General features: G+C 46.8%; 3 protein-coding genes across 3 annotated transcripts; 2 read left to right on the top strand and 1 right to left on the bottom strand.

Annotated features, from left to right (window-relative positions):
* Nucleotides 1-8,275: 8,275 nt before the first annotated feature.
* On the top strand, nucleotides 8,276-9,814 carry LOC120660174 (acyl transferase 15-like). Its single transcript, XM_039938572.1, has 2 exons — nucleotides 8,276-8,474; nucleotides 8,592-9,814. The coding sequence occupies exons 1-2, from the start codon at nucleotides 8,372-8,374 to the stop codon at nucleotides 9,662-9,664; spliced, it is 1,176 nt and encodes a 391-aa protein (XP_039794506.1). The 5' UTR covers nucleotides 8,276-8,371; the 3' UTR covers nucleotides 9,665-9,814.
* Nucleotides 9,815-27,475: 17,661 nt separating this feature from the next.
* On the top strand, nucleotides 27,476-49,670 carry LOC120662515. The gene is made up of 2 exons (XM_039941648.1): nucleotides 27,476-27,605; nucleotides 48,988-49,670. Exons 1-2 carry the CDS (start codon nucleotides 27,476-27,478, stop codon nucleotides 49,668-49,670), a joined length of 813 nt encoding a protein of 270 aa, XP_039797582.1.
* A 15,157-nt stretch (nucleotides 49,671-64,827) lies between these two features.
* Nucleotides 64,828-69,822, bottom strand: LOC120660213 (the record flags this gene model as incomplete). Its single annotated transcript, XM_039938629.1, has 4 exons — nucleotides 67,092-69,822; nucleotides 66,460-66,992; nucleotides 65,528-66,306; nucleotides 64,828-65,419 (listed from the first exon to the last, which is right to left on the bottom strand). Coding segments are annotated over exons 1-4 (2,958 nt in total), but the record flags the coding sequence as incomplete, so codon positions are not given.
* Nucleotides 69,823-72,089: the final 2,267 nt, after the last annotated feature.

Here is a 72,089-nt window from a genome sequence, read left to right as displayed (position 1 = left end):
TCCCAACTCCATGCTCTAAAGCCCAAAACTATTTTGATGGCTTTGCTCAGTAAACCAATACTATGCATGTGAATGTCCAACATTCATCCTATTTCCAATGATAGTTGATGGAACTTTACTTTGGTAAACCTACCATGCAACGATCAATGCTTTAATAGGTGTAACTATTTTGAATTCTTTTTTAGTATATGAAGCAAAAAGAAAGAAAAAATGGATAAGGATTGTATTCTTTAATTATTTCTCTATTTTTTATTACTTAATTTACAAATTTAAAAAAAATTATTCTATTGGATTCCTTGGAGAATTTGAAGAATTACTTTGGATAGGGCATTGATAGATCTCAACTATTCTGAGGGAAGCTACTCTATCATGAACTTACATCCACCACAGGTATAACACGAAAGAGTAGTATGACAAGAAATTAAACATCACATGCATATAATCAAATTATATTTGTGAATAGTATATGGCCTTTGGAATGATAGTGGTCTCCATCGCCATGGTTCCACCATGATCTCCATCGCCATGCCTCCTGTCTTGTGGTTATCAGGGTCGCCACCATGCTTGAGGCCTCCATGAACGGTTACTAGGATAATACATCTAAGAGTTAGTAAATGAATTACATGAGGAAACAAGCATCACAAGATGACACACAGGTTGTTATACATAAGGTGATAACCTCAACCTGGTTGTTTAATCTACGACACGCAAGCCGTACAATTATTACAAACAGATCCTCTCATGATATTGAGGCCATACCATTCACATCATACCCTGCAAAAACAAATTAGGCGTAGAACATATTCTACCGAAAGAGTGTGAAGAGGCCGCTATCAACAGATTGCAAGGGCAGCGCCTTGAAAACCTCACAGAATTACATAGATCGCATCTAATCTTTATGAAAATCTCATCGGACTGATCCAATCAATCCAAATCTGAGTCATTCCAAATTCCTATTTTCACTAGACCAGTCTCATCGATCTCGTGATGGTGTACTCGAGAGACCGTAACACATGACCTCAATCTCTTGGCTCAATCTACTGACTGTGCGCTTAGCTCCGATGGTGATTCCAGCCGGTAGGAGCAAGTCGCGTGCACATCAAAGAAGGAGCACGAACTAATCTTTTTGGTCACATGATACAATCAACTCACACCTATCCAACCCCTTATGACCACTTGATTGAGTCAAACTATGCAAAGTAATAGATCCAATCTACTACAACAACATATCATATAATCCAGACCAAGAACTAGCAAGACGGCTCTGGTACCACTGAAGGGAAACGGGTAGGCTACGCTAGCTGTAACGATTACCAACTACCGCGTTTGTTGGCGGTCGATATCGATGATATTTGCCGCCAACGCTCCGCCTAATTTCATGAAAGATAGATCATAACCATGCCATTATCATTATTAATAATGAGTTCCACAAGTTTTGATGTTTATTTGACTTCAGGAACAACATATTCAAAGTTGACCCAAAACGGACATTGTTTGGACCGGAAGGCCTGAATCCGGCCGACTGGCATACTTTCTGTGGAATCTTGGCATGAGATTTTACCAAAGTCATCCAGAGGGAGAATTCAAGCCATTCCAATGGGTAGGACCTCAAAATATACAAGTTGGACCCGGAAAGCTTGAACCCATATCCAAAGTGAAGGCATCCTGGGCCATGATCAAACACAAGAAGTCCACCCCATCAAGGAGTGATCTATGGCCAGAGAGGATCGTGTCGGTGCAACGGAGGATCGAAAGGCCTCCAGAGGCAGGCCGGCAGTGGTAGGCGGCAAGTAGTGACAGCCTTGTCCGTCTTTTGTAGTCCACCACGTTCAGGTGCTTTCATAGCAGTAGTTGCCGAAGGACGTTGGACTCCCTTCTCATCCCTTTTTGAGTCCTTCTCTTAGGCCCCCGAAGTAGATCAAGTCATTAGTCTATCAAGTTAGCTTATTAATTAAGATTCTATCTGAAGATAAGCCCTCTACCCTTGTACCTTAGCTCCTTGGCGGGTCCGGCTGAATCGCTCCAGACCACTAGTCGAAGCTTATCGTTCCTTAGATTCGATATCCCAGGTATACTCCCTGGTGAAAGCTACAATCGGTCTCTGTGTGCTTACGGAGTAATTCGTTAGACTAAGGAGTGACAACAGCGTTCTCCAAAGAAACTTGCGAGTAGGAGGTCATAGATCGTTACCACTAGATGCGCAGTGCAGCGGAAGATACGTTGGAGTAGACTCGATCCAACGTAGTCATGCGTCGAGGTAGAGGAAGTAGTCGATCATGTCACGAACATATCGTCTCCTTCTTGCTGATCAGGACCACGATGTAGCAGCGCCCCCACGGAGTCCACACATACGGAAGAGGGAACGTCGTGCGCCGATGTCCTAGCACCGCGCGCAAGGCTAGAAGAGAGCAGCGGCCAGCAGGAGGGAGGGCGGCTAGGGTTTGGGGCGTGGCTTAATGGTGGCCCCCCTAGCCCCCTCCCACCTATATATAGAGTCTGCTAATGGGCCTCAACCATGTAGGCCCATTAGTAACCCTAATCTCTCATGGATCCATATCCTTATGGGCCTTTTTATCCGCATTGGTATGATTGCCTCTTGGGCATATCATCAACATTACTTGCCTCCGATCAAAGGTGACAACCACTTCAAGTGCGATCCAAAGCACTACCACATGTTTTGATAATAATACCTCAATTCACCAACTCAAAGAAACATACTAGGCTTGAAACCCTCAAACCAAAAGGAAAGGATAAAACATGTTAACTCACATTCGTTAGAAAAAAGCAGCAAGGATTCTTTCTTTTGTATCTTTTAACATAATAACAGAAACCAGAGCAAAGGAATACAATTTATAGATGTACAAAAAGAGGCCTAAAACTTCACTTCAAAACTCATATGTAAATTATAACATTAAGGTAGCCTAAACCTTAATTGAAGATCATTGACATTTTTTTGATAGCGAAACAGGAAGTGCCAACAAATAATTTCAAATCTACAGTTCTACGGATGGTAAAAATATGAAACATGTACCTCAGGAAAGCTTGTAACATATATTAAAGTACTATTTTAATTTGGGTAACCATCCTCAGCAGAAAGGATGTCTAATACCCGGAAGAACTGAATACTGTCAGGACAACAATGCCTTTACCAGCAACCATTTGTGATTTTTCATATCTCCAAACTACTGCTCCAAAAATTATCAACTACCGCTCTGGAGAAATATGAAGGACTTATCTACAACTTTCCCAACTACCACCAAGTGAAAATAGGCCATCAAGGTGGACTAAATCTGAATAGATCTAAAAATGTTCTAAACCTTGACAGAAAACAGCAGCCATAAGGAAAAGATCTTAACTCCTGGATTACTCGGCCTAAAATTGCAATTATTTATCCCAAAGAAAGATTATGATGTCCCCTGAATAAGAGTGAATTTTCCATGAATTTAACTGGCCTAGAAACAATGGGAAAACTCGGTACAAAGATAACTGTACACTCTGAAAAATTTGTGGGCGTCCAAAAAATGATGAATTCACAATTTCTCATGAGACCTTGCCTCTAATCGACATCTATCACTTGCTAACATGATCAAAATATGTAGAACACATGTGTTGCATAGGAGTAAGGCCTCGGGAATGGTTTTGACTGGAACAACAGCAAGGAACAACAGTAAACACGAGGATCTAGCACCTCTTCTTACTCCTCTCCACCGTCTCGTTCTGTTTTGCTAGTTCTCTTTGCTGCGCCTTTTCGATCCCTCTTCATGATTCCATTACAGCAGCAACAACCAGATCAGAGGGAGAAGAATGAACAGATGAATAAAAGCAGATGGTGGGAGGGTGATATTTTGACCTATAGTGAGACCTTTGAGGACCATCTGATCCATCTGAAAATGGTGCTTGAGCTTTTGGCCAAAGATAAGAGGTAGGTGAAACTATCTAAATGCTCTTTTGCCCAGCAGAAGCTTGCTTATTTGGGTCATAATCAGTAGTCAAGGCGTCTCTACTGATCCATCTAAAGTGAATGCTATTGTTGATTGGCCAGTTCCCACTTGTGTCAAGGAGCTGCGAAGTTTCTTGGGTTTAGCCGGCTATTACATAAAATTTGTCAAGCATTTTTCTATCACTGCAAAGCCTTTGACTACCTTGCTTCAGAAACATGCTCTGTTTGTCTGGACACAGGAACATGATGAAGCTTTCTAAGTGTTGAAGCAAAGCTTTGGTCTCTCCAGTTCTTGTCATGCCTAATTTTTCCAAGACCTTCTGTATTGAAATTGATGCTTCTAATAGTGGAGTAGGTGCTGTGTTAAATCAGGATGGGCATCCATTGGCCTTCATTAGTAAGCCACTTGGCCTAAGGACAAGAGGGTTATCCACTTATGAGAAGGAATATATGGCCATTTTTATTGCTATGGACCAGTGGAGGTCTTATGTTCAACAAGCAGAATTTATCATCTTTACTGATCAAAAGAGTTTGGTGTATTTGAATGAACAATGGATGAACACAGCTTGGCAGCAAAAAGTTTTCACAACTTATTGGTCTGCAGTACAAGATTGTATTTGCATATCCGACAATAGTGCTGCTGATGCACATGCACTATCTATCCAGGAGAACTCATGTATATACTTGGTGAGTTAATGGCTATTTCTGCTTGTACTCCACTTTGGTGCATGAGGTCGTGCAGAGTTATTACATGCTTGTATTCTGCGATTTAAGGACAAGATTTGGGTGGGCTCTAATCCAGTTCTACATAGAAAGCTCATTACTGCCTTTCACAGTTCCCCTTTGGGAGGCCATTCTGGCATACCTATTACATTACGCGGCCCGAAACAATATTTTGCTTGGAAAGCTACGAATGCAGCTGTTCATGCCTCTGCGAATGCTTGATCTATTTGTCTCCGGGCCAAACCAGATCGAATAGATGAGGTCAGCATATCACGCTCAGACGGATGGGCAGACTGATCGAGTCAACCAGTGCATGGAAACCTTTTCATGGTGTTTTGTGCATGCCTGTCCCAGGCAATGGTATTCTTGGCTGCATTTGGCCGAATTTTGGTATAACACATGCAGTCACTCAGCTCTGGGATGCTCTCCATTTGAAGTTCTTTATGGCCATGCTCCACGCCTATTTGGTTTGTCTTTTGCTGATGCTATCCTATGTCTGACATTGCTGAGTTGCTATCTGAGCGTACTCTGATGCAAGTTTTGATCAAGCAACACCTTCATCGTGCCCAACAACGCATGAAGCGGAATGCTGATAAGCATAGGTCTGAACGCAGCTTCCAGATTGGGGACATGGTCTACTTCAAACACCAACCCTATGTTCAGTCTTCTGTCGCTACCCGTGCTCATCAGAAGATTGCGTTTAAGTTCTTTGGGCCTTTGAAAATCATTGTAAGATTAGGTCTGTCACTTACAAGCTCCATCTCCCACCATCCTCAGCCATTCACCCTATCACTACCGGAAACGGGCTATTTGTCATGTGCCCGATAGTTTGCCATGTGCTTTCTATCAAACACACGACAAAGAACCTATTCTATATGCACACACGGTAAAGATAAAACACACGGTAAAACATGGCTTTGTCGTGTGCTTTCTTCGGCACACGGCAAAGCCATGCTTTGCCATGTGTTTTATTTTAGCACACGACAAAGTAATAAATTTGCCGTGTGTTTTTTTACCCATGGCAAAGTAATAAATTTTTTATTTTCTCATCTCGAACTTTCATTTAGATATTTGATGTGTGCCTTGAGCTGGCACACGGCAAATGACTAGGCTTTGCCGTGTGCCCTAGATATGGCACACGGCAAAGTGAGATTTAAATTTTGTAAACCACCATGGATAGGGTCGGCCAAAATGAAAGTTGTAGATCTCGAAAAGTTTTGAAACTTTATAGTTGACAACTTATTTATTTGAATTCGTTTAGGATCTCAAACAAATAATTTATACTCGGTTTTATAATATGTGGGGAAAGAAAATTGAGTATAAACACAAGTGAATGTGTAGTGTAGTGGTAGAGGAGGTTACACGCGAGAAAGAGGTTGCGGGTTCGAATCCCGCCGGTGCATAGCGCGCGAAAAATGCAGCGTCTTGCGACTTGGGCGGAGCGTTTGCCGAATCAAAATAAATATTTTGCTGTTTTCAAAATCAGTTTTTTTGTTTTTCTGAAAAAAATATTTGCCGAGTGTTTTTTGACACAGGGCAAAATCTTTGCCGTGTGCCCGAGAAACAACATACCCCACTTTGTTGATGTTTGTATGCCATGGGCGCTTTGTCGTGTGTTACACACCACAAAAATTTTGCTATGTGGATTTCACCTTTTGCCATGTGCCTTTGGGACATGGCAAACTATGCGATTTCCGTAGTGTATGTTTCACATCTCGCAATTGAACCAAGCTGCCCCGGAGGGCCACTAAGTTTTTGCTCAAATGCTCGACTTATCTGACACTTCAGGTTCCTGGACGGGTTTTACAACGCCGTTTGGGGACTAAGGGATCTTCTCCCATCTTTGAAGTCCGGGTCCAATGGTCTGAAATGCCACCTGCTCTTGCTATTTGGGATAATTTGGATGATTTGAAGCGTCGATTCCCATGGGTGCCTTCTTTGGGACTAGCAGGCTCGAGGGGGCAGTGTTAGAAGCAACACTAGGCCGGATCAAGATGTTGTCGCCAAAAAAAGTCGCGGTCGTTGGGCCTCGCACGGGAGTCCATGAGTGTTGGCCCAACAACCGAGTGATGGGAGATGAGTGGGCCTCAGTGGCGGAGGGTCCGCTAGGGTATGGCCAGAAAATCTATCCATCTTCCGCAAGATTTTTTCCAACTTACCTTCTAGTGTTTAAGATTCGTGCAAATAATAACAGTTCTTGGATCTATCTCAAACCCTATCCTCTTCTCTCTCCCAACCTTCTCTCCCCACCGCCCGCATCGACGCCGCCCCGTGCGGTGCCCCGCGCCCGCACCCCGCTCCGCTGCCGCCCACACCCGCCACGCCTCCACGCGCAGGAAGCGCCGCCGCCGCCGCCGCCCGCACCCGCTCCGCGTGCGCTACTTCCTGCGCCGCCGCCGCCTCCCGCGCGCTGCGCCGCAGCCGCCGCTGCTTCCTGCGCCGCCGCCGCCTCCCGCGCGCCGCTCGCGCCGCCGCCGCCGTTGCCGCTGATGAAGAAGCTCCATGATGTTCGCCGTTCAATATTCCAAATTCAACATTTCAACATTTTGTGCTTCTAGCTTCAACATTTTATCTGTACAATTTCAACATTTTGATGGTCAAATGTTGAACTAGTTTAATAACATGTTGAATTAATTCAATCAAAATGTTGAACATATTTATAGTAGATAATTAGGTCTAAATGAGTTTTAAAGATGAATGTTTTATCTATCTTTCAGAAGATACATAGGAGCACCAGGTATGGCAACAGCCATACCTCAGCTTTTGCTAGAGGTACACACAACTTTAGATTTATTTAGGGAAGATTTTACCTATTTAGACATTGGAACAAGTGGTAGACTGAACTTTTGCTTCCAGCTGCGCCATACCTCAATTTTATTCCATCCTCCGCCACTGGTGGGCCTGATGGCTTGTAACAAGTGGTGTGAGCAAGTGCCGTGATCGAGTGCTCTGCGTTGCGAATAAGTAGAGAAAGGGAGAGGAGAGAAAAATGGAGGTACGAACAGAACACTGATCAATCAATCAAGCTGCCCTCGTCGTGTTAGCCCCAAATTCCCCTTGCTTCCTTTCCTTGATTCGATCTGCTAGCTATCCCCATTCTTCTTCTCCACCTTGCTAACAGAATCTTCGTAATCAATCTCAGTTCAGTAATCTATACTTATTACTAAAGCGAGTAAGATTTCCACCTAAATTTTTATTTTGGTCCGTCTTGTATCATTGACATGTGAGGTCTTAGTCCATCTCTTATATAAGTTGGACTAGTCTTTCGTCTATCTGAATCCTAATTGCAATCTGGACAATCAATCAGAATCATAATCGCAACCCGGATAAATCAATCGGAATCCCAATCGGATCCCAGACAATCAAGGTCTGTGCACACGAAGAACGAGCACAAAGTTGATGATATTATTTTGTTGGTAATATTATATAAATTTATTATATTATCCGTAGCAATGAACATGCACTATGCTAGTTACTAATAAAGCACACTCTCTAGTTGTCCTTTATTTTTTTGGATACTCTGACATGAGGATGTGCACGATACCCCTAATAACCTATTGTTTGTTATTAGTTTTATTACCATCGAAAGGATGCCAAGATGTTTGACTCTGCAGGGCCTTTTACCCTCGCGAATATATATGCCAAGGAAGCTGGAGGACAAGATGCGCCTTGGATACATTATATATAGTAGTAGACATAGAAAAAAAAATGAGCCTAGTGGTGAGGAAGTCCTCACCGGTGGTGGTCCGGCCATCGCCGGAGGCGGGGATGACGAGCGGCGGCACCATAAAACTCTCGTCTTTCGACAAGGGTCTGTATAATATGCCATCCACAACGTTGCTCGTGTTCGAGCATCCCCTCCACAACGCTGCCGAGATCATACAGGGTGCACTGTCCCGAGCACTGGCCCACTACTACCCTATTGCAGGTCGCATCGTTGTTGCAGGAGGCGGCGGCGGCGGCGGCGGCGACGATGATTTCTACATCGAGTGCAACGACCAGGGCGTGGATTTCATAGCTGCGCGCACCGATCACGCCCTGAAGGAAGTCATCTGCTTCGACCGGTCGCCGTCGCCGGGCGCGCGGAAGCTGCTCGACCACCTCGCCGTCTACTACCCAAGCATGACCTGTGGCTCCGGTGACCCTCTGCTGCTGATGCAGGTGACAGAGTTCTCGTGCGGCGGCTTCGTCCTCGGGGTGACCTGGAACCACGGGGTCGCCGACGGCGCCGGTATGGGCCAGTTCTTGCAGGCCGTCGGCGAGCTCGCCCGCGGGTCGCCGTCGCCGTCCGTCGCCCCGGTCAGGTGGGACGGTTCACTCCCTAGTCTCCCTCCCTCTGTCCTCGAAGCGCAGCAGCATCTGCTGAGCCTCGATCCGCTGGGCGACGACCTCGCCATTCTGGACATCACGATCCCCATGGAATCAATCGACCGTGTCAGAGCTGACTTTAGCAGCAGCTTCGGCCAGCCGTGCACCACGTTCGAGGCGGCCCTCGCCGTCCTGTGGCGGTGCCGGACGCGCGCGATCAAGCCCGGCCCGGAGACCCTGACCCTGCTCGTGTTCCTCGCCGACATGCGGAAGCACGCCGGCGCCAAAGAAGGATACTACGGCAACTGCATCGTCGAGCAGCTGGTCATGGCGAAGTGCGGCGCGGTGGCGGACGGGGACTTCAAGGGCGCAGTCATGGCGATCAGGCGCGCTAAGGACCAATTGCCGGATCGGCTGAAGGACGGAGATGGCGTGGTGGGCCAGCAGAAGCTGCGCGAGATTCGCGCGTACGATACCTTGATCGTGACGTCGTGGCGGAACCTTGGCTTCGACCGCGTGGACTTCGGGAGCGGGAGGCCGGCGAGGGTGACGGCCTCCGGGAAGGATCTGCCGCCGTCGCCAGGCGCGGTGGGATTCCTGCGCGATGGGAGTGGTGGGGTCAGTGTGCTGGCTGACTTGGTCAGGCAGGAGCACGCTGAAGCTTTTCTGGCAGAATTAGCCAAGTTTAAGTGAGATGATATACTAATTTCTGTCACGTCTTTTAAGGCTACAAATTTGATGCATGAAATGTTTGTTAGATATTTTCTTGTTCTTCTAACTTTTGGTACTTGTAATGTTATGAATCGAGTCGTGGAGAATAAAATGAGGGAGCTTGTAGAATTAGTTGTCAGATTCTAGGAGATTTAGAATTTTTAGATTTAGATTGGATCTAGATCCAACTGTCCAGACTAGCTTCCTCTTTTGACCTACCCTCTTTACTCCTCGAGCTTCATTTTCTTTTTCTTTTTTTCGTAACCGGCCCCTCAGATGCTGACTCGTGCTACCCGCAAAAAAAAAAAATGCCGACTCATGCGATTGCTTGCCTTCACTCTTCCAGCGCAATAGACCGGTATTATCCGGCTCCTGTAGGATTTTTTATGAAACAGGAGGAGGATCCCCTACTGGTTATATTAAATGGAAAAAAACTAAATTACAAAGGAGTCTAGCCAAGCTTTCATGGCTTGAACATGTCTAGATTTCCCTCCAATGATTACAGATGAAAAATGGGAACTGAAACTTTGTAGCACAATATTAACAGATTGTTCTTCTGGCTCAAAGACCAAAGCATTTCTAGATCTCCAAATGCTCCAGCACATCAGCACAATAATCTCCATGAAGAAAGGAACCTGTAGGATTGTCTTGAATGTTTCCAGAAGTTGAAATGGCTCAATGTTCAGGTTACTGTTTAGGCCAAGCTTGTGCCAACATTGGACAGCAAAAGAGCACTTTAAAAACAGGTGTTCAACAGCTTCTTCCATTCCTGATTGACAGATTGCACATCCAAAGTCATCCAGATACATATTTCTTCTTCTTAAGACTCCTCTTGTGCTGAGCTTATTTTGTAGAAGAAGCCAAAAGAAAATCTTGTGCTTTAATTGGCAGGACTTCGAGAATCCAGAGCCAATTGAAAACAGGATGCAAATCTCTATGGCCTTTCAAGTGCTTATATGCCTTGGAACATGAAAATGTTGGATTGAACTCTCACCGATCTGGCCTTTGGGCCAGATCGGGCCTTGGTCACGCGCCCTGATCGGGGGTGCCCAACCCTTCTATGGTTGGTGGGCCCCCGTCGCGCTGCGCTATAAAGGGGGGGGGGGGAGGGGACCCCACGGCTCGATATCCAAGGTTCGCCGCCGCAGCCGTCCCCTCCTACAAACCTAAGCCCGAATCCGATCTAGGGCACGTAGTGGCGACGGGAAGCTTCGCCAACGCCACTTACCCGACGCGCCTCTTCGCCGACCCTGACTTCGCGCTCGGCGTCGGCGCCTTGACTACACCGAGCTCGAGCACTTCCGCCCCGCCTCCCGCCGTCGGCGGATCCGGTCTGCACTTCCTCTCTCTCTCTCTCTCTCTCATGTAGTAGATCTAGGCAAGAAACTCCGATGTATCCATGTATCTATTCCAAGAACTTGTATTCCCCATGCCCGATCTAATGTACAGAACCCGATCTTGTCGATCTAGAACTCAAGAATCTTAACAATGGTATCAATCGCCATTCTCGTGCATTGATCCGGTTGGGGAAGATGCCAAGAAGAAAGAAAGAAAGAAAATCGAATCAAATCAAAAAAATCCAGAAGAAACCCTAACCCTAGCGCAAGAAAGGCCGTGGATCTTACCCGGCTCCACCGTTGCTACCCACCGCCGGCTCCTCGCCACGCGAGAAAGAAACCCTGCTGCGGCGGCTCGCCGGAGTACGGCCGCCACCATTCGCCGTTGTCTCGCAGGCTCAGGCGCGACCACAAGATCCCTCGACGGTGGCGCACATGAGCCAAGGCGTGCGCACGCACCGGCGAGGGGCCCTAAGGCAGCGCCCTTCTCCGGCAAGCCGACCCAACTGCCGCCGGTCAAGAACCCGAGAAGAAGAAAGAACCGGCGCTCAGAACCAAGAAGAAGGGGGCAAGAAGAAATGGTCTAGGGTTTTGGAAGAGGCCGCCGGCCGGCCGGGGTTTTTGACCCCTCGAGAATCACTCCTGACCGTCGGATCAATCCAACGACGCAGGATCGCCCGCCGGCCAATGTTGGCACTCCATAGCCTAAATGAATTACTCCACAAGCGCACAGAGACCGATGTAGCCTTCACCTTGGAGTATTCCAGGGTATCAAATCCACGGGGAACGATAAAGCACGACCAGACCTAGAACTAGTTCAACCGGACCCACCAGGGGAAGAGAGGTAAGTGGGCAGAGGGTCTAACGTCGGTTAGCCAACTCATTACCCAGAAGACCTGCAACTAAACTATCCTGATCTGCTTCGGCGGCCTAGGCGAAGGGCTCAGACAAGGGTGAGAAGGGGCCCAAAATACCTTCAGCAACTACTGCTATGAAAACACCCGAACGTGGTGGACTACAAAGGACGGACAGGGCTGTCACCACCTGCCGCCTACCACTGCGGTGCTGTGGGGTGGAACACAACCTTATGTAACTAACCAAGTCTAGGCACCACACCTAACACTATCGAGTTATGTACTCCTGCCTACCGGCAAGACAGAAAGCACTCTCAAATAAGTAGAACTTGCTACTTACGCAGACTAGGGATCTCGCAGATCAAAGGCAGAAAGTAAACAAGTAACTGAAGTAAAGAGGAAGACTAGCGAGATACCGACGAGAGACGAGGAACTTCACTCTGAAGATGCTTCATTCCTCTAAGGTGGCTTACAAAAGTGGAGTAAGGCCGAGAGAACTCGACATCGCTCTTTTACTTTGTCTTTCGCCAAGACTCTCACCTTACACTCTCCCTATTCTAGTAAGTGGGACTACATCTTGCTTGGGACTATTCTCTTCTCCAAATGGTGTGTGTAGAATGAGGGGTGGAGGCTCCCTTATATAGTACCTCCAAGACGGTTATTCTGAAGTCGCCTACACTTTACGCAAGGAGGTCGGCGTTGTAACTTCCACGCGAAGGCTGGACACGTGGCGTGACAAAGTCAGGCCGAGCGGCCTCCCTTAGGCCGGCCGGCCTAGGAGTCACGCCACCTATCCACCGCCTTCGATTCAATGCTCCTGATGCTCTTTGGAGGTCGGTGCAAAAGGCCGTCCGTCAAACCGACGTAGTTTGGGCCGGGCGGCCTAAACTTAGGCCAGGCGGCTTGGCTCTAGAAGGCTTTCGGCCCTCCGTTGCACCAACACACTCCTCAACAGCTGGAGATCACTCCTGGATGGGTAGTTATCTTGTGCTCTGATCATGGCACAGAATTCCTCCGTTTTGCCTAAGGGTTCAAGCCTTTCGATTCCAACTCGTGCATTCTGGGAAACTACCCATTGGAATGGCTTCATTTCTCCCTATGGATGATACTGGTAAAATCTCATGCCAAGATTCCACAGAAAGTATGCCGGTTGGCCGGATTCGGGCCTTCCGGTCCAAACAGTGTCCGTTTTGGGTTAATTTTGGATATGTTGTTCCTGAGATCAAATATGCACCAAAACTTGTGGAACTCATTAGTAATAATGGTTATGGCATGGTTAAGACATATGTTTCATGAAATCAGGCCGAGCGTTGGCGGCAAAAATCATCGATATCGACCGCCAACAGCCAACGGGCCGAAACTGGGCCAGGCGGGGGCGCGCCGGAGGCCGATTTCCCGGCCCAGGCCCAGGATGCGGCCGTGGGCCGCATTCAGAAACTGGCCTGCGTGCACAGTTCATTTTTTCCAATTTCAGAAGCATTTTTGAGTATGTTTTGATGAATTTGAATATCTTTTTGAATTTACACCAACATGTATAATTTAAAAAGCAGAAAATCACAGAAATGTGCTTCTAAAAATTTAGAATTTTATATGTTTCCGCTATGAAGAATTATTTTTTGTTTCTCTATGTTAATTTGAACCAACGAGACAATTGATATAGAGAAATATAGAATTTGTTTTTTAATTTAGAAATTTTAGTAAATTATGATATTGTTTATTTCTGACCAAAGTTGATATTGCAATATTAAAATCTTGCCCAGAAACTTTTTCATGCATTTTTTCTATCTTTGCCCAAAGGTGATTTAGATTTAATACACAGAATATTGTATGTTTGAATTTTGACCAAAGTTAAATTTAAACATGCAATTATTGTTATTCTTGAATTTGTCCCCATTTTCTGAATTTTAATTTCAGGCTCCAATGCTATGTCATACGTGAATGAAATTTCCGAACTAAATGGCCAGAATTATGGGAAATGGTACCAGATGCTAGAAATTGCTTTGGCGATGGCTAATATAGATTTGGTTGTCACTGTGCCAGCACCAAAAGAACCAGCAAAGCCTGTGTGGGCCCAGAACGAAGCAGACGATGCATGGGGCATTTGTGGGAAGAACCATGATCGTGCTTGGACCCAATTTGATATTGATAGGGCACGTTGGAACAGTTCCAACCGCAAGTGCCTGATGATTATCAAGGGTTCCATTTCAGATAGTATAAGAGGGGCAATTCTAGAATGAGCCACTGCTGCTGAGTATCTGGAAAGGGTGAAAAGTTAGTTTACTGGCTCCTCCAAGGCCTATGCTGCTACATTGACAGAGCAGCTTGTGACCAAGAAATATACTGGCGGTGGCATTAGAGAACATATTTCAGAAATGAGCCACATGGTAAACAAGCTCAAGACAATGAATATGCCCTTACCAGAAGCTTTGATTGTTCAGTTGGTGTTTAAGTCTCTTCCCAAGGACTTTGTGACCTTTCATGTCAACTACAACGCTCAGACTGAAGAATGGAATCTAGAAAAGCTGATTGCCATTTGTGTTCAGGAAGAAGACAAGCTCAAGACCGCTAATGGTGGTCAGCTTGTTTTTAATGTCCAGCACAAGAAGAACTTCTAGAACAATAAAAACTTTCAGAACAACAAGAGACCTTTCCCACCCGGCAGAAATCAGAATAAGAGTGGCTCTTCCAAGGCACCTCAGCAAAAGGATTGGTCCAACTTCCCAGTTGAAATGGATCAATGCCTAGAAGGAAAGGAGAGAGGGCATTATAAGAGAGACTGCCCCAAGTTCATCAAGAAATGTTGGATGCAAGGTGAGGACACCATTACCTTTGTAGATGAATCCCTATATTTAAGTTATGATAAATCCACTTGGTGGATTGACTCTGGTGCAACTGTTCATGTTGCTAATTCCTTACATGGATCAAGTATGAGGTGGACCCTGTAAAGAGGCGCAAGAAGCATTAAAGTTGCCAATGGAGTAGAAGCACCAGTCGATGCCATAGCAGAATTTCATTTAGAATTACATAGTGGCTTTGTACTTCGTCTTAGAGATGTTCTCTATGTACCCACTTTGCAAAGAAACTTAATAAGTATGTCTAGATTAGATGATGACTTTATTGATTGTCATTTTGGTGATGGCAAGTGTGAGATACAATTTGATAAAGAATGTGTTGGTCTTGCCTTCCGACAAGACAAGTTATACCTGCTTTCATTATCTGAGAATGCGAATGCTGTATGTTATGAGAATAAGAATTCCTCCTCATACGAGAATGTTACAAAGAAAAGCAAACGAATTGATGCAATCTCATCGAAATTATGGCACTGTCGTTTAGGCCATATTTCGAGGGGGAGAATAGAGCGCTTAGTGAAAGCATCAATTCTTCCGCCATTTGAATTTTCAGAATTAGAACAATGTATTGATTGCATTAAAGGAAAATTTGCTAAGAAAATAAAGAAAGATGCCAAACGTAGTGCGGGAATTTTAGAAATAATCCACACAGATATATGTGGACCATTTCCTGTCACTACTGTGGATGGCTATGATTCATTCATAACATTCACAGATGACTATTCACATTATGGCTATATTTATCCAATTAAAGAACGATCGGAAGCGTTGGATAAATTCAAGATATTCAAAGTAGAAGTAGAAAATCAACATGATTTAAAGATCAAGATAGTAAGATCCGACTGTGGGGGGGGGGGGAGTACTATGGTCGGCACACCCCCTATGGCCAAGTTCTTGGACGTTTTGCTAGGTTCCTTATGGAAAATGGCATAGTTGCCCAGTATTCGACGCCGGGCGAGCCTCAGCAGAACGGAGTAGTAGAAATAAGAAACGTACTCTAATGGATATGGTCAGAAGTATGATGAGCTACTCCACACTACCTATTAACTTGTGGATGGAGGCATTAAAAACCACCATTTACATTCTTAATCATGTGCCAAGTAAGTCAGTGCCGAAAACACCATATGAATTATGGACAGGAAGAGAACCCTCGCTTAATCACTTTTGTGTGTGGGGCTGTCTAGCTGAGGCTAAAGTATTTAATCCAAATATTGGGAAACTAGATCCCAAGACAGTCAGTTGCCATTTTTATTGGCTATTCAGAAAAGTCTAAGAGATATCGCTTCTACTATCCCGACAGACACACGAAGTTTGTAGAAACAAGACACGCTGCCTTCTTAGAAGATCAGATGATCAGGGGGAGCATGGTAGCCAGAAAAATTGATCTTGAAGAGAAGCGGGTATTCGTTCCCACTCCGATGACTCAAGAGCCTTATTTCTCGTTGCTTGTGGTTGCGGCACCGATAGCGCAGGAAACTGCAGTTCCAACACATGTTGTCAGTTCTCCTGACGTGGCAGCAAATGGAAATGAGGAACTTGTTCCTCAAGATCCAATAGAACCCGTTGCCATGGATGAGGGGGAGCAGCAGCAGCCTCCTGTTCAAGAAATACCAGTTGCCGTGGCCCCGAGTAGGCCACAAAGAATCAAATACTTTATCCAATAGAACCCGTTGCCACGGATGAAGTCTATAATAGTGAAAAAAATTCAAATAGAGGATGATCCCACCTCTTTTGAAGAAGCCATGAGAAGCGTGAATTCATCCAAGTGGACTGCAGCCATGAAGATGAAATGAAATCTATGAGTGCCAATAAAGTTTGGGATTTAGAAGAAATTCCTAAAGGAGCAAAAACTGTAGGCTATAAATGGGTCTACAAGATGAAATATGACTCCAAAGGGAACGTAGAAAGATTTAAAGCACGACTTATGGCAAAAGGCTTTTCGCAAAGAGAAGGGATCGATTACAATGAGACATTTTCCCCAGTCTCATGTAAAGATTCTTTTAGAATAATAATGGCCTTAGCGGCGCATTATGATCTAGAATTACATCTGATGGATGTAAAGATGGCATTCCTGAATGGGGATGTATATGAAGATGTCTACATGGCACAGCCGAAAGGTTTTGTCATGGAAGGCAAAGAAAATTTAGGGTGCCGGCTGAAGAAATCGATTTATGGCTTAAAGCAAGCCTCAAGGTAGTGGTATTTGAAATTTGATGAAACAATAAGGAAGTTTGGATTTAAAGAAAATGAAGAGGGCAATTGCATTTATGCAAAGTTCAAGAACAGAAAATTTATTTTCCTTATCATGTACGTGGATGACATTCTGCTAGCTAGCAGTGATGTTGATATGCTACTGGAGACAAAGATATTCTTGTCCTCAAAGTTTGATATGAAAGATGTCGGTGAAGCTTCATTTGTTTTAGGAATTGAGATTCATCGAGAAAGAAGAAATGTGGTGTTAGCATTATCACAGAAGGCATACCTAGAAAAGATAGTAAAGAAATATGGTATGCATATGAGCAAGCCCATACCTGCTCCAATAGTCAAGGACGACAGCTTCGGGACACATTAGTGTCCCAAGAACAAGTATGAGCTCGAGCAAATGAAGGCAGTGCCTTATACTTCAGCTGTCGGAAGCTTACAGTATGCACAAGTGTGCATACACCCTGACTTGTGTTTTGTTACCGGGGTACTTGGTAGATACCAGAGTAATCCAAGCATAGAGCACTGGAAAATGGTAAAGAAAGCTTTGCGCTATGTGAGGGGTACAACAGGTCTCATGCTGACATACAGAAAATCAGAATCTTTAGAAATAGAAGAACATTCAGATTCAGATTTTACAGGAGATGCGGATGATAGAAAATCCACGTTTGGATATATCTTCACTCTTGCAAAGGGTGCGATATCATGAAAAAACTCTAAGCAGCCAGTCACAGCATCATCCACGATGTATGCTGAATTTATAGCATGTTATGAGGCCTCAGGACAGGTCACATGGCTTAAGAAATTCGTACCAGGATTGAAAGTGGCCGACAGCATAGAAAGACCACTGAAGTTATACTGTGACAACGAGCCAGTAGTGTTCTATGCTCATAACAACAAGTCGAGTGGTGCTGCCAAACACATCGACATCAAGTTTTATGTTGTTAAAGAGCAAGTCCAGGATCAAACAATTTGTCTAGAATATATCAGTACTAAGAAAATGTTAGCGGATCCTCTTACAAAAGGTCTACTACCCAATGTGTTCAGAGAACACTTAGCCGGCATGGGGTTGAGGGAAGGCCTATGATTCCTGGACAAAGGGGGCCCAAGAATAAGATTTCGTTTCATAACAGAAAAGTGATTGTGGCTGTTAATCTAATGGTAATAACCGTTACGATGAGGCACGCCTTATCTACTGATCTATGATGGAATGGAGCAAGTTCAGATAAAGAATAAGAACATAAGAAAGAGGAGATCAAGGGGAAGATTGTTGGATTGATCTCTCACCGATCTAGCCTTTAGGCAAGATTGGGCCTTGGTCACGCGCCCTGATCGGGGGTGCCCAACCCTTCTATGGTTGGTGAGCCCCCGTCGTGCTGCGCTATAAGGAGGTGGAGGGGACCCCACAGCTCGATATCCAAGGTTTGCCGCCGCAACCGTCCCCTCCTACAGAGCTAAGCCCGAATCTAATCTAGGGCGCACAGTGGCGACGGGAAGCTCCACCGACGCCACTTCCCCGATGCGCCTCTTCGCCCCCGTCGCCGGCTAGTGCCGTTGGCGACCCGAGGGCCGCCGTCACCCACGCCGACCCTCACCTCCGCCGAACGCTCTCTTCGCCGACCCGGACTTCGCGCTCGCCATCGGCGCCATGACTACACCGAGCTTGAGCGCTTCCGCCCCGCCTCCCGCCATCGGTGGATCCAGTCTGTGCTTCCTCTCTCTCTCACATGTAGTAGATCTAGGCAAGAAACCCTGATGTATTCATGTATCTATTCCAAGAAGTTGTATTCTCCATGCCCGATCTAATGTACAGAACCCGATCTTGTCAATCTAGAACTCAAGAATCTTAACAGAAAAATGCTCAGTGCCTCAAATATACATCCATCTATCTTTCCCTCCATTTTCTGGTAGATTATTTGAACCTCTTTGTGGATCAACGTATTGGAAGAAGGCCTCATCTGAGAGGGTATAGAAAATTCTGTGGAGCAGAGACTGCAAAGATTTTGCCTTTTGCAAATAAATGTTTTTGTTCCTTGTGAAGGACTAAAGTTCTGGGTAGGCTAGTATAGGTATCACTCCATTCCACTTGTCGCTCCAAAGAATAACAGATGATCCAGACAAGGGTTAAGATGAGGCCATCCATTTATAAAGGTCCAAGAATTTCAGCAGATCACACCACCAAAAAGACCCTTTCTTTGTAGTACCAGGTAGGCAGCCATTTTTGTAATAATTGTCCCAAACGAGATTTACCCACGGCAATTCTTCTTTGTTAAAAAATTTATGCAGATTTTTAAGGAGGAGGGCATCATTGTGTGTTCTAAGATCCAACACCCCCAAAGGCCAAACCTTCTTCCTCCTTGGGCAACGACACAAGTTTCCAAGTTGCCTTTGGTGGCTTTGAATTTATGTCAGATTCTCTCCATAGGCAATGCTTCCTATACTTGTCTACCTGCTGAATGACTGTAATTGGTAGCTCCTGTAGGATAGCCAGCACTCTGGAGGTTTGCCATCAGTGTCGCTCACAAGCCCTTCCATCCTTGCATAGAACATGCTAATAGGGTGTAGGAGAGGCCAAAGAATAGAGGATCAATAAATGGGACTATTTGGATGCAATACATGTGCTTTCCCAATAAAATATTTGAGTATTCCTATACACTATAGGAAATTGTCAAATGATGATTGGTTGAAGGTACAAGAAAGATTTGAGGAACGCCTCATGACGGGGGTGTAAACCCGGGACCCCTGACGGGACCGACTCGTACGAAGGGAAGCCCAGCAAATTCACTGGGCCAAGAACAGGACGGCCCACTAACCCGCGCTGGGAGTTGCCTTTGTTCCTAAGCCAATGAACCCGGGAGCCCGACCACCCGGGACACGTGGCGGCCCCCCGACCTAGTTTGTGTCGGCCAAGACAGGCCCCGTGCAGGCTCCGCGGCACTAGCTCTCCTTATCTTGCGGCGCGGGCATAGGCTATAGGACCCCCTGACAAAGGGACAGCGCTGCCCGCGCGGGCCCCGCGACACTACAGGAGGGGGCATCGACGGACGTTGCCTCCCCAGCAGTAATGATGGTTGTCTCTGTGCACCGCCTCATTACGCCAGCGAGCGTGACCGGACGCCCCTAGCCTGACCTCGGTAATGCCCCCCTCACCGGGTGTACCGCCCCACTGGCAGAAGCTATGCAAGGGAGACGTGAGGTAGCCCCGCAGATAGGGAACATAGGCCCAGACGGACAAGACCAGGATGGGACAGCACTGGGGCAACCCGTTGCCCAAGAAGATTGCCAGGATCAAGCCTGCCCACTCCCGACCGACCGAGTGGGCCCCGATGACTGATAAGAACGAAGGACACCCCGACGGTGCCAAGACACAGTGCTAGATATATGTAAATGGGGGCCCCACCTCGAACTATAAAAGGAAAAGCCATCCACATAGGAAAGGGTTGGACTCCAAGAGGTTCGACACTGCTTGACCGGCTTGTAATCTCCCCTTTGAAATTTGAGCACCCGGGCTCGAGAGCAATAGAGCAAGAACACCACCCCCATACTGGACGTAGGGCACATTCGGCCTGAACCAGTCTAAATCCTTGAGTCTTTGCATGCTAGACCATATCCGATCAAGCGCACATCAAACGAGCAATCGAGTAGTTTAGTAGTAGCCCATTTCCCGCAGCGACAATTTGGCGCCGTCCGTGAGGAGCGCTTTGTGCGTTCACTGCTTCGGCTCCCTGGAGTTCCCCGCGACCCCCCACGATGGATCATGGGCACCTCCACCATTCCCGCCTTCCCAGACCTTCCGCTTCGGGAGTCTGGAGTTTGTTACCGACCAGATTGGTGCACTGCACCTCCACGAGGAGGAAGCCGCCCCGGCGGCCGCAGAGGAGCCCACTCCTCCTCCCAAGCCTCGCAATCTGACGCTTCGGCGATCAGTTCGCTGGCGCATCAGGAAGCGCTTGCCATCACAGCCAACCCGTGCGGTGCTCCGCCGCATCGCGCTAATGATGGTGTCCAACCCCGCCGTCGAGGAGGTCAACCTGGTCCTCTTCTCTCTGGGCAACGTCTCTCGGCAGCTCGCGGGCGGACCTCCGCTCGCGACACCCCGCTCATTCTCAGAGCGGCTCCCGTTCGGCCTACGCAACTCTGCGAGCGTCTACGTTTGGGAGCTGCACAATGCCGCCCAAGGGCGCCAGCCCGCGGCTCAGTTCGTGGGCGTGACGGAGAGCTACCCCGACTCCGTCCACGACCTCCTGTGCTTCGAGGATCCCCTGAGTGATTCCTCCAGCCCGGGAGACAACCACCTGGAGGGAACATCCGTGCCGCTGCGCGTGTGTGCCATGGCCGACAACGACCCACCGCTGGAGGTGGTGCCGTCCGAGCAGATGCACACCCTAGCGGACCACCGCGAGCACGCACTCGCCAATGCGCAGGCTCACGGCGAAGATCTCCGCTGTCGCCAACAAATGCCCTCGCCTGTGGACCAGCCTCTGCGGGCTCCCTCCGAGTCAAAGGGGATAAACCCCGTGGGTTTCACACATCAGCGTGCGCGCGGGGTCAACCGCGACATAATCAACGATGCCCCGAATGTAGCTCCCGCAAGAGTTCCGCGCGAGCCAGAACATCGCAGCGCCCGCAATCCTCCTGCAGACACTGCCGGAGCCAGAGGACCCGGCCCAGAGGAACCTTCACCACCAGGTTTGGAACCTGGTGGAACTCGCCGCCGTCCAGCAGGTAGAGAGCTCCTCACTACACCGTCGGCAGGCCGGTGCCTCGTGTCCTGCCGGCGGTGCAGGCCACCGTGGCCGGGAGCCATCCGAGGTACAGCACCCCACACCGGCACAGCAGTTCAACGTGGGCCGCGCACCAACCCCGGCGGCGGCATCCGCTCCTCTCCCGCCGAGGCCGCCAATTCACGACCACGTCGGTCCCAACTACGACGCGCGCAGTGTGATCCAAGGCCGGCAGTAGGTGAGGCACCACGCCGACGTCGACCGCGCGACCGCTCGAGCAGAGGATGCGCAGGCGTACACGGCCAACCCAAAGCATTCACCGCTCCGGCGAGGGGGACGCCCCTGCGACCCCGACGTGGACCGCGACCGGAGTCCGAGCCCGGACCCCACCGGACCAAACGCCTTCTCTAGGGCGATCCGGGGGGGCGCCTTTCCCCCAGCTCTTTCGGCCACCGGCAAATGTCGTGAAATATACTGGGGATACGAACCCCGGCGTGTGGCTGGAGGACTACCGCTTGCATGCCGGGCCGGAGGAGTGAGCGACGACTGCTTCATCTTCCAGTATCTCCCAATATGCTTGGGGGAGAACGTCCACACCTGGCTGGAGTTCTTGCCCGCCGACGCCATCGGCAGCTGGGCAGACCTCCGGCAAGTGTTCATCGGCAACTTTCAAGGCACGTATGTATGCCCTGGCAATTCTTGGGATGTTAAGAACTGCAAGCAGGAGCCCGACGAGTCCCTGCGCGACTACATCCGGCGCTTCTCCAAGCAATGTAACTCGCTCCTAGGCATCGCGACGCCAACGTCATCAGCGCGTTCCTTAGCGAGACGCACTGCAAGACCCTGGTCCACAAACTGGGGTGCCAAAAGCCGCGCACCACGCATGAGCTCCTGGAGATCGCCACCAGCCACGCCTCCGGCGAGGAGGCGGTCAGGGCCGTCTTCGAGCACGACCCGCATGCGGCAAAGGCGAAGCGACATGACTGCGACAGGCCTTCCTCGAGCCGCGAGGATAGAAAGAACAAGAAGAATCGCCGACCTCCCACCGCCGGTGAGGTTGCAGTGACCGAGCGCCAAGATAAGCACCCTCCTAGAAACGACCACTTCAACCAGCTCCTGGAGAAGCCATGCACCAATCATGGCTATCCAGTGAACCACAAGTTCAAGGATTGTGATATGATGAAGCGCTTCCTTCGCAGGATAGCCAAGACCGACGACGACAACTGCGACAAGCGGTCCGACACCGACCAGGACAAAGAGAAGCTGGCAGAAGGAGAGTTCCCGGACGTGAACCGGTGCTTGGTCATCATCGGCGGCCTGGAGGACGAATCTTCCAAGCGACTGCAGAAGGTGCGGCTCTGCGAGGTATGTGCTGCCGTGAGTTCAATTCCTAAAAAGTTGAGGTGGGCGTCCACGCCCATCATTTTCGATCAGGATGACCACCCGGTCAGCATCCCTCGACCTGGGAGCTACCCTCTCGTCGTCGACCACGTCGTCAGCAACATGCGCATGTCCAATGTGCTGATGGATGGGGGCAGCAGCCTCAACATCCTCTACATCGACACCCTGGAAGCCATGGGGATCCCGCGAGCCTGCCTACGGGCCTCCCTCTTCCCCTTCTACGGCATCTTGCCGGGTATGAAGGCTTACCCAGTCGGCAACATCGACTTTCCGATCACTTTCGGCAGCAAAGCCAACTTCTGCACCGAGACCCTCATGTTTGAGGTGGCGGACTGGAAGGGGGCGTACCACGCCATTCTCGGGCGCACCGCCTACGCCAAGTTCATGGTGGTGCCCAACTAAACCTATCTCAAGCTCAAGTTGCCGGGCCCGAATGGGGTCATCACGGTGAGCGGCTCCTTCGAGCAGGCCTACGTCAGCAGCCGCGAGTACTTCGACCTCGCCACCACTGCGGCAAAATCGGCTGAGCTTGGCTAGCTTCGCGCCACCACTCTCGAGTGCCGTCCCGACCCTGGCAAGCCCATCCAGGCTCCGGCCTTCAACTCAACTGATGAGACCAAGTCGGTCGTGGTCGACGACGCTGACCCAACCTAGACGGTGCGGATCGGCTCCCAGCTGTCGGCCAAATAGGAACACGCGCTCGTCGACTTCCTCCGCGCCAACAAGAACACTTTTGCTTGGAAGCCGTCCGACATGCCGGGCATCCAAAGGGAGGTCACGGAGCACGAGCTCCACATTTTGTCGGGATCCAAGCCCGTCCAACAACGCCTGCGCCGCTTCGACGACGAGAAGCGTAGAGCCATAGGAGAACAAATTGCTAAGTTGTTAGCCGCTGGCTTCATAAAAGATGTCTACCACTCCAATTGGCTCTCTAACCCAGTCCTTGTAAAAAAGAAAACTGGTCAATGGACGATGTGTGTCGATTACACCAGACTAAACAAGGTTTGCCCCAAAGACCCTTTTCCTTTGCTTAGGATAGATCAGATAATTGACTCCACTTCTGGATGCGAGATCTTATCCTTTCTAGACACTTACTCGGACTATCACCAGATAGCGATGAAGGAATCCGATCAGCTCGCGACATCCTTCATCACGCCGTTCAGCTCATACTGTTACGTATCAATGCCATTCGGTCTTAAGAATGCAGGGGCAACATGCCAGCGATGCATGCAAGCCTGCTTCTCCGACCAGATCAACCCGCCGATCGACCCCGACCGACCGGATCCGCCTCGGGCGACGGTCGCGGTTTACGTTGATGACATCGTCATCAAGACGCCTCACACGAATGACCTAGTCGCCACCTTGAGCACCACGTTCGCAAATCTCAAGAGGTTCAACATCAAACTGAACCCCGAGAAATGCACATTCGGCGTGCCTAAGGGCAAACTCCTCGGGTACATGGTGTCCAAGCGTGGCATCGAAGCCAACCACGACAAAATTGCGGCTATCACCAACATGGGACCTATCCGGGGAGTCAAGGGCATCCAGAGGTTAACCAGGTGCCTAGCAGTGTTCAGCCAGTTCATCGCCCGACTGGGGGAGCGAGGCCTGCCGCTGTACGAACTCCTTAAGAAATCCGACACCTTTGTCTGGACGGAGAAGGCACAGGCGGCCCTCGACCACCTCAAGACTCTCTTATCCTCTCCACCAGTGCTCGTGGTACCGGATCCCTACGAACCCCTTTTGCTTTACCTGGCAGCCACTAACCATGTGGTCAGTGCCGCTCTGGTAGTTGAAAGGGAAGAACAGGGACACGCCCTCAAAGTCCAATGTCCCATGTATTTCGTCAGCGAAGTACTGACTGACACCAAGTCATGGTACCCGCAGACACAAAAACTCATCTACGCCGTCATCATGGCGGCCAAGAAGCTGCAACACTACTTCACCGAGCATGAGGTGTCGGTCATCAACTCGTTCCCACTCGGAGAGGTTGTTCGCAACCGCGACGTCGTGGGGCGGATATGCAAATGGGCAGTCGAGCTGATGGGCTACGACGTCAATCTCGTGCCACGCACGGCGACAAAGTCTCAGGCCCTGGCTGACTTCATCGCCGAGTGGACGGAAGTTCAAGCTCCGACCCTAGAAATCTCTCACGAGTACTGGACCCTCTACTTCGATGGGTCGGTCATGGGACCCGGCGCGGGGGCCGGGGTCATCCTATTCTCCCTAGAAGGAGGCAAGTTCTAGTACGTAGTCCGCCTCCACTTCCTCGCATCAAAAAACATCACCGAGTATGAGGCGCTCATCAGCGGCCTCCGCATAGCCATCGACATCGGGGCAACCCGCCTGTACGTCTATGGCGACTCCAAGCTGGTAATCGACCAGGTCATGAAGAACTCTAACTGTGAGAGCCCTCTCATGGACGCATACTGCCAGGAAGTCTGCAATCAAGAAGGGAGATTCCGGGGTATGGAGCTCCACCTTATCCCATGGAAGCAAAACCCCGATGCGGACGCCCTCGCAAAGATGGCCGCCGAGCACAAGCCGGCGCCCAATGGCGTTTTTGTCAACGACCTGAATCCGCCGTCAGCACGAGAGAAGCAGCCGGCCACAGACAGGGCAAAAACAGAGGAAACAGGGCATGCAGAAAAAACAGAGCACTCTCCCTCCGACCCAGCCCCCGACCAAATACCCGGGGGCCATTCTGCTTAGCAACAGGCCAACCCGACCCAAGCCAGGCAGACAATGCAGATTGGAGAGCGGACCTATTGGCTTATCTCCTCCATGAAGTCCTCCCCCAGGAACGCAACGCAGCCCGCCGGGTTGCCCGACGAGCCCAAACCTTCGCCGTAATCGACAGCGAGCTCTATAAACGCAGCCCCTCAGAAATTGGCATTCTCATGAAATGCATCCCCATTGCCTAGGGTTAGGAGCTCCTTCTCGAGATACACGCTGGGATCTGCGGACACCTTGTTGCACCACGCTCCCTGATCGGAAAAGCTTTCCGACAAGGATTCTACTGGCCAACAGCACTGCGCAATGCGGAAGAAATCGTCCGAGCATGCAAAGGCTGCCAATTCTACGCAAAACAAACCCACCTGCCAGCTCAAGCCCTTAAGACCATTCCCATAACATGGCCATTTGCTGTATGGGGTCTAGACATGGTCGGGCCACTCAAAAAGGCACCAGGAGGGTTCACCCACCTACTTGTCGCAATCGACAAGTTCACAAAATGGATAGAGGCAAAACCGATAATCACAATCGACTTTAAGGAGGCCGTAAAGTTCTTCCTGGACATCGTTTATAGATTCGGCGTGCCCAACTCCATCATCACCGACAACGGGACCAACTTCACAGGTCATTACTTCTAAGAGTTCGCGAAAGGATATGGGATCCGGATCGACTGGGCATCGGTCGAACACCCGCGCACAAATGGGAAAGTAGAAAGAGCTCACGGCCTAATCCTCCAAGGGCTCAAACCGCGCATTTTTGACATGCTCAAAAAATCCGTGGGTCGCTGGGTGGAAGAGCTGCCGGTAGTGCTCTGGAGCTTGCGAAACACACCTAACCGGTCCACAGGCCATGCTGCCTTCCGATCTGGACTACGGTGCGCCAAGAGTCAAAGCCTTTGACCCAGAAACGGCAGCCGAAGCCCAGAGGGACGCCATGGTAGTCTTAGAGGAAGCAAGGCTAGCAATGCTACACCGATCAGCCCGTTACCAACTGTAACACCCTAATTTAAATTTTAGCTTTTATAATAAATTTAATTGGCTTTATTTAAATTTCTAAGGTTTATTATGCCTAGCCCTACATTTAATTTAATTTTCTTTCACAAGTAATTAAATTTTTTCTTGGTTTAAACTTGTTTATGCATTAATGCTGGTGGATAAGTTTTATTTGGTTGAGTGCATAGGAGTTTGAATTCAAATAGATTTGAGTGAAGTTTGGAAAAGAAATAGAAAAGGAGAAAGGGAAACATGAAATCAGAAACCCAACCCAACCTGCGAGCCGGCCCAACCCAGGCAGCCCAGCAGACCCAGTCCATGCCTCCTTTCCCGCGGCCCGATCTTTCTCCCCCTCGGCCTGTTCTGCACCCGTTCAGCCCAGCTCTTCCCCGGCCCGACCTCCTCAGCCCCGCGTGCAGCCCAGCTCGCCCTCAGCCCCCGCGCGCTCGCTGTCCCCGCTCTGTGTCGCTGCCACAGCAGGCCCGCGCATCAGCTCCCCCGTCTACCTCGTGCAACGACCGCCCAGCATCACCGCCGAGATCCCCGGCGAGCCTTCCATCTTGGGCATGCATGCCTAGGATCCTCCGCCCGTTAAATAGGATCCCCGGCCCCCTGCATCGCACCTCGCCACCGCAGACGCCCCAAACCCTAGCTTGCCAGCGCCCGCCGCGCAGACCTCCCTGCGCTGCCACAGACCGGCCATGACACCGCTTCCCGGGCCCTGCCAAGCACCACAGGAGCCCCGCCTCGACGTCAGAGACCTCACCAAGCTTCTGGTGATCGAGCGCAGCCTCCACAGCGCCGGAATTTCCCCCGACACCGCCGCCACTGGTGAGCTCGATTCCGAGTGATTCCACGTCGCCGGCGATCCTCCAGCCACGCTGACCCCTGTACACCTCCACAGGCACCGCACGGACCTCCCTGGTGGATCAGCCGGCCCGGAGCACCCCTGCTTCGACCTCCTCCGCGAGCTCCGCCACGACCCGCCGCCCAGACCTCGCCGTTGACCCCTCTGCACCAGCTCTCCTTCCGTTTCCAGGGCTTGGTGAGCATCCCCACGACCTCCCTCTTCTTTTGCGGTAGTTGTTGAGGCCCGTAGGTTGTTCTAGAGGCCAGAACACCCACGCCGGCGCTCCGCCGCCGCCGCGCCATGGTCGACCCACCGCTCTGCTGTGCCGTAGCCCGTGCTAGGCCTCGGTGTAGTTTAGCCGTGTTGAGTAGATACTGCCAGTGCCAAAAAAACCTGAGCCAAACGGGGCCGGAATCGCGTTAACACGGTACGCCGGCGAACCCGAGCCGCTTGTCACTGCCGGTCGTCCGCTCCGGCCGATGCAGCCCCTTCCTGAGCGCCTAGGTGGTTTACGCATGCCACTGGCGTGCTCCCTGGCCAAACCGCAGCTCGATTCGACCACGGGGACGCCAGTTCGGCGAACTCCGGTGAGTCCCCGGTGAAGCGCCGCCTCGGGAACCCAGCTTCGGTGACCTGCGCTGTTCCCTCGCGTTCGCAACACACGCTTGCCATCCGATCTGCGTGAACGTCCCAGATTAGATCTAGGATCCATCAAACCCTGGCCCTCAGATCTCGATCCAACGGATCAGATCCGCGCGTACCGGTTCGACCTGGCCTTTTTGTTAAAGAGCCCCTGGACTTTTCGGGAATTAACCTGCGGTCCACTGCAGTTCAAAAATAATTCCAGACCCGCCGTCCAGCCCCTGTCTTTTTGCACGTTAGACGCTAGATATAAGGTTTAATTACATTTTAGTCCCTAGTTTTTGCGCAGAAGCCCCTGGAACCTTAGTTATCTCGCAGTTTAGTCCTTAAACCTTGTTTTAGCCCTAGATTTCGCGTTCTAGCTCCGTTTTAGGTGTTCTTTATGTCCACGCGATCGTTGTAATGCGTAGAATAGTTTTAGCCTAGTTTTGTTTGCTGTTTTTATGTAATGATGTATTGTTTCTTAGAGTTTGCTTTTGTTTGCATGTGTATATGCTGGACTTGTTTTGGCGTTGCGATCGTGAGTAGACGTTGATCAGTCAGAGGAGTACCAGGAGCCAGCTTCCGCGGGACACTTTGAGCAGCAGGAGCAGTTTGAGGAAGGCAAGTATAACATGAACATCCTATCACCTTTAAATACCATTTCATACTGCATTTTAATACTGTATGCCTATAAGGACTTTCCTAGCCACTTTATATCCTTTATATATATATATATATCCTTTGGGTTGCATTTTGGTTAGTTGTGCTAGGTGCCGCGCTATAACACACTTGGTCCTTTTTAATTTGATTAATGGTATATGCAACTTAATTCTGAGAGTGGCCCTCTGTGCTGTGTGCTTGAGTGGCTGACGTCTCGTTAAAACTTGTTTTTTTATAGAAACATGGTTTAGGGGGCCAGCACGGTGCTTAGTGCTTGCTTGGCCACTCTCCCTAAGGACCGGTTCATAGAGCGACAACCTGGGACAATAGCGCTACCACAAGACTGGAATGGGATGGTCTTGGCTTACTAATTAGGTCTTCTTGGTTTGGAGTAACTTAACTGCGGTGCAAGGGTGGTAAGATTCTATGGCCCTCGTACTGAGTGGCCTCGTCTGTATTGTGTGCTTGACACCCACTATACCTGCTCCATAGCTGCTAATCCAGTACCCTTCGCTGTTACGCCTTACCAACGAGATTCTTTGTAATGTCCTCGTAGTGTGTTTGCTAGTCATCTCACCTAAGGAAGTGTGACGAACAACTAGTGTAACTCACGACTTGTGGGTAAAGATGTGCAACCTCTACTGAGTGTAAAATTGGTATTCTAGCCGTGCTCACGGTTATGAGCGGCCCAGATCCTCCTTTTGATTAGTGGGGTTATCTCCTTTTGATTAAGGTGGTTTCCTGTGTGGTTTGGATTGGTTTCGTTCTCAGTAGCTTCATAATTAATTTTGATTAATTACTATGTAACTGGGTTATGGTAATTTCATCAACTTGTAGTAAATAGCTCTAATAAAACTTTGCCAAGACTTAAAAGTTAATGCAGTTGAGTCAGCCAACCTTAGAGCCTCATAGTTTGTGTTATACTTGTTGAGTACAAGTTGTGTACTCACTCTTGCCTACTCTACTCTTTTCCTCTTGTTCTCTTTGGGGATAACCTACTGCTGCCCAGTTCCCGGCGACGCGGAGGAGTTCACGCAGAGCTATCAGGAGTACGAGGACTTCTAGGCGGTCGTCTCCCAGTCGACGTCCCTATGGCGCCCTGCTCAGTTTCGTACATATTTTACGCTTCCGCATACTCTATATCAGACATTTATCATTAATGTAATAAATAACATTCGTATTACGCTTTATTATATATTTTTACGTGGTATGTGCTGTGATATATTGTTTATTCTACTGTATATACGTGTGACTTGATCCTGGCACGTATATGATTGCTCGGTTTATGTCCTTTTGTAAACTGGGTGTTATAGAGTGGTATTAGAGCCATATCGATTGTAGGACAAAAGCCTACATAGAACTGGTCGAGTTTTAGGTCTTTTTCTCTCTAGCCTTGTCTGCTAAAAACTATTTTGCTATTATATTCCTTGAATTCTAAGATTTTTACTCGTCTTGCCTTGATTTTTCTCTATAGAATTAGTTTCCGTAGATTTTGGCCTGAAGTAAGTTGACCGACCATCATAGGAGTAAGCTAAATGACATTTTATAATAGCACGATAGAACGTTCTACGACGTGTTGTGTTAGTCGAGTGCTGTGTTAAACTCGACTAAAGTATGAAATTTTGAATGCTTGTTATTATGCAAATGTTTGATTTCGATCTTTGGTTGATTGCATAGCTTAGTAGTTAAATTTGCTTAATGACATTCAGCTCTTAAAGTTAAAGTTTAATTAATTAATAAAATGAGTTAGATCGTTGGGGTTAAAACCATGCACTCTATCCTGTCTACTTTATCCTGCCTAAGTTTTCTTGCAGAAAGATATCATATCCGTCTGAAATTATTTCCGTAATATCTTTGCTCATGAATCTTTTTTTGAAATCAGATGGTGAACACCAGGCGCACCAGTTCTAGCCAGCAGCAGGGGCAGAACAACTAGGGTTTTGACCAGCCGTTGCCGATGCCTCCACCCTTGACTCCGTAGCAGTTCTTCCAGCTCCAGATGCAGATGATGGCGACCCTGAACAACACTGTTCAGGCACTGTAGCAGGTTCACGCGCAGCCTCCGCCTCCTCCACCACCGCAGGCTCGCGATAGGCGCGCGGAGTTCCTGAGGGGTCACCCGCCGATGTTCTCCCACATGTCTGACCCACTCCAAGCAGACGACTGGCTTCGCGCAGTGGAGCGCCAGCTAGACATTGCCCAGTGCGATGATCGGGAGCGTGTCCTGTACGCAGCAGGGCAGCTGCGAGGGGAAGCTTTGGACTGGTGGGAGTCCCACAGGATTCAGGACCGCGAGGCTTTCACCTAGATCCAATTCCGGGAGCGGTTCCGCAGCCACCACATCCCAGCCGGCGTAATGAAGACGAAGAAGAAGGAGTTCCTTGCGCTTAAGCAGGTAAACCAAGATATAATTCTTCAGCATTTTCTTTTGAGCTAAGATCTCCCTTGTTCTATCTTTTTGAGACAGGAAAAGCTAAGCTAATCCTTCATCATACATCTTTCTTTTTCACTTCAGGGGACTATGACGGTCACGGAGTACCGTGATCGCTTCCTTCAGCTTGCTCGCTACGCCCCTGCCGAGGTCGCGGATGACCGCGACAAGCAGGAGCACTTCATGGAGGGTCTTGAGGACTACATCCAGTACGCGCTACTCAACCTCCGCTTCGACGACTTTAACCATCTGGTTGATAGCGCACTCAACACGGAGCGCAAGCACCGGGAGATGGAGGATAAGAAGTGGAAGATCACTCCAGTTGCTTCCGGCAGCAACACCCGTCCCCGGTTCCAGCCACCCCAGTAGCAGCAGCAGTACCGGCCACCTCAGTAGTACCAGCAGCGGCTGCAGCAGTACCCGCCACGATAGCAGCAGCAGGCGGGCCAGGGCCAGAGGTTTCCAGCACCTCCGGCTCGTGCCGCTCCACCAGCTCCACTGGCACCTCAGGCTCCACAGCAGGTAGCTCCTCCTGCCGGACAGCAAGCTACAGCACCCCCTCGAGCGTGCTATCACTGCGGCCAGCCGGGGCACTACGCCAACACTTTCCCCCGGAAGGCGCAGGCGGGACAGTAGGGGCGCCCAGTTCGGCCCAGGGCGCCAGCACAGGGCCAGGTAAACCACGTGACGGCCGAGTCAGTGGCCAAGGCTCCTAACGTGGTTATTAGTATGTTCATGGTCAACTCTCACCCCGCTACAGTGCTTTTCGATACCGGTGCTACTCATTCTTTCATTACCAAGTCATTCGCCGAGAAGCATCATATACCAGTTTCTTGTATGAGGACAACTATGGTAGTTACCTCGCCTGGGGGCTAGATACATACATGCTCTATATGCTCCAGAGTTAGTATTATCACAAGGGGTAGAGTTCCGTACTGGTTTGATAGTCATTGACTCCTCGGGAATAGATGTGATTTTGGGCATGGAGACCCTTACCAGATGGGGAGTCCGTATTGATTGTGATCAGCGGAGAATTCACCTGTCAGCATCTGATGGCCAAGAGGTGACAGTTAGTGGTACGGAGAATTCTGGATTTCTTCATCAGATGGAGGCTAGACCCACGGATGGTATTCGCGTGGTATCTGAATTCCCGGATGTCTTTCCGGATGATTTGCCAGGTATGCCGCCTAATCGCGACATTGAGTTTTCTATTGATCTCTTGCCTGGCACAGCTCCTATTGCGAAGCGGCCCTATCGTATGACACCTGTAGAGCATGAGGAAGTTAAGAAGACTATAGATGAGTTGCTAGCCAAGGGCTATATCCACCGCAGCTTTTCTCCTTGGGCTTTTCCGGTGTTGTTAGTGGAGAAGAAGGACGGTTCGAAGAGAATGTGCATTGATCATCGGGATCTGAACGCAGTTACCATCAAGAACAAGCATCCACTGCCCCCATATTGAGGATACCTTTGATCAGCTTCAGGGTGCTTGTGTGTTCTCGAAGATTGATCTGCGTTATGGTTATCATCAGCTGAGGATTCATCCCGAGGATATTCCGAAGACAGCATTCACCTGCAAGTAAGGGCTGTATGAGTACACGGTCATGTCTTTCGGCTTGACTAATGCCCCGGCTTTCTTCATGCATCTGATGAACAAGGTTTTCATGGATTATCTTTATACCTTTGTGGTTATCTTTATTGATGATATCCTGATCTATTCCAAGTCAAAGGCAGAGCATGAAGTTCATCTGAAGCTCGTGTTGTAGAGATTGAGGGAGCATCAGCTGTATGCCAAGTTCAGCAAGTGAGAGTTCTGGATTGACAAAGTTCCTTTCCTCGGTCATATCATCTCCAAGGGAGGCATTGCAGTTGATCCGAGCAAGGTGAAGGATGTGCTCGAGTGGAAGACACCGCAGTCGGTGAAGGAAATTCGATCATTCTTGGGCTTAGCAGGATATTATTGGAGGTTTATTGAGAATTTCTCCCAGATCGCGAAGCCCTTGACTTCTTTGCTAGAGAAGAGTGTGGATTTCATATGGACTGATGAGCGTCAGATGGCCTTTGATGAGTTGAAGAGGTTGACTACGGCGCTAGTCCTTACTCTGCCAGACCAGGGCAAGAGGTTCACAGACTATTGGGATGCTTCGAAGGATGGTCTCGGTTGTGTTCTAATGCAGGAGGGCAGAGTGATTGCTTATGCTTCACGGTAGTTGCGCCGGCATGAGCTGAATTATCCCACTCATGATCTTGAGTTAGCCGCAGTTGTGCATGCCCTGAAGATTTGGGGGCATTACTTATTCGGGCAGCAGTGTGATATCTACACTGATCATAAGAGCCTCAAGTATATTTTCACGCAGAATGAGCTGAATATGCGGCAGAGATGAAGGCTAGAGCTAGTAAAGGATTATGACATGGAGATTCACTATCATCAGGGTAAGGCCAATGTTGTGGCAGACGCTCTGAGTAGGAGGAGCTATGTCAGCATGGCCGTGGCTTTCCAGATGCCTCAGGAGTTATGCGAGGAGTTCGAGAAGTTGAGCTTGGGTTTCATGCATCATACTTCGAGTGCATCATTCGAAGCCGAACCCACCCTTGAGGCATCAGACAGCATCGAAGTCATGATGAGAAGCTTCAGGAGATCCGGGAGTTGCTCAAGAAAGTCAAGGCTCCTCATTTCAGAGAGGATGATCAGGGAACTTTGTGGTACAAGAACAGGATTTGTGTGCCAGAGGGGAATGATCTCAGGAAGTTGATTCTGAGTGAGGCTCATGATACGGCTTACACTATTCATGCGGGCAGTACTAAGATGTACTATGATCTTAAGGAGCGTTTCTGGTGGCCTGGGATGAAGCGTTCAGTCGCCGAGTATGTGGCCATCTGTGACACATGTCGACATGTGAAGGCAGAACATCAAAGGCCAGCTGGTTTGTTGCAGCCGTTGAAGATTCCCGAGTGGAAATGGGAAGAGATCACGATGGATTTCATAGTGGGATTGCCTCGTACTCAGCAGGGGAATAACTCCACCATTTGGGTAGTAGTGGATCGCCTGACGAAGGTCGCTCACTTCATTCCGGTGAAGACTACTTACTCTGGTGCTCGACTGGCAGAGTTGTATATCTCCCGGACAGTATGTCTGCATGGTATTCCTAAGAAGATTATTTCTGACAGAGGATCACAGTTCACTTCACGGTTCTGGGAGCAGCTCCATGATTCACTGGATACGAAGCTGCGTTTCCGTACCGCCTATCATCCTCAGACAGAAGGGCAGACAAGAGAACCAACCAAGTATTGGAGGATATGCTGAGAGCGTGTGCCATTCAGTATGGTACCAGTTGGGATAAGTGCCTGCCGTATGCTGAGTTTTCGTATAACAACAGCTACCAGGCCAGTCTGAAGAAGTCCCCCTTTGAGGCATTGTATGGGCGGAAGTGCAGGACTCCTCTGTATTGGGATCAGATTGGAGAAAAGCAGGTGTTCGGACCTGAGATTATTGAGGATGTAGAGCAGCTGTTACAGGTAGTGCGGGAAAATTTGAGGATCGCACAATCTCGCCAGAAAAGCTATGCGGACGGTCGACGAAGGGACCTAACCTTCAAGGTGAACGATTATGTGTACTTGAAGGTGTCACCAATGTGGGGGATCCGCAGGTTTAATATAAAGGGGAAATTAGCACCAAGGTACATTGGTCCATTCAGAGTGCTGGAGAAGAAAGGCGAGGTTGCTTATCGCCTAGAGTTGCCCACTGATCTCTCTGGAGTACATGATGTCTTCCATATCTCTCAGTTGAGAAAATGTCTGTGAGTACCTGAGGAGCAGGCACCACTGGATGGGTTAGATGTGTAGGCAGATCTGACCTATACTGAGCATCCGGTGAAGATTCTGGAGACATCAGAGAGAGTTACCCGGAACAAGCGCATCAAGATGTGCAGAGTTCAGTGGAGTCATCACAGTGAAGCGGAGGCTACATGGGAGCGAGAAGATGAGCTGAGGAAGACATATCCAGATCTCTTTGCTAGCCAGTCCAGCTGAATCTCGGGGACGAGATTCCTATAAGGGGGTAGGGTTTGTAACACCCTAATTTAAATTTCAGCTTTTATAATAAATTTAATTGGCTTTATTTAAATTTCTAAGGTTTATTATGTTTAGCCCTGCATTTAATTTAATTTTCTTTCACAAGTAATTAAAGTTTTTCTAGGTTTAAACTTGTTTATGCATTCATGCTGGTGCATAAGTTTTTATTTGGTTGAGTGCATAGGAGTTTGAATTCAAATATCTTTTGAATTCAAATAGATTTGAGTGAAGTTTGCAAAAGAAATAGAAAAGGAGAAAGGGAAACAGGAAATCAGAAACCCAACCCAACCCGCGAGCCAGCCCAACCCAGGCAGCCCAGCAGACCTGGTCCAAGCCTCCTTTCCCGCGGCCCGATCTTTCTCCCCATCGGCCTGTTCTGTGCCCGTTTAGCCCAGCTCTTCCTCGGCCCGATCTCCTCAGCCCAGCGTGCGGCCCAGCTCGCCCTCAGCCCGCGCACGCTCGCCGTCCCCGCAGCAGCAACGCTGAGATCCCCGGCGAGCCTTCCATCCTAGGCACGGACGCCTAGGATCCTCCGCCCGTTAAATAGGATCCTCGGGCCCCTTGCGTCGCACCTCACCACCGCAGACGCCCAAAACCCTAGCTTGCCAGTGCCCGCCTAGCCCGCAGCGTAGACCTCCCTGCGCCACCGCAGACCGGCCACACCACTGCCTCCCAGGCCCTGCCAAGCACCGCAGAAGCCCCGCCTCGACGTCAGAGACCTCACCAAACTTCTGGTCATCGAGCGCAGACTCCCTAGCGCTGGAATTTCCCCCGACACCACCGCCGCAGGTGAGCTCGATTCCGAGCGATTCCACGGCGCCGGCGATCCTCCGGCCACGCTGACCCCCTGTACACCTCCACAGGGCCTGCACGGACCTCCTTGGTGGATCAGCCGGCCCAGAGCACACCTGCTTCGACCTCCTCCGCGAGCTCCGCCACAACCCGCCTCCCGGACCTCGCCGTCGACCCCTCTGCACCGACTCTCCTTCCATTTCCAGGGCTTGGTGAGCATCCCCACGACCTCCCTCTTCTTTTGCGCTAGTTGTTGAGGCCGGAACACCCACGCCGGCACTCCGCCACCGCCGCGCCATGGTCGACCCGCCGCTCTGCTGTGCCGTAGCCCGCGCTAGGCCTCGGTGTAGTTTAGCCGTGTTGAATAGATGCTGCCAGTGCCAAAAAAAAAACCCGAGCCAAACAGGGCCGGAATCGCGCTAACGCGGTACGCCGGCGAACCCGAGCCGCCTGTCACCGCCGGCCGTCCGCTCCGGCTGATGCAGCCCTTCGTTAACGCCTAGGTGGTTTACGCATGCCACGGGCGTGCTCCCTGGCCAAACCGCAGCTCGATTCGACCCCGGGGATGCTAGTTCGGCGAACTCCGGCAAGTCCCCGGTGAAGCGCCACCGCGGGAACCCAGCTCCGGCGACCAGCGCTGTTCCCCAGCGCTCGCAACGCACGCGAGCTGTCCGATCTGCGTGAACATCCCAGATTAGATCTAGGATCCATCAAACCCTAGCCTTCAGATCTCGATCCAACGGATCAGATCCGCGCGTACCGGTTCGGCCTGGTTTTTTTGTTAAAGAGCCCCTGGACTTTTCGGGAATTAACCCGCGGTCCACTGCAGTTCAAAAATAATTCCAGATCAGTCCTGTTTTTAGCGTTTAGGCCCCTGAACTTTCCAGTTTTCGAACCCGCCGTCCAGCCCCTGTCTTTTTGCATGTTAGACCCAAGATCTAAGGTTTAATTATGTTTTAGTCCCTAGTTTTTGCGCAGAAGCCCCTGGAACCTTAGTTTTCTCGCAGTTTAGTCCTTAAACCTTGTTTTAGCCCTAGATTTCGCGTTCTAGCTCCGTTTTAGGTGTTCTTTATGTCCACACGATCATTGTAACACGTAGAATAGTTTTAGCCTAGTTTTGTTTGCTGTTTTTTTGTAATGATGTACTGTTTTTTAGAGTTTTCTTTTGTTTGCATGTGTATATGCTGGATTTGTTTTGGCATTGCGATCGTGAGTAGACGTTGATCAGTCGGAGGAGTACCAGGAGCCAGCTTCCGCGGGACACTTTGAGCAGCAGGAGCAGTTTGAGGAAGGCAAGTATAACATGAACATCCTATCACCTTTAAATACCATTTCATACTGCATTTTAAGGACTTGGTGCCGCGCTATAACACACTTGGTCCTTTTTAATTTGATTAATGGTATATGCAACTTAATTCTGAGAGTGGCCCTCTGTGCTGTGTGCATGAGTGGCTCACGTCTCATTAAAACTTGTTTTTTATAGAAACATGGTTTAGGGGGCTAGCATGGTGCTTAGTGCTTGGTTGGCCACTCTCCCTAAGGACCGGTTCATAGAGCGACAACCTGGGACAATAGCGCTACCACAAGACTGGAATGGGATGGTCTTGTCTTACTAATTAGGTCTTTTTGGTTTGGAGTAACTTAACTGCGGGGCAAGGGTGGTAAGCTTATATGGCCCTTGTACTGAGTGGCCTCGTCTGTATTGTGTGCTTGACGCCCACTAGACCTGCTCCATAGTTGCTAATCCAGTACCCTTTGCAGTTATGCCTTACCAACGAGATTCTTTGTAACGGCCTCGTAGTGTGTTTGCTAGTCATCTCACCTAAGGAAGTGTGATGAACAACTAGTGTAACTCATGACTTGTGGGTAAAGATGTGCAACCTCTGCTGAGTGTAAAACTGGTATACTAGCCGTGCTCATGGTTATGAGCGGCCCAGATTGTCCTTTTGATTAGTGGGGTTATATCCTTTTGATTAAGGTGGTTCCCCGGGTGGTTTGGTTTGGTTTGGTTCTCAGTAGCTTCATAATTAATTTTGATTAATTACTATGTAACTGGGTTATGGTAATTTCATCAACTTGTAGTAAATAGCTCTAATAAAACTTTGCCAAGACTTAAAAGCTAATGCAGTTGAGTCAGCCAACCTTAGAGCCTCATAGTTTGTGTTATACTTGTTGAGTACAAGTTGTGTATTCACTCTTGCCTACTCTACTCTTTTCCTCTTGTTCTCTTTGGGGATACCCTACTGCTACTCTGTTCCCGGCGACACGGAGTTCACGCAGAGCTACCAGGAGTACGAGGACTTCTAGGCGGTCGTCTCCCAGTCGACGTCCCTATGGCGCCCTGCTCAGTTTTGTACATGTTTTACGTTTCCGCATACTCTGTATCAGATATTTTTCATTAATGTAATAAATAACATTTGTATTACACTTTATTATATCTTTTTACGTGGTATGTGCTGTGAAATATTGTTCATTCTGTTGTATATACATGTGACTTGATCCTGGCACGTATATGATTGCTCGGTTTATGTCCTTTTGTAAACCGGGTGTTACACCAACAAACTTTACGCAGGTACCACGAGAGGCACATACAGGAGAGGACGATGCAGGTCGGAGATCTGGTCCTGCGATGGGTCTTGTCGACGAAGGACAAGCACAAGCTCTCGCCGCTATGGGAAGGACCTTACAGCATTGCAGAGGTGATACGGCCCGGCACCTATAAGCTAAAAGACTCCGACGGTAACATTCTAACCAACTCTTGGAACATAGAACAGTTACGGCATTTCTTCCCGTAAGAAGCACTAGAGGCTCAGTCCAAGTGCCCCGACCCGGCCACTCCCGGCTCGGAGCACTCGGGAGCCTGACACCTGTCGATTTTTTCGCCCCGCACAACATAGTGCACTCACCCGGCATCCCGACCCGGGCACTTCCGGCCCGGAATCACTCGGGGGCCAGACACCTATAATTTTTACCTACCTACAACACACAAGCTCTCTAGGTTCTAGTGCCCCGACCCATCCACGTTTGGCTCGGAGCGCTATGGGGCCAGACCATGGTCTTCGACCATTCTACTTTCTGTTGTTTTTCGCCTCTACGGCCCCTCGCCCTGAGCACTCTCAGGCCAATGCGCTCAGGGGCCTCACTAGGGACGGACTGCGCAGCATGCGCACACCGGTCTCTTTCTGTAGTCACACGACACACAACTCTTTCTACTAATTCGCATGTTTTCCATCCTACTCAAGCGTTTTTTCCGAACTATCCGATCAATCGGATCCGTGTAACGATCTACGGCGACTAGCGAATGATGCCTCTGGGCTAGCTCCCGGCTATACATCGCAGCCTACGATCTGCACACAATTCCGAAAGAAAGGAGTGTAGAGGGCCAAAAACATTCATGAGCAAGCGGAAAAGAGAACAATAGACTTCTTTTAGGAAAAATAGAAATTTACTTTGACCACGAAGCACAAGATACCCTTTCCCTCACTAGCAATCCCACATAAAACGAGAACTAATATATCATTTATTTTTGCAACAATGGATCCACACTCGAGTAAGGAGCGGCAGACCCGCCGGTTGACGACGCATCCGCCATGGCTCCGGCGCTCCCACCGCTCACATCCAACTCCTGCTCTGCACGCCGGAATCTCCTCACCACCGCAAAGGTCAGACCCCATGCAACCTCGCTGGCAATGGGTTCTAGCCTCCTGGCCACCACAAGAACATCGTCGTACGGCTTCCCGGCAGAGAGATCATCCTCAAGACCTGCCAAATCTAGCTCCGGATGTCGTAGCACCACAGCGCTCAATGCAGTCGAAGCCCCGTGGTAAGCTGCTATAGCCGTCAACGCGGCCAGCTCCTTGGGAACCCTCCGAAGATCATCCTGCAGAGGACTCGAAGGCGAGGAGCCAAGGATGCAGGAACAAACCTCCTGGGCTGACGACCACAGTCGATCAAAATCGCGGCGCAGGGTCTGGTTCAGAGTAGTCATTTCTGAAAGAAACATCACCACACCAAAGGCCCTCACCTAACTGAACCCCGTCTTGAATGCCGATGGGGGCGGCGCCAGCTCGCCAAGCAACCGCCGTGCCACTCGGGGCACGATCGCCGCACGACCCACCAATGGGAGGTGGCCCCAAGCAGAGGGGAAAACGAGGAGACCACGGCATGGTGATGAGACACGACGACTGGCCTCGGGATTCCACAGCACTAACGCTCCCGCCGGCAACCAAGACGGGCGAGACCCCGTCACTCCATCGCTGGCGCACGCCGAAAGTAGAGAGCGCGGGCAGGTGGATGGAACGCCCCGGTTAGGGGTCATCAAGACCGGGTTCAGCGGCTCCGCAATTATTAAAATCACAGAGCCACTCGGGGGCCTCTGACGGTGGTGTAAACCCGGGATCCCTGACGGGCCTGACTCGTATGAAGGGAAGCCCAGCAGATTCACTGGGCCGAGAATGGGATGGCCCACTAACCCACGCGGGGAGTTGCCTTCGCTCCTAAGCCAACGAACCCGGGAGCCCGACCTACCGGGACACGTGGCAGCCCCCCGACCTAGCGCTCTGGGTCGAAGCCATGCCGGATGACCCGGGGCGTGCGCTCCAAGGATGCCGCTCCCCCTAATAGGCATGTCGGCCAAGACAGGCCACGTGTAGGCTCCGCGGCGCCAGCTCTCCTTATCTTGCGGCACAGGCATAGGCTACTGGACCCCCTGACAAAGGGACAGCGCCGCCCGCGCGGGCCCCGCGACACTACAGGAGGGGGCATCGACGGACATCGCCTCCCCTACGGTAATGATGGTTGCCTCTGTGCACCGCCTCATTATGCCAGCGAGCGTGACCGGATGCCCCTGGCCTAACCTCGGTAATGCCCCCCTCACCGGGTGTGCCGCCCCATTGGCAGAAGCTACGCAAGGGAGACGTGAGGTAGCCCTGCAGATAGGGAACGTAGGCCCAGACGGACAAGACCGGAGGTGACCCCCGAACGATCATCCAAGTGATCGGGCCGCCCTGACTGAGTCAGGATGGGACAACACTAGGGCAACCCATTGCCCAAGAAGATCGCCAGGATCATCCTTTGCCCAAGAAGATCGCCAAGATCAAGCCTGCCCATTCCCGACCAACCGGGTGGGCCCCGACGACTGACAAGAACGAAGGACACCCCGACGGTGCCAAGACACAGCGCTAGATATATGTAAATGGGGGCCCCACCTTGAACTATAAAAGGAAAATCCCCCCACGTAGGAAAGGGTTGGACTCCTAGAGGTTCGACACTGCTTGACCAGCTTGTAAGCTCCCCTCTGAACTTTGAGCACCCGGGCTCGAGAGCAATAGAGCAAGAACACCACCCCCCATACTAGACATAGGGCACATTCGGCCTGAACCAGTCTAAATCCTCGAGTCTGCATGCTATACCATATCCGATCAAGCACACATCAAACGAGCAATCGAGTAGTTTAGTAGTCGCACATTTCCCGCAGCGACACCTCAGTAGTTGGAAAGGAAAAAACATGTCAACTGGAGATCGTTTAACTTTAATCAATTTTGTTCTTTGTAGTCTACCAATGTGTATGTCTATATGATGTCCTTCATTAAGATCGCAAAAGGGTCATAAAATAGTTGGATTACTGTGATGAACATAAAAGAAAATACAATTTAGCCAAATGGAATATCATATGCCAACCAAAGGAAAAAGGTGGCCTAGGCCTACATAATCTTGAGTTAAAGAACACAGTCCTACTTAGTAAATGATAGTACCGACTGTTAAAAAGACAGATAGCACATGACAGCAGATTCTACGCAACAAGTATCTTGTGACCAAACCTTTAGTTCCCTTCTAGTGGAAAAGCGGAGACTCTCATTTCTTGGTAAGCTTGATGAATACCTTTAGTATGTGGCAAGAATGAGTTTTTAACTTTCCAACCACCCTTGAGCCATCATCACTTATGTATCTTGCTAGGTTAGCCGCATATCCATCAGGAAACTTGATACCTTTTAGAAAATTGCAAAACTCGACTTTCTGATCCTTCCCCAACACATATGGAGCAGGTGGAGCCCTGCAGACTGAGTTGCCATCCTCTTGTAAGTGCAATTCATGTCTTATGCCCATATCATACAAATCTAGCCTTGCATTCTATGCGTCCTTAGTTTTGCCTAGTATATTGAGTAATGTGCCAAGAATATTTTCACATATATTCTTCTCTATGTGCATCACATCGAGATTATGTGGAAGCTTCAAATGTTTCCAATATGGCAATCTCCACAACCCAGCTTTGCGGCTATATATCTTTGGACCGTCACTGCTCTTCCTTTTATTTCCAGTAATGTCAGGCTGCTTCCCTGTCCTGACATCTTTCACCTTCTCTAGCTCCTGTTCGACCTCATCCACAGTAAACTTGCCAGGCGCACCTTTCTTTTCACGCTTACCATCGAAAGCCAAGCTGTTCTGCCATTGATGTGACGTTGGAAGGTAATGATGATGTCCAATGTAGCATATATTGCTCCATATACGCCGAGACAACGGATCCTTGTCGCAATGAATACATGCATAATAACCTTTTGTTGTTCGCCTAGATAACGTGCCTAGCGCTGGATAATCATGTATACACCACAGCACAGCGACACGAAGGTCGAACTTCTTCCCAGTACATGCATCGTAGGTCTTGACACCCTTCCATAAATTGAGCAGTTCTTCGATTAGGGGCTCAAGGAACAAATCAAAATCCTTTCCTGGAGATTTTGGACCTGGGATCAGTAAACACATAAAGCAGTTTGCAGGATTCACACATTCCCATGGTGGGAGATTCAGCGGTGTTAGAAGCACTGGCCACATACTATACTAGGTACTCATGTTGCCAAATGGATTGAATCCATCGGTAGCTAAGGCAAGCCTCAGGTTCCTCAGATCATCTGCAAAAGACGGTTCCCTCCTATCGAATGCCTTCCATGCTTCCCCATCAGCTGGATGGCTCATCACATTTTCAACTGGCTTCCTCACTTTCTTGTGCCATTGTGTTTCCTCAGAAGTGCGTTTTGAAGCATAAATTCTTTTCAACCTAGGCAAGAGTGGGAAATGCCTCAAAACCTTATGTGGAACCCGCTTCGTCCCAGATTCATCTTTCCATCTAGACTCCTTGCATACTGGGCACACATTCAATTCAGCATTTTTCTTCCGGAACAACACACAATTGTTCTTGCACACATGGATGTTCTCATATGCAAGCCCCAATTCTTTAAGATATTTCTTGGCCTCATCATATGATTTTGGCAACTCATCAACTTCATCATTGCGGTAAATCCTGTATTGCTGATTCGATAACGAGACTTCATATACAACATCCTGACCATAAAAGAAAATTTTGAATGCCTAGAACCCGGGCTAAGCAACTTCTTCGCATCTTCAAGAACACGTCCAAAACTTGGCTTTTCTCCATCAGCCTCTGCCGCTGTATATAGTTCACCTATCATCTCTGGTACTCCATGATCATCATCGTTAACATCATCATCCACATCCACATGTATGCCAAAGTCATGATCATGTCCTTCGACCTCCTGATGTATTCCCTCATCAACTACAGCATCTGCCGGCTCCCCATGATGAGTCCACCTGGTGTATGTAGCTGACATTCCATAAATGTGTACATAGGTTTCTACTTCAGTCTGAGGTCGTATAACATGATTAAGACAATGGACACACGGACAATGAATGGGTGCGTCTTCGGGGTATCTATCGCTGACAAATTTCATGAACTCTTCAACTCCTTTCACATATGCAGTTGAGAATTGTTTCCCAAAAATCCAACTTCTGTCCATCTGTTTTCACAAAAAATTAACATTAACACTGCTATGTCGTCTGTTCCATAAGCAAATTGAACTAATGCAAAAATTCAAAATGAAATTAAATCAAACCTTGCAGTCTGCCCGCGCCAGCGCTGCTTTTCTGCGATCGACGCTGCTGTGCTGTCGATACGCGTCCCAGGCGCTGCTCTCCCCAGGCGCTGCTCTCCCCACGCCAGGCGTCCCAGGCGCTGCTCTCCCCAGGTGCTGCTCTGCCCTCGCCACACTCGGTGCAGACGCGACGCAGGTGCCGATTACGTAGTGGGACGCCTGTGCCGCCGCGTCGTTGTCGTGATCAATATTTAGGTTTAGGTGGCCGATGCGTCGTGCGATCAAATGTTTAGGGGGCCATCACCTCTGATCCATTCAATTAATGGCCCTGCTAACAAATATAATGTTGCAAACTTACAAATAAAAAAAATATAACCTTACTAACAAAGCCGACTTACCCCAGTGGTAACGCACCCACCTGTGCACCGTCTGGTCGTGGGTTCGAACTCGCGATGGAGCAATTTTTTGCCTGCGCGAATAAACCAGCGCGCCGCTGCTGCTCTGATCTGGGCTTGACCAGCTCGTTTTATGACAATATTGGGCCTCTTCGTTGATGGGCCCGGCCATCTAGCGCAGACGCGCGCTGCTCTGATCTGGTGCGGGCCGCTTCCCACTGATTGGCCCAGCTATCACCCCGGCCTGCTTTGTGTGCAGCAAACGTTCGTCAACTGTTGCTCAAAAAAAGGCCGACGTTGTCAAATGCCAAGCTGTGTGGAGCGGGACCACGACTACTAATACTAATCTGTGACGAATATGTTTAGTCATTACGTGGGCGAAACGAGTCAAACTAGCTATGACGGTATTAAATCTAATCTGTGACGAATATGATTCATCACTACAATGCAACTCACGATCAACACGATCAATGACGATTTGCTTGTGTTGTTCTATGACGTTACTTTCTTTTTCGTCACTAATTTTCATGTCAATTCTTTGTCACTTGTAAATTGTGACGAATACGAAAATTTTGTCACAGAAAACATCTATTATGTGACGACAGCAACCAGCATCACGAGAAAATCGTCACAAATGATCACATCCCTACTAGTGACGGGACTTTCATTGATTTGGAACTATCATGATTAAGGACAGGTCACATGTAAGATTTTGAGAAGATATCGGGTTAAGAAATACACCAATAAGAGAACAATATCTATAGCTTTACAACATTGCTGAGGGAAATAGGATACGATGGAAGCAGTACTTAGTGCGAGTCCACCTAAGTATCCTAGTAGAGGGATTTTTTTGGCGACATGTTAGTGATGTGGAATAATTTTCTTTTACATCTTACAACTGTCATTTTATGTTAGGAGGAGAATGAATTTATTTGGACATTAGGTCAAAAGGGCGAATTTTTAGTAAGATCACATTTTCTTAGTCTGAGTCATCAGAACATCCCCAATACTAACAAGCACCATTGGAAACTAAAAACCCCTCTTGAGATCCAAGTTTTCCTTTGGTACCTTCAAAAAGATGTTATTCTAACAAAAGATAATTTGGCCAAATTGAACTGGCAAGGTAACGAGCAGTGTTGTTTCTGTCATGATAATGAAACGATATAACATCTGTTTTTGATTGTCAGTTCGCTCATCTAGGTTGGGATACAGCTTATGCAGCTTGGGGACTTCCTAGACCCACAGTGCGGATGATATCTTTGGGCATTGGCTAGTGGAACTCAGTCGGACTTGAAACCTTTGATCCTTTGATCTTTGTGGCTATGTAGAAATGCATTTATATTTGAAAACAAACACTCTTCTTTTTTGCAAGTTATATTTTTAACTACGCATTGGCTATGTACTTGGATTGTCCTGTAGAAGTCTTCTTCCCAGGAGGTAGTTGTAGCGATTTCTCAGTATTTGGTGCAGGTGGCGATCTAATCTTCGGATGGATAGTCATTAGTGTGCCTTGAACTTTTTGTTGGTCGTTTGCATTAGGTTGTGTGCCTTCTGGCTGGGGGGAGAGATTTCAGAATGTTGTATCACCTTGTAACAGTCTTGAAATTAATAAAGCTTCCCGTATCAAAAATAAATAAAAAAACTGATCTCAACCCAACCCCACCCTAAACTAATAAACTTGTGTGCCCAACATAACCCTACCCAATAATTAATATCTCAACTCTAACCAACACAAGCCTACATACCATGTTACTTTTCGCGACTTCAGTACAACACTACATATTCTGTAACTGTAAGCACATCATGGCAACTAGTGTCACTTTGCCGGATTGACAATAAAAATTCCACCGTCTCTGTAAGGCATTACTAGGGCACTTCCAGTTTCACTTTCTAGTGCTAATCAACTATAAAACTAGGTATAAATTTAACCCTCCAACTTAAAAAAAAAATCGTTTACTTAGCTCCCTTATTTGCTTTTGCGTAGCGGTTTTAGCCACACGGTGTACTGAGCTGGACAGAAACACGGAGTGAACCTGTTGATATGTGGAGCTCGCATATAATTAATTACATTATAGCTTGGGCATGATGTCAGCAAGCCACAGAATATATAGCGTCTAATGTGTTTGAATGTAGCATGCCGTAGTGTTCTCCAAATCCAACGAAAAGGAAAAATAACGGTGCACCTGTGGTCTGACCGAGCTGCTGAGGTGCACTTGGATAGCACAAATTCGCTAACAAAGCATGTGTACAGAAGTGATCACCTCAAGTCACTATACTCACTGGTCAGAGATGTGACGACTCCTGTTTGGTTTGTTCCATAGCATAGCATAAGTAGCACAAACTTTGACCAATAATTAAAAATATTAAATAAAAATAGTTTATAAAACTAACTTCACAACCCCTGCGCTATTTCGCGAGATGAATCTAACGAGGTCTTTGACCGCACGATTAGAGTATGGCTACTGTAGCATCACTATAGCAGATCATCGATTAATTACTGTCATTAGATTTATCGCACAAAGTTACACCCATTTCTAAAAATATTTTGCAAATAAATTTTATTTAGTACTCAATGCATGAAAGATTCTTTTTTATAGTGCGAGTAGCGCAAGGAAAACAAACAAGGAAGGCCTGTTTGGTTTGTGCAGTAGCACAAGTAGTACAAACTTTGACCAATAATTTGGGGTACTAAATAAGGGAACATATCTGGTGCAAATCACATATTCGTGAAAATCCGTGCAAACCATGGCAAAAGAGTCGTCTAAATTCACCAAAAAAATAACACATGTAGATGATATGATGATATACAATCTTAAAATATCTTATCCAAACTCAACTTCGTTTGTGAGATATAAAAACAACAAATTTCAAGCCAAAAAACTGTCCAAATGATTTGTTAGAAATTTGTTATTTTTATATCTCACAAACGAAGTCGAGTTTGGTAAAAATATTTTATAAGGTTGTGTATCATCATATCATCTACATTTGTGATTTTTTTGGTGAATTTAGATAATTTTTTTTGCCATGGTTTGCACGGTTTTTCACAAAGGTTATAGTTTGCACCAGATACGATCCCACTAAATAAAGTTAGTTTACAAAACTAACTTCACAACCCCTGCACTACTTCGCGAGATGAATCTAATGAGGTATTTGATCGCATGATTAGAGGTTGGTTACTGTAGCATTACTGTAGCCAATCATCGATTAATTACCGTCATTAGATTCGTCGCGAAAAGTTACACCCATTCGTGACAAGGTTTTGCAAATAAATTTTGTTTAGTACTCCATGCATATAAGATTCTTTTTGTAGCGCGAGTAGCACAAATGAAACAAACAAGGCGGCCCTGTTTGGTTTATCCACGCTACTCACGCTACAAAAAGAATCTTGCATGCATGAAGTACAAAACGAAGTTTATTTGCAAAACCTTAGGGATGCCAGCAAAAATGTGTACTTCTGTCTGCTCATATAGGGTACGGCACGCTGGGGTGGGGGACAGGATAAGATCGACCTCCACGTTTTGTCTAAACATATTCCATCGGTAATTAATGATGTTCCTGACAATACTAAAACATAAGGAATTCTGCAATTAGAGTAGTCCTTTTATATGCATATGGTATAAGGAACAGACTAATCAAGCAAAATGCTTATGTTGCAAAGTCTGAGCTTATGCATGAACACAGAATAAGAAGCAGCTGTACATGAAACATGAACATACATTTGCATTGGCTTCTCTAATACATGTTTTTCTAGTCAAGATTGGTCCTGGTGACCAAGTTAGTTGGGCCAGGAGTACGAGTAAATTGCCCCCTTTCCCACTGGGAGCACATTTTGTGATCTTCCCTTTTCTTTTTGAGAGTGAAAAAGTAGCTAGTGAGCAACCTCCCGGTTGGTTCATTCAAACTAATTAAAGAACTGAATCCCTTTTAATTCTGTATCACATAACAGAAAGCGAAAGCAGTTGCTGAGTGTGTGTGAGAGAGAAGAAAAAGTGGTTCTAGAAGGAGAATATATACTATTTTACAAAGAATAGGAATTTTAGATTTTGCTGGCAAACAGATATCTTTATCATTGATTTTAGTAACAGAATTATCAGAATACTGGAAGAGTGGCTCACTCCATACTAAAATTCAAAAAAGTGAAGGACAAGTGCATACATATTCATCCACCAAAAACTTGTGAGCGTGGCAGTTTGAACACCTAGATAGCATGAACAGCAAAGCTTCCTCGACGGAATACTATACCAATTGTTTGAGATAGCATGTTATATCTAAAAAGTTCATTATTTTTTATCCGAATCCAAATTCACAAATATACGTGCAGGAAGACGAAAAACAACCAAATAATCATTCGCCCGTTCAACTTTGCGCAAACATATATATTGCTCACACATAAACCTCGTATCTCCCTTTTCACGCCCATATACAAAACAATGCAAGTAGCATAAAAAATATACTCCGGATCAAAATAACAATATGCATTGTCCCTGTCCCGCTATATATGAATGACCAGGCCAGCAGTCGAAAGCTACCAACATGAGAATTGGCAAGCTCAACACTCTCATGGAGGACCACCTACTCCACATCCCTCTCTCCAACGATCTCAAGCTCAGAGCTCAGCGCCAGCCACAAACCAAGGTCCTCCTCAAGATCCTCAGGATCAGGCGCCTCGTCCGTGCCTTCGTCTCCAAGCACGTCGTCGGCCGCGTCGCCACGGCGCTGGGTGGCGCCAGGGTGGTGCTCCTCGACCTTCTAAGCAAGAAGGCCGGCGCCGTCGAGCTGACGAGGAAGATCGTCAAGCGGAAGCGGAGGAACAGGAGCAAGGATCCGCCCTGCATTTGCGGCGTCTGTGTCGAAATGCACCTCGACCTGCTCCCGCCATCATCGTCGTCGTGGCCGGAGAGGACGGCTGTCCTGGAGCCGCATGAGGCTGTGTTACACTATTCCTACTATGACCCGACCTGGAACATGGTGATCCCTGCTGAACTGCAGCTGCAACCGATTGCCAGGTATCTTGAGTGGCATGACGAAGAGCGTCAAATAGAAGACGACGATGATGAAGAGGAGGATGCTGATAGTTGCAACGAGATTGACAACCTTGCCGAGAGGTTCATCGCGAGGTGTCATGAGAGGTTCATGCTGGAGAAGCAGGAGTCATACCGGAGGTACCAGGAGATGCTGGCCAGAAGCTTGTAGACAACTCATTTGAGATTATGCATGCATGGCAAGTCGTCGGTATAATTTTTTTTATCAATTCGTAGTACAGAGCTTTTTCTTGGGAAGGATGTCATTTGCAAGAATTGGTGAATGAATTCAGCCTGTTGTTGTCTCCAGTAAAAAGGGATTGTTATAACGACCGGCATTCTTTTTGATATTTTTTTAAACATAGTAGGGAAGCACTATGAGCATTTTTGATAGGCTTGAGTACCGACAAACCTTGAGATTCACGAGATCGAGCACTATGGACGTCTCATTATTATTGATGGCATCGTGTTGACCCGAATCTAGTCAACACACGAATATGCTAGAATGCGTGAAATGTAACGATCGTCACCTGTAGCCCCTTATTAGCGCCGACCAGTCTGACCAGTTGCATAGACCGGTCCGTTCGGTTGCTTTAGAGGCACTGCGAAGACCTAGCATCACTAACCCAGGAAGGATCCCGTCGGTGCTGATGGCACTAGGGTGGTTCTGAGATTGGCAGGCCACTCAGAACACCCTCGAATGTCGTAGAGATGCATAAAGTACAGAATTAGAGTTGGAAAAGTTAGGGTTTCTATATTAAAAAGTAAAATCAAATTGTATTGAATTGATTGTGATCAACCCCAACCGACTTTAGCCTTCAAATATATATAGTCTGGAGAAGTCGTACCCCTTTACAAGTTGATTTACAAAAAGATTCCAAATTACAAATCTAAACCGGACTACACAGACTAGACCCGTCGGCCTCGGTCTTTGCCAATTTTAGCTATCAACATATGCTCCTGCCTTTTTGGTGAGCTTTGCAAGCCAAAAAGCAACAATCAGAATCTACCCTAAGGACAACATTTGCACACACATCGGCCAAAAGTAGTGCTGAGAGCGATACTCATATATCGGCCATCACCATCTTCATGCATCTTTCCATACGCTAGGATAATATTTCTTTAAGTATCTTCCATTTAACGCCCTAGTTAAATGCTCTCCTTGTAGTGTCTCCACCATATATATATGAATTCTTGAAGATAATTTTGAGAATCTTGTCTGAAATTTCCAACTTGGTGACCACTTGCCAAACTTGTTGCTTTTCATCCAAGAGGCAAAATTGTCTTCCAAACCAACTCACCAGCCTTAAAAGATTTACCTCTCTACCTTCTTATTTTAAGACCTAGCCACCTGAAGCTTATCCTTTCCTTCAAACTTATAACCGTTTGTGGTAACGGTGGACACTCGGGGAATGACTGCTCCGAGACCCGTGAATATGCAACGTACATCAACAACAACAACAGATTCCATCCACAAGGAGGCCAAGGGTGGGCTCAAGCATGCCCACCGTTCCAAGGAGGAGGTAACAATTTCAGTGATAATTTTAATTGGAATTTCAATTCGAACCAACCCTCCTTAAGAGATCTTGTCTTTGGACAAGCTAAAATTAATGAATCTTTAACTAAAAAGCTTGCTGCCAATGACAAAGTTTTAGAAAATATAAATGCAAAAGTTGAAACTCTTTCTTATGCTCTTAAAAATCAACTAAGTTTTCAACAACATGACAGAAACACAATTGGCTCAAATCGCTGCTACGATTCCCGTTTCTGAGTCCGGGAGGATTCCGGGGCAACCCGAATCTCCCATTGAAACTGCAAATATGGTGTCTACCGGGTGGGGCAGCCTTCCTCGGTGGGGTCACCGCACTAACCATGCAGGCAGGTACAATCTCCCGAAAAATGATACTTGGGATGGCCTGGTAGCAGCTGTTGACACCAGATTTTGACACGTGTCGGGATAGAGTGTTGGAAAGGAGAAATGATTGCTGTTTGGACGGGCCGTTGGATTTGTCAAGCTGACGGTGCATGGCCAATGTAAGATCCTGTTGACTGGTGGAGAGATAAAGTTGACCAGATTTTTTGGTTCCGATTTGGTTGCAATATTTTGTTTAGAGATAGTTTTTCTTTTGTGTTAAGATTGTGTTTTGCCGTGATCGTCTAGGACTCGGTTAGCATAGGATATAAATATTACTCCTGGTCTTTATAGAAGATTGATACACATCCAACAAACACAACTTTACAATTTCTTGCAATTTAATTTTCTGTCGGCGGCTTCCCTATTTTCTTTTCTGCGAGTTCTTTCAACCTGATCAAGGACGCCTCACATTCGAGCGACTTGATTTGTTGGCAAGTGTTCCTCTACCGAGTAAATCTGAGCTTTAGCTTCCGGGTGTATCGTTGTTGTTTTGTTCAGATCTATTCCAAAGTTATCGAATTTATCTAGGCTTTGATCTCTAGCGTATCGCTGTTTTCTCGTCTAGATTTGTTCACAATTTACCCGGCTCATAATCTGTTTAATCGGCTGTTAGCTCTTTTTGCTTTTACGTTAAAAATCTTGCAAAGCCGATTAATCTGTTGTGAGCTCAGTTTTGCTCATATCCATACATTCGTGGGTTTGTGTGGCACGTGCTGGTCAGATCTAACTGTCATTGCTACTGATATCGGCAGTTTCTTGCTGATCTCTTGCAGATCGCTTTTAAGACTTGTTTATCCTGTTCGATCTATTGTCGTTTTCTATACCGGCAGCCACTTGCCGATACGCTGCGTGATAGTTATTCGGAAATCCAGCCGATGCGCTCTCGAATTTGACGGTTTGTTGATTTCTTGTCAATTTTCAGGTCAAATTGACTGGCACGCCTTGGTTTGAATCGAGTGCAGTCTGAGCTTGGCGAACGGTGCTCTTGGGCTTGGTGTGTGATCTTTTCGCGTCAACACATCTTTTGGCACGCCTGGTGGGACAAGAAGAATCGACATGTCAAAGTCCGAAGTCAACGAGGATAACTACAACCCGGTGGACAAGGACAAGCTAAAGGATGAGCAGAAGGTGGAGCTCGATCGGGCCACAAAGGTCTATGAACAAGAATGCCTTAAGTCTTTGAGCACAACCAGGGCTGGTGAGGTGGTCAAAAAGTTTGATTTCCGTACTCTCCAGCCATTGATTGAGGCGCAGCGTGACAACAGAATTTTGGATATTGTACATCAGGCGGTCGGACAGGCAGTGTCATCAGATCCCCCACCGGCGCTGCCTCCAGCAGTAGCATATCCCGGCGGCAGCGGCGTCATCAGCTCCTGGCTGGCGCTGCCCCCAGCTGAAACCAGCGACGTCAGCTCGCCCATGGTGATCACGATGAGCATGAAGCAGAAGGCAGCAGAGGATGCCATGCTGGGTAGTAGGGTGCTGGCGGGTGTGTGTGTTTCTTTGTGGCCAAGTGTGTGTTTTGCGGCGGCTGGCCGGGCGCTATTTATCGACAGATTGCGGTGGCACCAAGCTACCCACATCAGTAATAGGCATCGTGTGTGTTCGCTGACTGCTGAGCAGGGTACTGTTCGCTGATGCCCGTCGTCTCTACGGGTGCACGTGTTGGGAAACGGGTAGGCTACGCTAGCATCACTACCGCATATACCAAAGATACTTGCGAGTAGAAGATCATAGATCGTTACCACTAGACGCGCAGCGCAGCGGAAGAAGTCGCGCGTCGATGTAGAGGAAGTGGTCGATCACGTCCCACGAACCGATTCGACAGTCGACAGGTCTCACACTGTCAATTTGATCGACCAAGTTCCAAACTTGATTATCATGCATGGATTTTAACTCGGATTCCATGGCTTCAAGCCATTTGTCGGAGTCGGGTCCCATCATTGCTTCTTTGTAGGTCAAGGGCTCATCATTTTCCATCAATAATACGTGGCGCTCCTCTGTAATAAGGAGGTTGAGCTTGTCAGTAGCGCGACGTACCCTTATAGACCTTCGTGGGGCTGGTGCCTCAACTACGGGTTGTACAACATCTTGCACATCCCGTGGATGTTCAGTGGTTGCTGAAACAGTTTCGGGTGTTTCCTGAATTTCTTCAAGTTGCACCTAGCTCCCACTAAATCTTTTTGAGAGAAACTCCTTTTCTAAGAAAACATCATTACGAGCGACAACCACTTTGCCTTCCGCCTTATTGTAAAAATAATATCCTTTGGTTTCCCTAGAATACCCCACAAAGAAGCATTTGTCTGACTTTGGAGTGAGCTTATCTGACATCAAACGTTTGACATAAGGCTCACATCCCCAAACTTTGAGAAAAGATAATCCGGGACGCTTCCCAGTCCATATCTCATATGGTGTTTTCTCAACAGACTTACTTGGAACCCTATTCAGTGTGAACGCAGCAGTTTCAAGAGCATAACCCCAAAATGACAATGGAAGATCAGCTTGGCTCATCATGGACCTAACCATGTCCAACAAGGTTCGATTCCTCCGTTCGGATACCCCATTCCATTGAGGCGTTCCGGGCGGAGTTAGCTGCGGAATAATTCCACATTGCTTCAAATGATCACCAAATTCAAGGCTCAAATATTCTCCTCCACGATCAGATCGCAGAAATTTAATTGTCTTGCCTAATTGATTTTGTACTTCATTCTGAAATTCTTTGAACTTTTCAAACGATTCAGACTTGTGCCTCATTAAGTAGATATAGCCATATCTACTAAAGTCATCAGTGAAAGTAATGAAGTACTGAAAACCACCTCTGGCTATTGAGCTCATTGGTCCACATACATCGGTATGTACAAGTCCCAACAAGTCACTCGCCCTTTCACTATGACCAGCGAAAGGCGCTTTGGTCATCTTTCCAAGCAAACAAGACTCACATGTGTCAAATGATTCAAAATCAAATGAGCTTAATAATCCATCTTTATGGAGTTGTTCAATGCGCTTCTCATTTATATGACCTAAGCGACAATGCCAAATAAAAGTGGGATTCAAATCATTTGGTCTAAGCCTCTTATTATTAATGTTACAGACAGATTTATCCTCAAGATCAAGAACATATAATCCATTCACCAATGGACAATGAGCATAAAAAATACTATTGCAAAAAATAGAACAACGTTTGTTCTCTATTACAATCTTAAAATCACCAACTTCTTCCAAACATGAAGAAGAAATAATGTTCTTGCTCAAAGCAGGAATGCAATAACAATTATTTAATTCCAAAACTAATCCGGAGGGTAGAGACAAGTGGTAGGTGCCGACTGCCAACACCGCAACCTTTGCGCCGTTGCCGACACGAACGTCCAACTCGCCTCTTGCAAATCTTCTAGTCTCACTTAGACCCTGCAATGATTTGCAAGTGTGAATCATCGATCCAGTATCAAATACCCATGATTCACTAGAAGATAATGCAATATTTATTTCTATAACATTTATACCTGAAGTGGAAATCTCACTTCCCTTCTTCTTCTTCTTTTCTTCCAAGTACTTCTTGCAGTTCCTAGACCAATATTCCTTTTCATGACAGTGGAAGCATTCATCCTCAGAAGTAGGGCCAGATTTGGCCTTAGGTGCTGGCTTTAGCTTAGAGCCCGAGGACTCACCACCGGAACTCTTTTCCTTGCCTTTACCTTTGGGATTAGGAGGCGTCCAACGCTTCCTCTTTTTGTTCCCCCTTCTGAATCATCATCACATGATTGGGATTCTTCTTAATGCTCTCCTCTACTGTCTTTAGCATCCCATGCAACTCACTCAATGTTTTATCCAAGCCATTCATCTGAAAGTTCATGATAAAAGGCTCATAGCTCGCCGGGAGCGACTGGAGAATAACATCAGTAGCCAAGTCTTGGTGAAGTTCAGAACCAAGTCTGTCCAAAGTCTCAATGTAACCAATCATTTTGATCACATGAGGACTGACTGTGCTACCTTCTGTCAGCTTGCACGCAAACAAGGACTTTGAGATATTGAACCTCTCAGTCCTGGCTTGGTTCTGAAACATCCCACGCAGCCCCTCGATCATGGTATGAGCATCCGCATGCTCATACTGCTTCTGCAGATCAGGGGACATGGTGGCGAGCATCAGACAGCTGACATCAAGTGAGTCATTGCAGTGCTTCTCATAAGCTCTACGATCAGCAGTAGTTGCATTGTCAGGGAGATCATCAGGATATGGCTGCTCAAGAACATACTCCTTTTTCTCTTGCCTGAGAACAATTCTCAGGTTGCGGTACCAATCAATAAAGTTTGTTCCATTCAACTTTTCTTTCTCAAGAACAGAACGCAAATTGAAAGCGGAATTGTTACTGGCAGACATGATCTACAACATTAAAGTAAAGCAAGATTTCAGCACTAAGTTTATGTAAAAGACTTTCATTAACTGATTTAACAAAAGACAACCTACTATATCAAAGTCATCTTCCCTCTAATGACATATAGTGGTTCAAGATCCATAATCACTAAAATCCTAGTGAGCTTTAGCATCACGCCTAGAAAAATAGTGATACAGGTAAGCAACAAATTACTAATCACATCTCTATGCGACTCTTGTTTGTTGGGTGGCATCCAATGCCCCGGCCCCAACCCTATGCCTTAAAGCCCAAAACTGTTTTGATAGCTTTGTTGAGTAAACCAATACTATGCTTGTGAATGTCCGACATCCACCCTATACAAAAGTGATAGCTGAGGGTACTCTACTTTGGTAAACCTACCACACAACGATCAAAATTTATAGGTGCAGCTATTGGTAAAAGGCATCAAAAACTCAACCTTTTCTGAGGGAAGCTATTCTATCATGATTAAAGCATCCACCATATGTAAAAGCATGAAAGAATAGTATGACAGGAAAATAAACATCACAAGCATATAATCATATTATATTGTGAATAGTATGGCCTCTTGCATCACAATGGGCTCCATCACCATGGCTCCAAGGTGACCTCCATTGCCATCCGTCCTGTCTTGTGGTGATCATCATCGCCATCATGATTGAAGTCTCCATGAAAAGATACTAAGCTACTACATCTAATAGCTAGTGAAATAATTACATGAGGATTCAAACATCACAAGTCGACACGCAGGTCGTTATACAATAATGGTGCAACCTCAACCCGGTTGTGTTAACTTGCGACACGCAGGCCGCACAAATCATCACATACATCATCACATGACATTGAGGCCATACCATTCACATCACACCCTACAAAAACAAGTTAGGCGTACGACGTGTTCTACCAAAGTAGCGCTTGGGAAGCCGCTACAGCGAGAAAGCAACGGCGGTCCCTATGAAAATCTCATCAGAGTGATCGCATCACCTCAAATCTGAGCCATTCATAATGCCTCAATTTTCACTAGGTCAATCACATTGACCGTGCAAACTTTGCACTTGAGAAGACTGCATCTACACATGACCTCGATCTGTTGGTTCAATCTGCTGACTGTGCACACAGTTAGTCCCGATGGTGATTCCAGCCGGTAGGGACATGTCGTATGCATAACAAAGAAAGAACACAAACTAATCTTTTGTCACATGCCGCGCAATCAACTCGCTCCAGTTTTAACCCCTTATGACCAATTGATCTAATCAAACCGTGCAAAAGTAATAGATCCAATCTACTACAACAACATATCACCTATATGCAAAAGATCCAGACCAAAAACTACGCAACCTGGCTCTGATACCACTGTTGGGAAACGGGTAGGCTATGCTAGCATCACTACCGCATATACCCAAGATACTTGCGAGTAGAAGATCATAGATCGTTACCACTAGACGCGCAGCGCAGCGGAAGAAGTCGCGCGTCGATGTAGAGGAAGTAGTCAATCACGTCCCACGAACCGAGCTCCTCGTACTTGATCCCAGCAGCCGATCAGCGCAACAGTTCGCAGCAGCGCCTCCACGGAGTCCACACGTACGGGGATGAAACGCCAGGCGTCGGTGTGCTAGCACCGCACGCACGGCAAGGGCGGCGGCCGAGAGAGAGGGAGGGGCGGCGGCTAGGAGGTGGCGCGGCTCACAGGGTATCGCCCCCCTAGCCCCTCCCTCGTATATATAGGGCGTACTAATGGGCTTCTATCCCATAGGCCCATTAGTAACCCTAATCCCTCTTGGATCAATATCTTTTTGGGCCTTTAAACCGTATTGTGATGATGGGCTCTTGGGCATATCACCAACAGCACGCACGTCCTCTTGTACGTAGTTGTCAGCCAAATGGATTTTCAGTAAGATTACTGTAAGAATCGATCCAAAAAGAAAAAAAACTTATTTCGATACTGTCAATTGATGAATTAATAATTAAGCTCCTTCCATGGTCTTCAGGGAAGAAACTCTTGGTCCTCGCAATAATGCAAGTAGATACTCAACAGTAATGCCTGTTGTGTTACTATATATACTTGACACAAGAAATATTAAAGTCGACACAAATATACATATATATATTTATATATATATATATATATCTCAATTATTAATATCAACCTTCTGCTAAAAGAATCTCAATTATTACCATTCTGTCGGGTACGATGTGTATCTCTTAGCATGAAATGAAGATGCAGACCAGCAAAAGTTGGGGTTGCATCAGCCTAGAGTGCCCGGGCATATCAACCAATGCAATACTGCATGTACTAGCCATGTGTGTACATCCCAGTGGGGTTTATTGATGGTTTGATGGCTGGTGCTAGATTTTGAGTGATTTTCACCGTACGTAACCTACGAACCAAATTATCAATACTTTGTGTACTACCACCATAACACATGAAATGACTAATTAAGTTTGTATGTGAGAGAGAGAGAGCACATGTGCCAGCTAGACACACTACTACAAAAACGTTGATTTGTCCCGGTTGGGAAACCGCTGTTGTCCCGGTTTCCCAACCGGGAACGCCTGTCCGGGACAAAAGGGGGTGCCCTTTTGTCCCGGTTGTGGCAACCGGGACAAAAGAGGACCTTTTGTCCCGGTTGGTAACACCAACCGGGACAAAAGGTGCAGCCAGCGCCCACGTGGCTGGCGCACCCTTTTGTCCCGGTTGGTGTTACCAACCGGGACAAAAGGTCTCTTTTTTTTTCATGTTTTTCTTTTCTCGATTCTTTTTCTATTTCAATTATACTTTTGCATTTCAATTAAACTTATGTATTGGAATTCAGTGTGTATGATCTCCACTAATATATACATATATATATAGTTACTTATATAATATTTGTCCTAGATAGTTTTCATATATAAATTAATTCACTTATATATATATGTATACACATATCTATACATGTGAATTCCTTTACATATGAAAATGTCTAGGACCAATATTATATAAATATATATATATACACATATATATTATTGGAGTGCTTATATATATAATACATACATACTCCATCATATTTGCATAGGTATATTCGTTCTTAATTACATAGTAGAATTTGCCTTTTGGAAATTTAATACATACATACATACTCATAAATAGAAATTTAATACATAGACACACATATATATTTACATAGTTATATTCGTTCTTAATTACATATATACGCGTATATTGTCATATTTACTGTGATTGTCAATATTAGATATTCCATCATAGTAGAATTCGCCTTTTGGATCGAGGACTTGCTCAACAATAAATCCGGAGAATTGTTCTTGAATCGCCATAACCTTTTCCTCCGGTATGAGTTTATCGCGCATCTCCCCGACCTATGGAAAAAGGGGATAATTAATTTCGACTAATTAAAATACGAGTTCAAATATTAACAAGTTTTTTTACTTACTTCCTCCTCCCAATCTGTCCAGCCCTTTGGAGGACCTACCAGACCATGGATGTTCTCGCATACATAGTATGCGCACAATACAGTGCCTGGTTTCTGCCTCATACACTTTAAGAGAGAAGAAATTATCAGGTATTTACATGAATATATAATAAAACTAATGAATCGTGCAACGAATCATCCAAGCGCGTACCGGAAAATCTGTCTTGATCTTCAATTCCTTGTCAAATTTGCCTGGATGATTTTTAGCGAATTCTTTCCAAACCCTGTGCATGATTAGAACAATTATAGTCAAGTAACAAAGTGATTCAAATTATCAGTCACCGACGGAGTAGTGGTAGATTTACTTTTTCATCATGTTAAGAAGATTTTCGTATTGTTCTGGAGGTCTCCTCAATGAGTCCATAACCACGAGTAGGCTCTTCTCGGGAATTATGACAATTAGGATCCAGTGTTCACTGCAAGATTATACGGAGGCAGTTCTTGGTAGTTAAGGTTTAAACAATTCGATTACAGAATAGAAAGAGTTAGACGGAAGGAATCACTCACGCAAAGTTGTAAGGAAACAATATCATTTGCTTGTTGTGATAAACGCTTATGTACTTGAACAACATTTGGAATATCTCATCGGTATTGTCGCGTAGAAGCCTCCAATTACAAGTAATTGGGTCGATGAAGCCGAGGTGAGAGTATCCCTTTCTTCTGCAAGTATGTATCTCCATTCTACATGATACCGAATAAATCAAGAGATCAGTATGTTGAGATCATGCAAAACAATACGTAAGGAGAGTAAAATACTTACAGAACCCACAAGGCGACCATAGAGATGTCGAGGGCCTCCTGATGGAATAGTTGGTAAATTTCTTCCCAGTTTATCCATAGAATGGCCTCCCCCCGTAAGAAATCATCATCTTTAATCTTTGCGCCCTGCATGAAGATGCAATCGGCCATCGCACGCATGTAGTGCTGGTGCAGCTTATACATTTGCGTTGGAAGCACAGACACTACTTCGGGGGGTACAAGAGTTTTGCCGATCTCAAACGTCCATTTGACGACCACATCGGCCTTTGGAATATCTTCTCCCCCTGCAATCTGAGCGGCCGTCAGGTTTGATTCTTTCAGAAATGTAACAAAGTCTTGTTCTTGCGTCGTCTGTCCCACTACGAGAGGCTCTATTGATTGTTTCTTTTGGGCTCCGAGCTGTGGAACGTCGGACGACGACGACTTTGATTGTCTCTTCTTTTTCTCAGTAGTTTTGATAATTGTGCGTTCGTAGTCTGAAGGGGGGTCTCTCGGAATGAATTTTCTCTTATTTGCTTCGCACATTCCCTTAAAAAATTTCAAATCTATCGGATTTATCACTTTCTCGGGCTCCGGCTTCGGCTTCGGCTTGAAGTGCTCTTTAACTCTTTCTTGAGTTATCCGATCGCATTCTTCAAGGCTCATGTCCCAGGGTTTAATAGGAGCCTCCTTGGTTTTCTTCTTCTTTTCCTTCTTCTTTGGAGGCTCCCTAGCCGGTGCAGCTACCTTCTTTGCCGGCGGCCGTTTCTGCTTCTTTGCCGGCGGCGGAGGGGGTGACCATGGAGGCGACGGTGACGCTTGAGTGTTCATCGGCGCATGAGATGATGGTGATGGAGAATGTGCCGGTGAACCTTGCCGAGACAGTGCTGCCCTTGGGGAGTTTTGCGGAGATGCCGGTCTTGGAGAGGCATGCTGAGATGCCGGTCTTGGTGTTTGATCATCCGACTTTAGGACAATGTAGCGCTTATCCCATAGGATGTAGCCATGAATGGCTTCTGCTAGTGTCCTCTCCCCATCGCCTCCAGGAATATCAAGCTCGAGCGTCTCCCAACCCTGGCACACCTGCTCCACGCCAACTCTTGTGTATCTAGGCGGAATTTGCTGCCCGTGGTACACGTCGCCTGGTTCGGTTGGCATGGCGGTACCGTACGCAACAGTGAACATTAAGTTCTTAACGGCAGTCTGCAGGTCACAAGGTGTCCGGTGGGTGATCTCATCCACTGGAAATCGCTGCGGGGCCGACGCTTCAACTGCGGCCTGGATCCCCGTGGGCTCGGCAGCGGCGACGTCTGTGGAAGCGCAGCTACTTTTCCGCTGAGACAGGTGATCGGCTACGACACTAGGCTCTGGAGGCAACGTTTGCGCTTGCTGTTGCTGGCTCATTGCTACGGCCACTTGGCGTTGTACCTCTTCCTCCAGTCTTTGATCGTGTGACATGAGCCGTTCCTCTAGCCTTCGCAGGTGCTCCCGCTCATCATTCTTTCTTCTTTGCCGGCTTCTATATGAATCAATGTAATCCCTGAACCCATACTTCCACGGAACCACGCCTTTGCCTCTTGTGCGGCCCGGATGCTCTGGATTCCCAAGGGCGTAAGTCAGCTCGTCCCTCTCTCTATCTGGCTGGAATGTTCCCTCGGCCGCTGCTTGTATGGCCTCCTGTAGTCTCTGGGCTGCTCAGCTGGATGTTTGGCCCATAGATGCAGTCACCAGTCATTGGGTCCAAGCTTCCCCCGTGACCATAAAACCAGGTCCTTGACCTTTCAGGCCAGTTCATGGTCGCAGGTCGGATGCCTCTGTCAAGCAGATCCTGCTCCATCTTCTCCCATTTGGGTACTGCAAGCTTGTAGCCTCCTTGGCCTAGAGTGTGATGGTACACTTTCTTCGAGGCGTTGTCTTTGGCCTTCTGCACCTTTTGAAGCCCAAGCTCTGAAGACTTGTATTCCACAAATGCATCCCAGTGACCCCTGAGCTTTTCGAGCTCGCCGGTAAATACGGGTGTGGTCCCGGTCTTGATATATTTCTTCGTCAAAATTTTCTTGAATGATCGCAGTTGTTCGGCCATCTTACTCAGGGTCCAGCGCTTGCATATCTCTTCGGATTCAGCTGGAACCGTGAAGTTTTTCTTAAGCTCCCGCCAGCACCATTCTTTTTCTCTTTCGGGTACCGCATCCCGTTCCTCGCTTGGATTGGAAGCTTTCCAGAGCTTGAAGCTGATCGGGATGTGGTCCCTGACAATACATCCGGATTGTCTTATGAATTTTTTGGCGGCAGCTTCTGGAGCGATCGGTTCGCCATCTGGACCAACTTCCGTTATAATGAACCGCCCTTCCAGTTTTTTTGTTGGGCCTCGCTTCGTCTTTTTCTGCTGCGACGATGATCCAGACGGCTATAAAAAAACATTCATAGTATTCATATAGATTCAGATGAAAATATGATTGTCACTACAAATAATTATAGTTGTGATATGTACATTAGCACTTTGTTCAGCAGCAGCGTCATCCTGAATAGATGGTGCCTCAATTCCATCACCGGACATATTCAAATATATGTCGGTATTGCTGCCATCATCAGCTTGTTCAGCGACATCTCCTTGACCTTCGCCAATCATATTCAACAAGAACTGTTCGTCTTCCGCGTCTGTGTGTCGCGGGTCCATCGTAACTAAAATATGAATACAAATAAAACCCTTAAAAAATTATCTAAATAATCCACATATTTGCGAGCATTTGACTAAGTAACGGAGAATTGTTTGCATGTGTGCGCGTTTGTTGAAGAGTCATGCATGTGCCAGCTAAGCTGGGCCAGTTTATGATGTACCTGTGTTTGTATTGATCTCGTACGGATGCTATTTTGAAATTCCCCTCAAGATTGAGAGAAGGCTATTTGCTTTGTGAATCGACATAATGAATCATCTTCTTTAACTCTCCGTTGGAGAACCCAATTGCAACAAAATAATTGTATTTCTTTAGTCTCCGTTACTGGGTTAATTAGTACTTTAGTCGTCAAATCACTGCTTCTGCTGATATCTTTACTGTTTCTCTCTTTTAATTTATTCATTTTTTTACATAATACCGTTGTTGATATTCTGTAGTAATTTGTGGAACCCTAAGTATATGTCTTTTCACCCCTGTTCAAACTTCATCTATCTAAAGACTTATTAGTGTACCCTTTTATCACTACTACAAAAATAATTTGTAGGAACACCCCTTTTTTTTAAGGAGCGAATCAAAAAATAACTCATTTCTACTGCTACAAGAAATCCTTAAATGTATGATAGATTTTTGGTGAAATTTACGAAAACTGCCATAAATAGACAGGATCTATGACAATTTATAAATTTTCATTATATATTTGCAAATAATCCATATGGACTCTAGTTTGGGCCCAGTTTCTGTGGCAAACATCTGAAAACATCACAAAATGAAAGTAGAAATCGTCACGAATTTAATATCTTGCTCAAATCACAATAAAATTTTTGCATAAGAATATTGTTGTACAAAAATATGAGGTGCCGAAATTGAACCTCTAACTCCCTTAACGATGCAAAAGTTTTACTACTTCTTTGCACTAAATTTGAGCACCTTGGCGGCGGCGTGAGGTCGGGGCGGGCTCTGGGCGGCGGCGTGAGGTCGGGGCGGGCTCTGGGCGGCGGCGACGTCGATGGCGGCGGTGCTCGGCTCGCGCGGTGGGGGGAGCAGGACGGCGGCGGCGGTGGCTCTGGGCGGCGGCGTGAGGTCGGGGCTCTGGGCGGCGGCGACGTCGATGGCGGCGGTGCTCGATCGGCTCGCGCGGTGGGGGGAGCAGGACGGGCGCAGAGATGAGAAACCAAGTGTTAGGAGAAGGGCGAAGGAGGAAGGAAATATATGGGGGGGGGCCTTTTGTCCCGGGTGAAGCCACGACCCGGGACAAAAGGTCCTTTTGTCCCGGGTCGTGGATTCACCCGGGACAAAAGGCCCCCCCTTTTGTCCCGGGTGAAGCCACCACCCGGGACAAAAGGACCTTTTGTCCCGGGTGGTGGCTTCACCCGGGACAAAAGGGGTTTTTGGGCGGGCCGGGAAAATTCCCAGCCCGCGGCCCACCTTTAGTCCCGGGTGGATCTACCACCCGGGACAAAAGGGGCCCGTTTTCCCTCGTTCCCGCCTAATGTTATGTTTGTTTTTGTTTCTTTTTTACTTCTCATTTAAAATTGGCTTTCATATGTTAATTCAGATAATAAAATTATGATTCCAAAAATTATGGAACAAAATTTCTTATTATCTCTATATAAACTTGATACACGCAACAAAAATAATTAATTTTCATTCAAGTGATTGGGTCAATGAAATATCTAACTTTTTTGAAATCATATTTGTTATTTTGACCATGCAAAAATATATTAGGTGAAATTTTTTTTCAAACTGTTGCTTTTCGATAGAAAGTGGATTCTATCACGATATTAACGTTTAAAAAGTGAATTTTAGATAAAATTAAGCAATTTCATGATATTAATGAGTAGTGTGTGTGAGTTTGAGAGATAGTGTGTGTTAGTGAGATTGTGTGTGTTAGTGAAAGAGTATAGTGTGTTAATGTGAATGTAATTTCATGAAATAAATAAAATTAGTTGAGTAATCCATTATTGAATGAAAATTATAATTGAGTCTAGTAATTAAGTGAAAAATATATAAAATAATATAAAGAACACATAAAATATAATTGTACAGTACATATATAATAAAAGTATTCGAATTGCGATTATGTTTTTATACAATAATATAAAATGATTCAAGTACATGAAGGATTAGCGGTAACAGACTTTCTCTTCACAAATGTCCCTTGATTATGATCACGGCGCAAGTATGGAGCATCATCATTGGCTAGCAGGATGCATGGATCAGCATTTACTTCGAAAGCTGGAATGGCAACAAAATTATTATATTCTTCTGAAAAGTCTGTCTTGTCCTCCACTCCAACGATGTTTCTCTTTCCTGATAGAACTATGTGTCGCTTAGGCTCATCCTTTTGCTTGTTGATCCCCTTCTTTGGCTTGCTGGACATGTCCTTAATGTAGAAAACCTGAGCGACATCCTGGGCTAGGACAAATGGCTCGTCTCTATACCCAAGATTGTTGAGATCAACTATTGTCATCCCATACTCATCTTTTGTTACCCCTCCTCCAGATAGCTTAACCCATTGGCAACGAAATAGAGGCACCTTGAAATTGGGACCGTAATCCAGCTCCCATATCTCTTCAATGTAGCCGTAATATGTGTCTTTTTTTCCATTATTGTCCGTGGCATCCATACGAACACCGCTGTTTTGGTTGGTACTCTTTTTATCTTGGGCTATCGTATAAAATGTGTTTCCATTTATCTCGTACCCTTGGTATGTTAAGATATTCCAAGATGGACCCCTAGCCAATAAGAACAGTTGTTCACTTATATCCATGTTATGCATTAGATGCTTCCGCAACCAGCTACAGAAAGTGTTCATGTGCTCACGTGTAATCCATGCCTCAGACTTTTCCGGGAAATTGGAGAGCAGAATTTTCTTGTGTTCCTCGATATATGGGTCAACCAAGGATGATTGTTGAAGAACCGTATAATGCGCTTTCTTGAATGAGAAATCATCTGTGCAGACATAAGATTTCTTTCCTAATGTACCCTTTCCAGATAGTCTCCCCTCATATCGCGATTCAGGGACTCCAATCAGTTTAAGGTCATCAATAAAGTCAACACAAAAGTCAATGACCTCCTCAGTTCCGTACGCACTGGCGATGCTCCCTTCTGGACGAGCTCTATTACGAACACATTTCTTGAGTACCCCCATGAACCTTTCGAATGGGAACATGTTGTGTAGAAATACTGGTCCGAGAATATCAATCTCTTTGACAAGGTGCACTAGAAGATGTGTCATGATGTTGAAGAAAGATGGTGGAAATATCAGCTCAAAGCCAACAAGACATTGCACCACATCGTTTTGCAGCTTTATCAAATTCTCCGGGTCAATTATCTTCTGAGAAACTGCGTTGAGGAAGGCACATATCTTCACGATGGTTAACCGGACGTTATCAGGCAGAATCCCCCGCAGCACAACCGGAAGAAGTTCGGTCATAAGCACATGGCAGTCATGGGACTTGAGATTTGTAAATTTCTTCTCTGCCAAATTTAAGATTCCTTTTATATTGGATGAGTATCCAGATGGAACCTTTATACTGCTCAAGCAGTCAAACATGGTTTCTTTCTCTTCCTTGCTAAGAGTATAGCTGGCAGGACTTAAGTATTGTCGTCCATTATCTCGCTGTTGTGGATGTAAGGCATCTCGTTCTTCCATACGTTGCAATTCTTGACGTGCTTCTACTGTATCTTTTGTCTTTCCGTACACTCCCAAGAATGCTATCAGGTTGACGCAAAAATTCTTCGTGAGGTGCATCACATCAATTGCATGACGAACATCTAAGACTTCCCAATATGGTAGCTCCCAAAATATAGATTTCTTCTTCCACATGGGCGCCATTCCATTTTCGTTCGGAACAGGTTGGCTACCAGATCCCTTTCCAAAAACAACTTCTAGATCTTTTACCATGTTGAAGACGTCTTTACCACTACGGTGCATCGGTTTTGTTCGGTGGTCCGCTTGGCCTTTGAAATGCTTGCCCTTCTTTCGTACCGCATGCCTGATGGGAAGAAACCGACGATGACCCATGTATACAACCTTCTTACAGTGAGTCAACCATATATTATCGGTATCATCTAAACAGTGTGTGCATGCTTTGTATCCCTTGTTCGAATGTCCTGACAAGTTACTAAGAGCAGGCCAGTCATTGATCGTTACGAACAGCAATGCTCGTAGGTTGAAGTTTTCCTGTTTGTATTCATCCCACATCCGTACACCTTCATCGCCCCAGAGCAATAAGAGTTCTTCGACCAATGGTCTTAGGTACACATCAATGTCATTTCCGGGCTGCTTTGGACCCGGGATAAGCACTGGCATCATGATGAACTTTCGTTTCATGCAGAGCCATGGTGGAAGATTGTACAGACAAAGAGTCACAGGCCAAGTGCTATGACCACTGCTCATCTCACCAAAAGGATTCATGCCATCCGTACTCAAACCGAACCTTATGTTTCTCGCATCCAAATCAAATTTAGGGTACGTTCTATCTATTTTTCTCCACTGCGACCCATCAGCGGGGTGTCTCAACATCGAGTCTTTCTTGCGTTCCTCTTTGTGCCATCGCATCAACTTAGCATTATCTTTATTTCTAAACAGACGCTTCAAACGTGGTATTATAGGCAAATACCACATGACCTTCGCAGGAACTCTCTTCCGGGGAGGCTCTCCCTCGACATCTCCAGGATCATCTTTTCTAATCTTGTAACGCAATGCACTGCATACGGGACATGCATCCAAATTCTCGTACTCGCCTCGGTAGAGGATGCAGTCGTTGGGGCATGCATGTATCTTTTGCACTTCCAGTCCCAAAGGGCAAACAAGTTGTTTGGCTTCATACGTTGTGGCAGGCAATTCATTGTCCTTAGGAAGCATTTTTTTAACAAGTTTGAGTAATTCACCAAATCCCTTGTCGGATACACCATTTGTCGCCTTCCATTGCAGCAACTCCAAGGTGGTGCCAAGTTTCTTAAATCCATTTTGACAATCTGGGTACAACAACTTATGGTGGTCCTCTAACAACTTCTGGAACTTCAACCTCTCTGTTTCACTCTCACAGTCTGCCTGCACATTGTGCAATGCTTGCCCCAGATCGTCGCTGGGATCATTTTCTGCTACATCTACTTCGGGCTCTTCCATGGGAATATCGTCATCGAATGCACCGATTCCAGCATTCCCGGGAAAGTGGTCGTCAAAATCTTCTTCTTCATTGTCTTCCATGGTAACCCCCTGTTCTCCGTGCTTCGTCCAACAAACATACTTTTTCATGAAACCATTTGCGAAAATGTGGCTGTGTAGGATTCTTGAAGATGAGTAATCCTTGTTATTGTTGCAATGAACACACGGGCAGCACATAAAACCATTCTGCTTGTTTGCCTCAGCCACAGACAAAAAATAATGCAGGCCATCAATGAATTCTTTCGAACGTCGGTCAGCATTGTACATCCATTGCCGGTCCATCTGCATTTTAAATAAATCGATTTGAATTCTTTACACGTATCGAATAAATAAAATATATCAAACCTAAATTAAACTAAATGTAACATAACATGAATAATTAAAAGATATGCAATATCTATCATACATCTTGATTAATTAAAAGGGGTACTTAATCCATTACAGAACTTAACAAAGGAGTACTATACATGAAATTTAAAAATTCGGTCAACAACACATAGGTTTTCAACCGTCCTTGCGTTGGAACGCAGAATGTTCTAACGGATTTCTTGCTGGCGCAGAATAAGATGGCGGAGCTGAAACCTCCGAGTTTGGTGGTGACGAACCGTAACGCCGCAATAAATCCTCAAGATCAAACGGAGGTTCCTCGCCCCTTGCCATGCATTCTCTATATTCTTTTTCCAAATAACGGAGCGCTGCCCTATGAAAAGCACTAGGTTTTTTGGACCGACGACCTACTCGAGTTGTGCCCTTCTCTCCAGAAGGACAACGATCACCCCCACCGGCGCCACTCCCTCCAGCTGTTGAAGCCATATTTTACTGAAAAATACCTTTATTTTCCACAAAATTATAAATTCTTACCATTACAAAGCAAAAATTATTTACTATTACAATTACAATGATCAGATTAATAACTCTTGCAAATAACAATGAAATTATATAAAAAAAGACGAAATGTATCATTAATCCTCAAGAAATCTCTAATTAATTGAAAGAAATCTCTATAACTTCTAATTACTTTGACACCCTTCAGTTCCAGGAGTACACTCTTTTCAATATCCAGAAACCCTCTAGAAGAAAAATAAACCTTTATTTCTGAAAATGTATATGTCAGTAACCTCAACCCTGCGGTGATGACACTGCCTTTCGGGGGGACACGGTGCGGTACAAGGATGTCACCAATCGGCTAGTCGCAGCACCAACATTTACGATTAATAGGCACAGCACTTGGCACAGGCAGCATGCTCGTTCATATGCTCTCAGTACAACAACGGCATGCTGACTGCGTCAAATGCTGTCTTCTTATCAATCGGAAGTGCTGGTGATGCGACCAACCGATTTGCGACGTCCTTATAGCGCATCGTGTATCCCTGAAAGGTAGTGCCATCACCGTTGGATGGAGATTAACGACGTATACTTGTTTCGAAATAAAGATTTTTTTAGCTTCTAGATGGTTTCAATGTGAGCCTGATTAAATACATCACTAGAGTGTCAAAATAATCCATTCATAATACAAAAAATTCTATAATATACTCATTTCATTAATTCATTCACGAATAAAAAAATCAACTATCCACAATATGGTCATATATACAAGTACATCACATGAAGTATCTACACTCATTCTAAAAATTTCTACTATCCATATACTCATCTAAATCTAAAAGAAAATTACGCCTACATATATATGCAATCTAGCTAGCAAAATAATGTCCAAGAAATGAGCTAGCTACACATTTTCTCTATTTCTAAAGTATGAAATGAGCTATACAAGCCAAGGAAGAAGAGAAAAACAAGCCCCAAACCTTTAGAGCAGATGGATGGACGGGGAATCAAAGATCTTCACAAATGTGGTGAAGAAATGAGCAAGAACTCCTCTATCCCGAGCCAAGAACAGAGAAAACAAGTGAGCTGAATGGCTCGGGCGGGGGGAGAGGGAAGGGGATAAGGGAAGGCCTTTTGTCCCGGTTGGAGGCACGAACCGGGACAAAAGGGGGGACTTTTGTCCCGGTTGGTGGTTCCAACCGGGACAAAAGGCTACGCGGGCCTTTTGTCCCGGTTGGAACCACCAACCGGGACAAAAGTCTCCCATTTTGTCCCGGTTGGTGTCTCCAACCGGGACAAAAGGCCCCCGTCCCCCCGCTGGCCCGGCTAGCCGTTGGACCCGGGACAAAAGCCACCTATTGTCCCGGGCCCAAAGGCTGCCGGGACAAATGGCCAGGAACAAAGGCCTGTTTTGTAGTAGTGACAGAAAGTGTGCGTGAGAGAGAGAGCTAATGTGTGCGCGCGCGAGCTCGATGGAGAGAGAGAGTCAATGAATGTGTGTGTGAGAAAGAGAGAGAGCGAGAGAGTGAGAGAGTCTGTGTGTGAGAGAGAGTGTGTGGGAGAGAGCTGAGTGTGTGTGCAAGCTGAAGATAGAGAGAGAGAGAGAGTGAATATGATAGAGTGTGTGCACACCAGCTGGAGAGAGAGTGTGCGTGTGCATGCACGTAATTCATTATTAACTATGGAGTAATTAAATCTAAGCTAAACCTAGTTAATAAGCTAACAAAAAATAATTAAACTACAATTAATCAATTAGAGTATCTAAATTATATGAAATAATTGAATCTACAATTGACACATGCACATTCATGGAACACTTGAAAAAATATTGTATATAGTAATCTTTGGAAACTACAATATCTAGTTATCTCTAAAATAACTAATTTTATATACAAAACCTAACTAAACCCCTACTCATAGTAAATTAGAATAAAAATTATAAATAAACTAAAATATCAAATAAAAAATAACCTAACTAAACCATAATCAATGTAATTTAGAATCTAAATTCTAAATAAACTAAAATATAAAATTGTAAAAAAATCTAAATAAACTAATTCTATACAGTACATTCTAATGCAATTTTAAAAAAATTGCAACTAAACTAAGTAAAATAATCTGTACTATAAAGATCGAAAACTTTTAAAAATATTTGATATTTAAATTGGGTCCACTGTATGTCTCATGGCGGATCTGTGTCTATTAGGGTTGAGGAAGGTGTGAGGATGCAGACCCATAGAAACCACGAGTTGGGATACTTCTGCCAAAAATCGCTAACTTTTTTTTTCACCTCGATGGACACCTTACCCACCCTCACCCGCGCCTCCGCGAGATCGCGACATCCCGATTTCTTTCCTGAGTCCTGATGGATATGGGAAATTCATCAAACAGAAAATTGTTCTTCCCCATCCCGATCTATGCCGCCCTTTGCTCCCTATCTGCCTCTCCTCCCGATCCACCTCGTGCTCGACCTCTGCGTGGGTCGGGGCCACTTTGCCGCCCTCTTGGTGCACAGCCTGCTCCCGGAGCCCGAGGCGGCGAGGTGCAAGGAGGACAAGAAGATACGAGGCGAACGCGACAGCGTGGCGCGCGGCGTCATTGCCGGCAGCATTGCTGAATACTAAGGCATCGATGTGACAATGTACACCTCTCAGCAGTACGCACCTCTCACCGATGCATGCTAGGTGTTTGTTGAAATTATCCATTGAAACATCTGAGCTGCGACTGCCATGTGTCTTCATGAAATTTTGAATTCAGAGAATTGTATTGAATGATTAGTATCCCGAGTTAGCTGCTGCCTATAGAGCCCATACACCAATTCAAATATCACTAGCACAAAATTTTGTTATTAGTTCTGTCTGTGCATCAGACTGAGCTCACATTCAACTCACATCATCGATTGAGAGGGATAATAATTACAAGTGATTTAAAGATAGAATCTGTAAAATAATATAAATGTACAGTAGATGCTATTGTCGAATCCAATGGCAATTGCATGACATGATTTCGAGCTATGGTGGACGGTCATCGATTCCTTCTTTGTGCATGAGAGACGCTTTGAGTTTCTCTTCTCTTTTTACTGTGTTATCTCAAATTGATTCTTTGTGATCAATTCCATCTTGTTTCTCTAGACTAGCATGTGTAAGGACACTTCTGGGTGCTAGAGATGCACTATTAGAGCAAAATGTGGATTATCTCTTCGTTGTTGCCAAAAACACGTGCATCTACATTATCCTGAGTAGTTTGTATATTTATTTTTTCTAGGATTTTTAGGACAGTGTATGGTGGATGGATGCACAATGGTGACCACATGATGAGCCATAAGTGGAAGCTTCTTGTGGAAAAAGAATACATGGAGATGGTCATCCATGCTCATGTGCTCCGCAGCTGCTTGGATGATATAGTTA

This window comes from Panicum virgatum, chromosome 2N (genome assembly GCF_016808335.1).
Source record: "Panicum virgatum strain AP13 chromosome 2N, P.virgatum_v5, whole genome shotgun sequence".
NCBI lineage: Eukaryota > Viridiplantae > Streptophyta > Magnoliopsida > Poales > Poaceae > Panicum > Panicum virgatum.
The sequence above is the reverse complement of the archived record's forward strand: the minus strand, read 5'-3'. Positions and strand labels throughout refer to the sequence as shown.

Excerpts from the sequence above, each read along its gene's own strand:
- LOC120662515 (XM_039941648.1), top strand. The coding sequence starts at position 27,476 with ATGACACCGCTTCCCGGGCCCTGCCAAGCACCACAGGAGCCCCGCCTC. Across the intron at positions 27,606-48,987 it reads CCCCGACACCGCCGCCACTG|GCCAGCAGTCGAAAGCTACC; the intron begins GTGAGCTCGATT and ends ATGAATGACCAG.
- LOC120660174 (XM_039938572.1), top strand. The coding sequence starts at position 8,372 with ATGAGCCTAGTGGTGAGGAAGTCCTCACCGGTGGTGGTCCGGCCATCG. Across the intron at positions 8,475-8,591 it reads ACTCTCGTCTTTCGACAAGG|GTCGCATCGTTGTTGCAGGA; the intron begins GTCTGTATAATA and ends ACCCTATTGCAG.